At 47.0% G+C, this 70,358-nt stretch overlaps 3 protein-coding genes across 8 annotated transcripts in view; 1 reads left to right on the plus strand and 2 right to left on the minus strand.

Annotated features, from left to right (window-relative positions):
- Positions 1 to 3,828: 3,828 nt before the first annotated feature.
- PLA1A (phospholipase A1 member A) lies at positions 3,829 to 38,481 on the plus strand. Of its 5 annotated transcripts, none has more exons than XM_048818768.2 (12): positions 3,829 to 3,939; positions 8,839 to 9,011; positions 19,401 to 19,602; positions 21,781 to 21,958; positions 23,137 to 23,245; positions 24,666 to 24,767; positions 26,917 to 27,006; positions 28,851 to 29,018; positions 30,633 to 30,722; positions 33,271 to 33,379; positions 35,671 to 35,835; positions 37,988 to 38,481. In XM_048818768.2, exons 2-12 carry the CDS (start codon positions 8,918 to 8,920, stop codon positions 38,070 to 38,072), a joined length of 1,392 nt encoding a protein of 463 aa, XP_048674725.2. In that variant the 5' UTR covers positions 3,829 to 3,939; positions 8,839 to 8,917; the 3' UTR covers positions 38,073 to 38,481. The 5 variants fall into 5 exon arrangements, with proteins under 5 accessions (XP_048674725.2, XP_048674719.2, XP_048674727.2 ...); XM_048818762.2 differs by having other exon boundaries at positions 3,837 to 3,939; positions 8,819 to 9,011; XM_048818770.2 differs by lacking the exon at positions 3,829 to 3,939 and adding an exon at positions 8,054 to 8,141.
- Positions 38,482 to 41,785: 3,304 nt separating this feature from the next.
- Positions 41,786 to 58,367, minus strand: POPDC2 (popeye domain cAMP effector 2). 2 transcript variants are annotated; one of them, XM_048818780.2, is made up of 4 exons: positions 57,444 to 58,367; positions 51,522 to 51,630; positions 48,781 to 49,156; positions 41,786 to 42,170 (listed from the first exon to the last, which is right to left on the minus strand). In XM_048818780.2, exons 1-4 carry the CDS (start codon positions 57,932 to 57,934, stop codon positions 42,085 to 42,087), a joined length of 1,062 nt encoding a protein of 353 aa, XP_048674737.2. In that variant the 5' UTR covers positions 57,935 to 58,367; the 3' UTR covers positions 41,786 to 42,084. The 2 variants fall into 2 exon arrangements, with proteins under 2 accessions (XP_048674737.2, XP_048674728.2); XM_048818771.2 differs by having other exon boundaries at positions 48,643 to 49,156.
- Positions 58,368 to 63,567: 5,200 nt separating this feature from the next.
- COX17 (cytochrome c oxidase copper chaperone COX17) overlaps positions 63,568 to 70,358 on the minus strand; it is an 8,743-nt gene continuing 1,952 nt past the window's right edge. The window contains exons 3-4 of the mRNA XM_048818807.2: positions 65,106 to 65,219; positions 63,568 to 63,782 (exon numbers count right to left, since the gene is read on the minus strand). Of these exons, the coding sequence (XP_048674764.1) occupies positions 65,135 to 65,219 (85 nt within the window). The 3' untranslated portion in view covers positions 63,568 to 63,782; positions 65,106 to 65,134. The remainder of the gene's footprint in view (positions 63,783 to 65,105; positions 65,220 to 70,358) is intronic.

Genomic DNA, 70,358 nt, shown 5'->3' on the forward strand with positions numbered 1-70,358 from the left:
AACAACCCTGCACACTTGCATCACAACAACCCCCATGGTGGATTTCCCAACTCCAAATTGATTCCCAAAACATGAGTAGCAATTGGGTGTTGCAAGTTTCCACAGAGCTATCACCACTCACTTCTCCAATCAGTGCCAATCCGATGAAGTGAGCTGCAGCTCACGAAAGCTTATGGTCAAATGCATTTGTTAGTCCCTAGGGTGCCACAAGTCCTCCTAATCTTATTCTAGTGTCCCTGCACTGGAGGGCTGGGGTGAGCTGATCACACAGATCCAGGAATGTGACCTTGCACATCGGAAAGTTCTGCAATCGCTGCTCTTCATCCTAAACCTGCATTACGATGTGTTCCCACTACTCAGTGCTTGGTTCTCGGGCCCAGAACCAGCACTCCATCATCTCCAGCCGCTCTGTGAACACCACCAATGACTCAATTGTTTCTTTCTACATCCCACAGCAACCCAGGCCTTATGGAATCATCATGTTCCCCATGGCTCCTCTGGCAGCTTGGCAGATACTGCAGGATCCATGCTTGCAGTGCGCATCACAGCAGTGCAGAGCTGTGAAGGATCCATGTTTCTGTCAGACGATGGCAGACAATGAGGAGGGATATGCAGGGATTTTTGAAGAGATGCAAAACATTATGGGATGCAGATGAAATTATTGGATGGACAACACTGAATTATGGAATGTTGAAGTCATGTTACAACTCACCCCAGCGTGACTCATTTGACCCCAAGAGGCATTGCAAAACCTTGTCAAAACACCATGCACAAGATGGTTGTGAGTTGCACAGTGGGATAGCTATCCATGGCGCACTGCTTTCTGCATCAGTGCAAGTGAGGACGTGCACCACGAACACAAGGCATGTAAAGTGGACACGCAAAAGCAATTTAATTACTGCTGCAGCCAGGGGTGAAAGTAATATTAAACACTGATCGGTACAGGGGCCCAGCTCTGGGCCCCCAGAAGGGGTGGGGCCTTGGGCAGAAAGGGCAGGGCTGGGGGTCAGCCTCTCCCAGCCAACTCATCCGCATTGCCTGGCCCGCACCACCCGGGGCTCCAGCAGCGATTTAAAAGGGCCCAGGGCTCCTGATGCTGTGGTAGCAGTGGCAGCAGCCTAGGCCCTTTTAAATCTCCACAGCGCTTTAACATCGGCTGTGTTACGAGCCGGTACCGACTTCTTACCAGTACACCGTACCAGCCTACTTTCACTCTTGGCTGCAGTTATATGCCAGTGTAACTTAGATCGACAATTTTCTAGTGTAGACATGGCCTAAGACTGACAAGTATTTAGGAGACAAGGTGGGTGAGGTAATATCTTTTACTGGACCTGAGAGAGACAAACTTTTGAGCTCCACAGTGCTCTTCTTCAGGTCTGAGACACTGTACTCATTGTGTCAGTCACAGCAACAGTTAAATACAAGATCAAACAGAGAGTTTAGCATAAGTAGTAAGCACATATTCTAAGGGACCACTCAAAGAGAAGTGGCCGGTTGACCACATTGATCACAGTGGCCACATTATTGCCCCATACTCTTCTGCCACCATTCCCTAATGGGGCGTTAATGAGCCACTTCACCTTGAATGGTCCTATAGCGAAGCAAAGCCTCACTGGTGCAGCGCCTCCTGCTGATCATCTTGGGAATTAGCTCTTTTCCAGCATATGGAGCGCCCTCTGCAGGCCAGTGTCTCACCTGCCGCTGGCCCCGTGTCCCTCCCAGACTCCAGTGCCCTCTACCTCAGGGTTCTGCCCCAGCAGGACCCCCACACTCTGGGTCTCCTCTCCCAGGGGAACCCACAACCCTCTAAACCCACCTTGCCTCAGTGGCTACTGCCAGTCATCAGCTAGCTCCTGCTCACTGGGTCAGACTGCAGCCTGTAATGGCCACTCATCATTGGCAAGGGGTTAGGAACTGCTGCCTTTGCCTATTCCCAGGCTGTATCTCTGCAGCCCCAGTACCCCTGTAGGCCTTCATCAAGGCCTGCAGCCTGGGGTTTTACCAGGCTGGAGCTCCCCAGTTCCCTTGCCCTATTCCCCAGTACTGCTCCAGTTCGGGTACCTTCCTCTCAGGCAGCTAGCCCTTCTCCCTCCAGGATTGGGGAGAGACTCCTCAGGTCCTGGCTCACAGCCCTTTATAGGGCCAGCTGTCACCTGATTGGGCTGTCCACACCCGTGACCAGCTACTCACTCAGCTGCTTTCACTCCTTTTCCCAGCTGCAGCCCTCTCTAGGGCTGCTTTTAACCCCTGTTCTGCAGGAGTGGGGCCGCCCCCCCACTACAGGTCCCTTAAAATATGTGCTAACTATTTATACTAAACTATCTGTTCCATCTTGTATTTAGCTTGTGACACTGAGGGCTTGTCTCCACTTACCGGGGGATCGATGCGCGGAGTTTCTCCTGTCGACCCAGCGTGGAGTTACAACACCGCAATAAGTCAGCCTAAGCTACATTGACTCCAGCTGTGTTATTCACGTAGGTGGAGTTGCGTAACTTAAGTCGACTTAGCCCCATAGTGTAGACCTGCCCTGAGTCCATGCCTGCGCTACAGACTATGCTGCAGCTGTGCCGCCGTGAAGTCTCCTGTGTAGTCACTCTTTGCCAGCAGGAGAGAGCTCTCCTGCCGACATAATTACCACCTCCAATGAGCGGCATTAGCTATGGAGGCATGCAAGCCTCTCCTGCTGGCATAGTACTGTCCACACCAGCGCTTTTGTTGATGAAACTTATGTCGGTCAGGGGGTGCTTTTTCACACCCTGACTGACAAAAGTTGCACTGTAGACAAAGCCTTTGTATACCTTTCCCAGGCCTGAAGAAGAGCTCTGTGTAGCTCAAAGGCTTGTCTCTCTCACCCACAGTGTGCTGGGCGGTGCTCAACCCCTGGTTTGCCCCAGGCCCTGCCCCCACCCCACCCCTTTCCCCAAGGCCCCAACCTGCTCCACCTCTTCCTGCCCCCCACTTCACCCCCACCCTGACTCTTCCTGCCCTGTTCTGCCCCCTCCCCCGAATGCGCCATGCCCTCGCTTCTTCCCCCTTTCCCCTCAGAGCCTCCTGCATGCCATGAAACAGCTGATCACAGTGGGCGGGAGGCACGGGAGAGAGGGGGAAGTGCTGATTGAGGGGGCCTGCTGGCAGGCGGGAGATGCTGTAGGGAAGAGGGGTGCTGATAGGGGGGTTGCCGATGGGTGTTCAGTACCTACCTTTTTTTCCCTGTGGGAGCTCCAGCCCCGGAGCACCCAAAGAGTTGGTGCCTATGCTCTCACCAACAGAAACTGGTCCAATAAAAGATATTACTTCACCTATTTGGCCCCTCTAATATCCTGAGACCGACACGGCTACAACAATACTGCACACAAGTATTCAGGAGTGATACGTGTGTATTAGGTATATAAGTAAAGCATGGCTGTAATGCAAAGCCTACAGGAGAAGGCCTGTAAGATTTCAGCTTAGCCACACTACGCTTCAGGAGGCTTGGCATAAATGGGTGACGTAAGAATAACCCTGGGCCAGGAAAATTACAAGATTACTGTAAAGAATGTGCCAACAGTTGATGTTCTGCAAAAGTAGACCACAATGTGCCCATCTAAACCACAAGACACCTGATTGTCACATCATGGAAAGTTCTGCTCTTATCGCAGGTAGCCCCGGAAACAGGTTGAAGCAAATATTAATAAGATGCTAATGAGAATAAGGGGAAATAAGAAAACCACCTCTGACAAGCAGGGTGCCCCAGCATTTCTGGAGTGTGTAAGTATAGATAAGGAAAAGGAGAGTTGTAGAACCTTCATGCATATGCATAAGGTATTATGACTGGTCATAACAACAGGATAAAAGAGGTTCCGTGGTGCGGACAGGGTGGGAAGACGGTAGCAGGAATCACTCCTCTGTTGATGACCTCCTGCTGAGAGAGCCATCAGACTCAACTCTATCTTTGGGGATGTGAGTATGAATACTGCATTAGCTATTGCAGGGGCTTTCTTAGGTTTTATATCATTGTTTGTGACTGTAACTTTGATCATCTACTTAGTAAAACTTATAATACGACCAGATTCCTTACTTGTGACTGTGTTTGTGGTCACAGCCCTCATTCTTTGTGTGTTCCTAGAGACTCCCAATCTAAGAAAATCACTAAGAGTAACTTTCAGCATGTTGATCTTAAGACTGGAGCAACACAAGAGCTGAGCTCACTCCCTAGGGGCACTGTAGTTTAACACAGAACTATCTATTCATTTTAAACAGAGGCTACACTACCCCCCTGAGTCCTCTCTGCTTCTCTCATGTTCCCCCAGAACCTCCATTAGTGCCATAATTTCAATTCCCTTCTGCTTCCTGCTATCAACCCTTTAGCCCTAGGGATGTAGGCTGAGACTTCCAAAGAATCCTAAGAGAGTTGGATCCCTTGGGCTCCTTAGAAAGTCATTTTCTAGACAAGGGCTGTGATTTTCAAAGTGGTTTGAACGTGAAGCGCCTCTGCCAGTCAGGTCTGCCAGGGCAGGCTGGCTGAGAAGCTGCAGGAAGCAGGGAAGATGTAGCTTAAACCAGCAAATGGAGAAAATAGGCACCAGGAACCTAAAGTTGAAGTGGTACTGGGCTCCAACCAGTTTGTGTGGAAAAGCTTATGTACCTGGCACATCAAGATTTGAACCTGAATCACTTCAAACTAGAATGAGATGTAGGAGTTTAGGGTCAGATCCACAGAGGTAATCCATTGATTTCAGTGGAAGTGAGGAGCCTAAACTCCTTTGATGATCTAGGTCTTAAATACATAGTTAATTTAGCTGTGCATGCACCTTGCCCTGTCCCTCAGATGCACACAGTACAGAATTTTTAAATGCTCATAATTTGCTCAGATCAGAACCAGTCTCTTCTAGCTCCCTGATGAGCAGTTTCCATGTGAGAAAGCAGCTTTCAAATCTTAGCTGATTTCTGCAAACTACATTATTTGTTTCCCTCTCCTTACTCTGACAGCACCCCAATGTATTGACTCTGGGCACATTGCAAGGCCTATATATTTCTTCAGGACACCTGGGTTGTTTTTTTTAATAGGTGAGGAATTGACATTTTGTGCTGTTTTTGTACTCTAGTTTACAGTTACAGCTCCAGGGACACTTGGTAGCTGAAGCAAATAGACACACAGGCTTTGTAAGATTTCCAAAAAACAATCACTTTTTACTGTGGACAGCACAAGATCCAGACAAGACAATAAGACCTCTATATGCCATTTCCTGCTTCAGTTTTCAAGATGTGGGACAGCATCCTTTCAGGGTTCCAAGTCCCCTCTCCTGGAGCTCTTTCCTCTGGGCTTCCCGTCTGGAATTTGGAGTCTGCTGTCTCTCTTCGCTTCCTTTGACATGGGCTGCTCCTACATCTCCTGCCAAGAGCCTGTGCCTTCCCCACCCCCTTACTCAGCCTCTTTTTAAAAGCTAGCATTACCACCTGGTTTTTGTTTCCCTGTTTGGGGATTTTCTAGTCTCCAAACCCCTCTGCCATCAAACCACCTTGGTAGAACTTGCTCTCCCAACTCAGGCATATATCATCATTTAGCCAGAGCCCAGTCCTTATATTAACAACTTTTTTTGTTTGTTCTGTAGAGGAGTGGCAGAAGCTCCCTAAAAGGGGAGAGGCACCGATGCCCAAACTGTGGCCTCATACCCTGTGCCACATCAGCCCGAGGCCCCGCCTCTGTACTGTCCCTTTCCCTGAGGCCCTCCCCCTTGCTCATTCCTCTCTACCTCCTCTCCCCCGTCGCTCACCCTTATGGACAGTAAAAAGTGGGGGGCCGAGGCCTTGTTCTGGCACCCCTGGTTCTGTAGCTTCTTCCAGACATGGCAGGTGATGTGCATCAGGGAACTTATCAGCCCATGACAGACTCACTATATGTTGAGGCCTGGTCTACATGACAAAGTTTTGCTGGCATAGCTATGTCTGCTGCGGGAGAGGGGGGAGAAACTGACACACACCCCCTAGCTGACTTAGCTATACTTGCAAAAACCCTGGGGTAGGCACAGCTATACTGACATAAGCATGTTGACTTAGACAATGTTATTCCGGGAGGTGGAATAGCTTTGCTGTCAGAACACTTTTTATTGGCTTATGCTCCTGCATTGACATTAGGGGGCTTTGCTGACATAACTATCTTGGAAAAAGGCTCTCTAGTGTAAGCAAGCTCTTAGGAATTTGATGATACAGCAATTTCATCAAATGAACCAGAACTTGAAGCTTGTACATAGTCAAATTCCCAAAATCATCACAATGACTTAAAAGTAACCCCCAGAAACATGTCTGTAAAAAAGGAAATTGGCCCTTTAAAGTAACCTGGTAGCATGTGATGCATCAGTTCCTTACGCAGCTCTGAAAGTACGTACAATGCTGTGAAGACACATACATCTCTTCTGTGCATTTTACCTGTAGGTTTGTATTAACATAATGTTGTAATACTAATACTCAGCACTTATGATATAGCACTATATATTTTCAAAGCACTTGATAAATATTAACTAATGAATCCTGCTAAAAGGAAGGTTTAGTTATCTTAGTTTTAACTGAAAAAGGAAGAAAAAGTTCCTTGGTTTCCTTCTTGTGGTCTGTTATGTTCTATTATAAGGAATAAACACAGGGTTGCTACACCCATACAGTTGCTATGGAGACTACATTATTAATTTATGAGATCAGTTTAATAAAAGTTTAATAGTTTGGAGCATGATCCTGCAAGCTTCACTCATATCCTTACTCATCAACAGTCCCACTGAAGTCCATGGTGCTATGTGTGTAAGGCAAGCAGGAGTGGTCTCATTAAAGTAAAAACTTTGCCACTGCCATATTTTGAGAGGCAGTACGGTCTAGTGATTGAAGCGGTGGAAGGGGGCTGGGGAACAGGAAGTCCTGAAACTGAAACTGCTGAATTGGAATTCATTTGCAAATTGGATACTATTAATTTAGGCTTAAATAGAGACTGGGAGTGGCTAAGTCATTATGCAAGGTAGCCTGTTTCCTCTTGTTTTTTCCTACCCCCCCACTCCCCCCCCAGATGTTCTGGTTTAACTTGGATTTAAACTTGGAGAGTGGTCAGTTTAGATGAGCTATTACCAGCAGGAGAGTGAGTTTGTGTGTGTATGGGGGTGGGGGGGATGTGAGAAAACCTGGATCTATGCAGGAAATAGCCCGACTTGATTATGTAAAGAGTTGTCACTTTGGATGGGCTATCACCAGCAGGAGAGTGAATTTGTGTGGGGGGGTGGAGGGTGAGAAAACCTGGATTTGTGCTGGAAATGGCCCACCTGTTGATCACTTTAGATAAGCTATTACCAGCAGGACAGTGGGGTGGGAGGAGGTATTGTTTCATATTCTCTGTGTGTATATAAAGTCTGCTGCAGTTTCCACGGTATACATCTGATGAAGTGAGCTGTAGCTCACGAAAGCTCATGCTCAAATAAATTGGTTAGTCTCTAAGGTGCCACAAGTACTCCTTTTCTTTTTTCTGATTTCTAATGTGGGTTTCATAGATCATAGAGTTTAAGGACAGAAGAGACTATTAGATCGTCTTCTAGTCTCACTTCCTCTGTATCACCGTCTATCAAGTTTTACCCAGTTACCCCTGTATTGAACCCAATAATGTTTTTCCTCTAATTTGCTGTGTAACATTGTAAAGTCACTTACACCAACATTTTGGAATTTTCGGTGCCTGGCTTTAGATCAGTGGTTTTCAAACTATGGGTCGCGACCCAATACTGGGTCACGGAATGTCAGGCACTGGGTCGCGGCAGCTCTGGTCAGCACCGTCGACTGGGCTGTTAAAAGTCCCGTCGGCAGCGCTGCCCGGCTAAGGCTGGCTAATTCCTACCGGTTCTGACACTGCGCTGCACCCCAGAAGCGGCCAGCAGCAGGTTTGGCTCCTAGGTGGGGAGGCCACAGGGCTCCATGTGCTGCCCCCGCCACAAGCACAGGCTCCGCCCAGCCAATGGGAGCTGGGGGCGGGGGGCGGTACCTGCGGGCGAGAGCCATGCAGAGCCATTTGTGCACTTCTGCCTAGGAACCGGACCTGCTGCTGCTGCTTCCAGGGCGCAGCGCGGTCCGTGGTGCCAAGATAGACAGGAAGCCTGCCTCAGCACCTCTGCTGCGCCATTGACCGGGAGCCGGCTGAGGTAAGCCCGCGCCCGAATCCCCTGACCCAGCCCTGAGCCCCCTCCAAACCTGGAGCCCCTTCCTGCACCCCAAACCTCCCATCCCAAGCCCCACCCCAGACCCTGCACCCCCAGCCCAGAGCCTTGACCCCCTCCTGCACCCCAACCCCCTGCCCCACCCCTGAACCCCCCAAATCTGGAGACCCCTCCTATACCCCAAACCCTTCATCTTCAGCTCCATTGGGTCCCGGGCATCAACAATTTTCTTCAACTGGGTCACCAGAAAAAAAGTTTTAAAACCACTGCTTTAGATTATAGAATTCACTGGGCTGGCTCGGGGGCTGGGTATATGGGTTGGGCAAGCTACCAACCAATAATTGATTTTCGTCACTCTCCATAAGATGGAGATGACAATACTTCCATACCTTACCAGGGAGCTCTGAGGCTTTGATTCATTAACAGTTGAAAGGACTTTGGATGGAGGGGCTACTGAACTGTATCATTACTACACTGACAGGAACTGAGCTACAGTTAATCATGCCAGTAATTGACTTCTGAGGCTGTTTGTTTGGAGAGGGGAGTGGGTTCAATGTCCTTAATGTGAGAATCAATAATGTTCTATGCCTGTTGCTGTGACTTTGGCCAATAATCAAGCAAGGGCAGAAGTGAGGGCTCCCATGTTTTTCCAAAAAACACAGGCTGTATTAAACATTAACAGAACCAACCTGCTCAGAAGGCTCCTGTTGCAGACAGCTTGCTTTTCCCTTGCCTCTGGTGAAGGCCTTGTGGATTGCAGCATGGGAAGATTGAGCAGGAAGAAGGCTGAGGATCCCAGGAGGAAGTCTCTCTTAGTTCTTGCCGTTGTCCTGCTGCTCAGCTCAGCATGTGCAGGTAAGGAGGGCACTGGCAGAGGCTCATGCGCCAGAGGTGGTGGGCAAGGAATTGGAAGATTTGACAGATGTGGATTCTGGCAGTGAATTCAATTGATGGTCCCTATACTACACAATCCAACATGTACATCAGGTCCCTGCTAGAGCCAAGTGAGTTTTGGTAAGAAAAGTGACTGTAGAAATGGCCCTTTCTTACCCAAACATTTTGGTTCCACCACACGTGTCTGTGAGGCAGGTCCATCAACTTGGCTTTACAAAAGTTATTACAGCAACCCAATGATCAACTAAGTTTACATTGCAACATTTTTATTAGAAGTAGCTAAGTATGAGGTAGAAAGTGCCAGATGGGATGTTCAGTTTGGCAGGTTTAGTAAATTAGAAAACCGACTTCTGTCTTGAAAACGGAGCATGTCTGATCTGGAATAAGAAAGAAGATATGGGACCCTATGGTTGGTTTAAAAAAAATCACTGAAAAACTGTTCTCTTATGCTAAAATCCCATGGAACCTGCACTTCCTACATTGTAACTCCCTGCTCCTTCCCTCATTTGCTGCCAATTGGCGTTCATGGAAGGCACAGGACTGTCCTTTCTAATCAGCCTTGCTCAATCATACCATTGATCACTTGCAGTCAGAAATGCAATCCCTGGGTTCAGTTCTCCCTTCCCCATCCACACAGGCATGGGTAAGTCCCAAATAGACTTCAGTGGGAGATTCTCATATCCTGCAGTGGGAGACTTGGGCCCTCGGTCTCTTGACTCTCAGTTTCTTGCATCATTCAACAATGGTCCCTCCAGGATATTTTTTAGTGTCCTCAGTTGGGATAATGAGTGATTTGTAAGGGGATTTCTTGTTTCTGTTTTAAACATGGCTTCAAGGTTGTTTAGAGAAGGAAAGAAAGTTTAGGGTGTAGTGGCGAGAGACTGAGCATGGGGAAGAGTCAAGCTTTTCAGTGGGGTTGCTGTGATGTTCCCCTGGTGTTATCTGAACCGGTGATCCGCTAGGTCACTCCAATCCTCGACTCTGGGAGCCAGCCTTACCCTGCTCTGCTGTGAGAACCCCCACTCCCGGGCTGTACACGCACAGCCTCTAGCATGTAAGCTGCTCCCAGCTACATGAGTGAGCACTTTTGGCCAGCCGAATGTACAACCAAATGACACTAGCCAATATCTCCAGTCCTAGACCCAACCCTAGGAACCTTGTCTTGCAGTGTCCAGTTATGCCCACTGGACGCTGCAAGCTTATATGAGTTTGTCAATTTAACAAAGAAATTGATATATACCAGGCTTGTTATCTCAAGTGGAGTCTCTGACATGCTTCAAACCAAACACACTGCTTCAGGTAGAATAAACCAACAAATTTATTAACTACAAAAGATAGATTTTAAGTGATTATTGTCAAAGTCAGATTCAGGACTCACATAATTTGTCAGACCACTCTGTTTATTAGCAAAGCACCTTGCTAATGCACCCAGATGTGAGCCCCTCTCTGAGGCCCAAGATAACCTATTTATACAGCTAAGCCAAAGCCAATTTAACATAAGAGACAAAAGAAAGCAGAAACTGACAAATATACATACATATCTTATTTGCATACTAACGTTTACCAATCTCCTAGCTCAGTAGGAGCTCTAAGTTAATTAGTTTGAGGACCCATTGTCTCACACTCCTTAATGTTTCCCTTCCTGACAACTATATTTCAACAAACCCTTCAAGTAGCATTTCTTTAATGAATTATAATTTCAATATAATTCATTCTACTTTCACAATCCCTCCTTTTGGTCAAGTTACGCAATGACCAACAATTACTGGGTTCCACATATCAAGCGTTCTTTATCTCTTTGTTCATCAGTGATATTTAAAATCATCAAATTAGCACTCTGGTTTGGGGCAGCTATCTGTGTAGCATGCCTGACACAATTTTGGATACAACAGGAAAGTAACTGAAAACATACAAAAATTATTAGGATTCCAAACAGGAGAGTTAGGGCTCCCTGAAACAACCAGTTTCCTATGCCAGAGAAATTGAAAAGGTTACTTAGCCACTTCCATAAAGACCTTAGCTCTTCGTGGGGAAGATATGCGATTTGTTCTAAGTGGCTAGCACGATCTGTTACCTCATTGGTGTTGTCTGGTATATACACACAGCAGTCTTTTCCAGTGAGAGCACAAGTCCCTCCTTTTGCCACCAGCACTATGTCTAATGCCTGATGGTTTTGGAGGGCCATCTGTTGGATTGCTCCTGTTTCTTTGGATAGGGGTCTTAAACTTTCTCCAGTTTCATTTGCCATTATTTCAACTACTGCTTGTAACCTTAGGAGCCTTTTTGTATGGTGTATTACTCCCCCTAATGGTATTAAGGAACTGCCAATGGCCTCTTCCCAGGTTAAGGGGCTTATGTTATTTACGTGCCATTGGGCATCTGTTAAGTCCCTTCTTTTTCGCCTGAAATTGCGGAGATGTTCTCAAGGGAAGGCTCATGATCCCAGGTTGAGAAAAAAATTCATATCTCCATACCCGGCCCACCACTTTTTAGTTTTGTTTGAATAATCCCATACACCATTGGCCACAATATGCTGAAGGCAATGGCTTTTCCCCAGATCCAGCCCTGTCCCATTACACACCCAACACCAATGACCTTCTCCCTCCACCACACTTATCCATTTAGATGCATTTGTTCCCACCGCTTCCCAAGTGTCATTGCTGTTCCATATTTTGTTAAACGGACAAGGCCCTCCAGTGAGGTCTGGGGACTTGAGTGGGATAGCCAGGACTGGAACACCAGTTTGAGAGTGGGCTGAGATGTGGCTGCGCAGACCCAGCAATTAGAAATATTAAGGGTCTGAGCTATCCACACCTGCTGCTGGATAAAAGAATTGTCATCATGGTCTCCCCAGACCGTAAGATACCAGCAGCCGAGGAACAGGCAGAGGCGCGTGTTGGAGGCAAGGCTCTTCTGGTTCTGACAACCTCAAATGAGGGAACCGTAGTCACGGTTTTACGCCCACCAGGCAGTAGGCGCTAGGCTCGCTACTGCTTTTTTTTGTTTGTTTGTCGTCTGCTTCTGGTAACCCTTACAAGAGCGTAGATTGTAAGGTATTGCAGACTGTTCCTCTACGTCTTCTTCTGGAGTCAAAATTGACTCTGCGTTGTCCTGAGGTGATGATTGGTTCTCTGGGGATGGTGCCTTCTCACACTGTGAAGCATGTATCCACACTGCGATGCCAGATAGTTTAACAGCTGTCTGTGTAGTAAGCAGTACCTGATGAGGACCCTTCCAGCGGGGCTCCAAGGTGTGCTTTCGATGATGGCGCCGTACGTAGACCCAGTCACCTGGCTCGAGGTTGTGGAAAGCGTCAGAGGTGGGTTCCGTGGGCCAGGCGGCTCGAACCTGCGAATGGAAGTGACTTACAGCTTGCATTAGTCTCTTGCAATACTGAAGGAGCGCGCTGTGAGTCAAGTTCACGCTTGAACGGGAGTAATGGTAGTCATAGCTCGCATAGGGCATCCCATAACAATTTCAAAGGGACTTCATTTATGCCTTTGGGATGGAGTGGAACTCATGTCCATAAGGGCTAATGGTAAGGCTACTGGCCAGCTTAATCCTGTAGAGTTACAAATTTTAGCAAGCTTATTCTTAAGTACACCATTTTGTCTTTCAACTGCACCTGCACTCTGTGGGTGGTAGGGACAGTGCAACAGGTGTTTGATATGCAATAATATGGTCCAGGTGTTGAACAAGTTGTCCAGTAAAATGTGTACCCCGATCACTGGACAGAGTAGCAGGAATTCCCTTGGCAGGCATAATATGATTTAACAAACATTTGGCAACAGACAGTGAGTCAGCCTTGCGACAAGGAAGGGCTTTAATCCAACCAGAGAATAAACATACCATAACCAATATAAATTCATATTGTTGACACTTAGGCATTTGTACAAAATCAAGTTGCCAATGCAAGAACGGTGCTTGAGGCAGGCCCCGGAACCCCTGGGCCACTTTTACAGGTTTACCAATATTATGCAATCCTTAGGTTCAGTTCTGGCAAATGGTACAGGCTGCACAGTGGCAGGCTGCAAAAGAGTTAAAATGGGGGGCCCACCATCCTGTCTTAGTTACAGCAGAGACCAAAGAGAGAAAGAGACCAAAGAGAGACTTTCAACAGAGAGAAAGTGCACGGGAACCCTGGGAGAGGAGAAAGCCGAGCTATGTGACAGAAGCTTGACAGAGTTGTAGGTTAGAGCGAGAAGCTTTGTGACCCTTATTTGCTAGGGCAGTAAGGAGCACTAAAGAGTCAGTTTCAGAGGCAGACAATGAAGGGGAACAGAGGCGTAGATCATCTACATATTGGACTAGTGTGGACCTGGACAGGAAAACAAGGTCAGCAAGGTCTCGGGCTAATGCTTGGGAAAAATATGATGGGCTTTCAGTATACCCCTGGGGCAGTGTGGTCCATGTGTACTGTTGCCCCTTGTAAGAAAAGGCAAACAGGAACTGGGAGTCAGGGTGAACCTGGAGAGTAAAGAAAGCGGAGCACAAATCAACAACAGTAAAATGATTTGCATCTGGTGGGATAGAAGCCAGAGTCTTTGAGAGAGGCAAGTTTTGATTCTGTCCACATATGATTTGCCTCTTCCCACCACTGCATGAAACAATCAACCTCTCCTTTTGCCAATTTAGTTGTAGGTTGGCCGAGTTTGTCTTTTAGGACGTCTACTCGGTCTTTGTCCCAAGATCCTAACAGTGGCCACTGAATTTTGGGATTCTCCTGAGTTAGCCTTTTGCATTCCCATACACATCTTCCCCCCCTTCCCCCAAGGTCAGCCTTTTGAAGCCATCCCCCACCCATGTCATGAGGTTTTCTGTTCATTAAAACACAACAATGCTAGCAACAAGACAAACACCACAGACAAACAACATAAAACATAGATCCATGGTATTCTGAGTTATTCTTCCGCTGGCACCAGCTTGCTTGTAGAGTCTAAAAACAAAAGAAACAATTTCCACCCCCCTGGTGGGGACAGATTATTGCTTAATAATAATACCACTTTCTTTTACAAATTTCCTTGCTAATTGCAGGAAAAACAGAGCAATTGCCCCCACATTTTCCTGTTTTTGTTCTATAGGCAGGCCAGGTTTCAATGGCTTTTATCTTTTAAGGGTTATGGGGAAATTATCCCACTGTTTAGTCATTAAATCCCTGAGTTTTCCTTCTTATACAGCAGACCAAGTTTATAATGTTTTTCCTGCTGTGTTAAGCTTTAAGTTTTATTTACAGGTAATAACTGAGAAGCATCATTACCATATGACCTTAGAGGGTTTTTCCAAAAATCATACACACTATACGTTGTTACAGGGATACTTATCATTAAATTTATTAAAATTATCTTGTTATCCCATGCCTTTTATTTAGACAATTTGTTTGCTGACCAGGTATGTCCTTTATCTGCAGCTCCTTTGTGCTGCTAGTTCTTTCCTTCCTTTATCATTTAGGTCACTTGCATTTTCACAGATACTTCCTGCTTTTGGATTTAAAGCCATCAGCAGCTCAGAGACTCTATCTTAAAAGGGACACAATCAACTTTCACCAGAGTTTTGATCACTTTTAACTTCTGTTTCCAAAACACACAGCAATCTGAAAAAGAAAACCCAACCTATTGTGGCTCCCTTTGGAGCCCTAACAGCATTTTAATTAAGTAGCATGGTATGTTTGCATTTCTTTTGCCCCTTCTACAATATACCCTGCACATGTTCTGGGGCAAATGCACATTCCTTCCATAGTTTAACTTCTATAACATTATCCAGATCCATTTTTACATAAGGTGTAACTATTTCTTGTTTTGCTTACAGAGTTTTCATGTAGCTTTATCAAAGTGACAGTCTGATTAGTCAGAGCCATTTTAAGACTCAGTGTTTCTAACATTGCTTCTTTTTGTTTTGTGCACTTCACCCCTGCTGTTGCTTCAGAAGGGCACTGTCTTTTTTTAATTTTTTTTTTACTACAACTCTCATCTGCTATTTTGTTACAAAAACAAACAAAAAACAAACAAACAAAAAGAATACAGAATTTTTTTTTCTATTCTCCTATTTTGACTGCCCTGCTGCAGCCACAACTTAAAAACATTTTAAATTTTGTAAAGCATTGAGTTACCTTTTAAGGGTTAAATGCCAAATCCCAAAGCCAAACAACACTAATTACCTGTGTCTAGCAAAAAGGTCTGTCGGTTTTGCAACTTTGAATTAAAGAGTCAAATGGATTTTTAGTGGCATTATTTGAAACAAAAGCAAAACCAACTGGTCCTTAGAACTTTACATATTTACACACACAGAGACAGATACATACACTTTTTCTTTCCCTTAACATCCCTTCCACACTGCTCTGTTTTTGTTTTTTTTTTACATCTTACATTCCCTTTATACATTTGAGGCAGTTAAGTTCCAATAGAACACCCTTACATCCTTTAGTGATTTTGATTACATTACCCAATAGTCAAACAATTTTTATCAGATTCTCTCTCTGCCTGCTACCTGCAGCAGTCCCTTATAGACCATTTCTGTGGGAAAAGGGCCCATTTTCCCTCAGAATAGCTGTAAAGGCTTCTGGGGACAGAAGCGTAGTGCTGGTAGTAGTCACTCTACCTGACCCCCTTAGCCTAGACCATTTTTCCAGAAATTTACAGGAGTCCGGACTCTTCCTAAAATACATAAACTGAGCCAGCGTTCCTTTAGGGAACTGTCCCGACTTAGACGTCTGGTTACCCATACAGGAGGACTTTACACTCCAATCACACAAGAAGGAAAGTCGCATTCATCAGAGCGATGCCCGGTGCAACACACAAAAGGAGCCCACAGGCTACTGCCTCAATCGCCCTTGCTTTCACACCAAGGGTTTTACCCAAGGTGCGGTGCGGCTGCGATTGTGCAGATTTCACTCATTCAGACCGTGGGGACAGGAACCCTTTGGTCAGCCGATCCCCAGACGGAGACGGCGCCCAGACTCAAACACACCACAGGGAGGACGGATAGACACAGAGACAAGACAGTCCCCAGTCCGGACAAAACACAGAAATAATTACCTGACCAGATTCCTGTTGTCAGATCCCGGGATCCCTACCAGAACAGAGTGGGAACCAACAGGTTCAATGGCGTAGACTTCACTGTGGTCATGCACACTTCCATTCTGGTGGAGGACCGCTCGGGCCAAATGCCCAGGTGCCGGCTTGCCACGGCCGTCCTAAGAAGAGTCAGGAGTCACATGGCCCTAGTGAAGACGGTTGCCATCTCGGTGGGACCTCCAAATTGTCAAAGTCAGATTCAGGACTCACATAATTTGTCAGACCACTCTGTTTATTAGCAAAGCACCTTGCTAATGCACCCAGATGTGAGCCCCTCTCTGAGGCCCAAGATAACCTATTTATACAGCTAAGCCAAAGCCAATTTAACATAAGAGACAAAAGAAAGCAGAAACTGACAAATATACATACATATCTTATGTGCATACTAACGTTTACCAATCTCCTAGCTCAGTAGGAGCTCTAAGTTAATTAGTTTGAGGACCCATTGTCTCACACTCCTTAATGTTTCTCTTCCTGACAACTATATTTCAACAAACCCTTCAAGTAGCATTTCTTTAATGAATTATAATTTCAATATAATTCATTCTACTTTCACATTATAAGTCAAAGCACAAGTCAGATTTGGTCAAATGAAATAAAAGCAAAACACATTTTAAGCTGATCTTAACACTTTCAGTGCCCTTACAAACTTAGATGCTTCTCACCAGAGGCTGGCTGCTTGCCCTTCATCCAGGCTCTCCCCTTTGATCAGCACTTCAGTTGCTTGGGGATGGTATCTGTAGATGGAGGTGGAAGAGAGAGAGCATGGCAAACATCTCTCCCTTTTATCATGTTCTTTCTTCCCTCTTGGCTTTGAAGCGCAAGTCAGGTTAGCATTACCTCATCGTAGTCCCAAACTGACAAGGGAAGGGGGGTGACTCACTCAAGAGTCCAACAGATCCTTTGTTGCTGCCTAGGCCAGTGTCCTTTGTTCCTGTGAGGCTAGGCTGGGTTTGTCTCATACATGCCCTGATGAGGTGTGAACTGCCCCTCTGCTCCTGGAGAGTTTTGCCTGGGCTTGTTTTAAGCCATGAGGACACATTTTCAGCCTCATAACAATATACATGAAATTACAATCTATAACATTACTATAACAACAATGCTCAGTGCATCATGAGCCTTCCGAAGACACCAGATATGACAAACTTTGCACTGGATACCACACAATCATATTATAAGGTTGGACGTGGGGGTGCAGGGTGTTCCTCCAAGGTACAGAGCGTCACAGTTGCACCAAGAATGAATATGACCTACGAGGCACATTTTCAAATTGTCACCCATGTCATTCCTGCACAATATATACGTGCATGTAAAAGTGTCACTGAGCATATAAAAATATAGCATTTCTGTAGCGTTCTCCATGCAAAGATTTTAAAGCACTTTACAACTAATATTATACTTAACTTCACAATATACCTGGCAGATTGCATACTATGATGATGGACTAAACAAAACACTAAGGGCTTGCTTATGTGGGGAAATTTACCAGCCTAACTACACCAGTATAATTATACCACTCTAGTTAGACCAATATAACCGCCTGTGTTGACAGGGAGCTTATACTGCTTTCAGAATGACAAATGCAGCACACAGAATAAAAGACAACCCTTTGGGGCACTGTAGCAGATGTGCTGTCATGGAGTTGGGGGCTTGGAGCTCTGCCTTAAGGGACTGAAGAGGGACCTTACTTTGATCTCGAGTGATCCTCTCTGGCTGGTGTTCACTGTGTTGGTGATAGGATCTGGAGAGAGTCATCTCTAGATCTCCAGTGACTAAGAGAGAGTAGCCAGGTATGCTGGAGGGTGGAGGTGGAAAAACACATGCAAGAATTACACAGACCAAAGTGGACATGTGCTTCACAGAGGTATGTCAACAGTCTGAGCCTTTCTGAAGCCAGTCATTCATGATCAGAGCTTCATTGTGTCACGTGCTGCACAAACACGGAGCAAAAGACTGTCCCTGCCCCCAAAATGTCACAATCTGAATAGTTACAACTCTAGCTGATCTAGCTGCTGGGGTTTCCAAGCCTGAGAATCACTGTTACTCCCCGCAGCGTCAGCAAATGAGAGTTTTGCTGCAGCTGAGCTGTGTGTGTCAGCTCACTGCCACACCAGCTTGTCTGCCTTGCCAGCAAACTCTTCTTGCCAGTCCAAACCTTGCCTAGCAGGTAACAATCAGTGAACCCCAATTCCCAAGTTCCCCAGAGACGTGCTCAGCCCCTCACAGAACTTTATCTAGTTCACGGCTCCTTGAAAGAGAGAGTACACAGCAACTTATTAACTTAACTTGGGTTGACAAACCCTCCACTTCAACCAAAGCATGGAGATGGTTTATAGTGAAAAAAAAAAGAGGTACATTCATTAATAAAAGGGTATCAGCTTAAGTGATACCAAGTATAAGGAATAAAGCTAGAAATGGTTACAAGCAAACAAAAGTAAGAATAGGCTTCTAAGACTTCGATCTAACTTAACAAACTAGAGTCCTTTGTTCAAAGAAGTTTTTCTCACCCATCTTTCTTCCAGTCTGGCTGACCAGTTTTTTAGCCAGGACCCTTCTCATATCTCAAAGTGCTTGGTTTCTTTGACTCCGCAGGTGAAGGACAACTTAAATTAGTGGTTCTCTCCCCCTCTTGTCATAGTCCAGTAAACCTTTGAAATGTATTCTTGAAAAGGAAGCCCAGTTTCTCTTTCCTGCTGGGATGTAGATGCCAGGCTGTTTTCTCCCCCACTTGTCAGCTCTGTTTACCTTTTATGTAGATGTACCTTCATTGTCTCTGCCTGGCTGGTCAGAAAAGCAAATACACACTCTTTTATCTAGGGCAGACTGGCCTTATGTATTGCTTGCCAAGCACATTTTAAGAACATAATTCCAGCACATATTTATAACTCTCTGTATATCCTTGTGCATATACCATGCAATGTTTTTTGGGACCAGCATGTTATCGTTTGTATACGATAGATTATGACAACAGTGTGTTAGGTGCAGTGAGTAGGTCAGGCCCGATGAGTTGCTGACACACAGTAGCGAACTATCAACGGGCCTCAGTGCCACAAGAGTACTATCCTCATTTTACATGGGAAATGGAGGCACAGAAAAATTAAGTGACCTGCTGAAGATCACACTGGAAGGCTGTGGTAGAGTAGAGAACTGTATCCCACTCGCCAATGTCTCAGTGCAGTGCCCTAACTACAAGCCTATCGTCCCCCTCCCCTCCATTTGCTCTTTCCCAGTGGGCATACACAGACGAGGCATGTATGTTTTTGTTTCTTTCTCACTGCAGGGCATGAGACCTATGTCCCAGCACAGCCCTGCTCTGACTTTCAGACTGCAAGCTTCTTAGAGGGCAGGAAACTTAAAGTCCAGTTTCTTCTGTTCACCTCCTCAAACCCCAGCTGTGGGCAGCTGATATCACTTGGCAATGACATCAAGAACTCCAACTTCAATACTAGCCTGGACACCAAAATAATAATCCATGGCTTCAGGTAAGCATAAACTGAGCTGGACACTTTCAGTCCCAGTGACCTCAGAGATCTCCTTCTCTCTCCTCATGTCATACCTCAGCAATTATTATTTATTATTTGTATTACCATAGCACCTAGGAGCATTGGTCATGGACCAGAACCCCCTGGTGCTAGGCACGGCACAAACCCAGAATGAAATGATATTCCCTGCCCCAAAGAGTTTATAACCCACAATCAGGCAAGGTGCTTACATCAGAGGGGAAGATATTCCATGTCAAAAGACCTGAATTTCAAAATGTCAGTGAAAAATCTAGTCAACATTTCTAATTCTAAACCAAAGGAAAAAAGGGAGAAAATGTTAATATACTTTTTGTGACTTTTTCACCCTCATCTTGAGACAAGCTGCAGAGCTGGTCAAAATACTTCAAATTTCAACTTTTCAATTAAATGTTAAAATTTCAAATATCCACAGGTTTTAAAAAACAGGGATATCCCCCCACCCCCTCCCAAAATTAGGTCTTTCCCCCTGTTTTTTTACTAGTTTTATTCATGAAGAGTCTTTGCTTTGGAGTTTTCTCCCTCTGTCCCCCCAGCCATTCAGTGCATGGATTTCTTAACCTGCTAGGAAGCCTGCCAAACCCACCTTTCTTCTTCTCATCCTGGAGGCAGGGAGTTTGAGCTAGGGTTTTTAAAGCTGTGGCCATTTGGTGGGTTTGTTTTATTGTGGGAGCATCAGCCAGCCCATAGTTGATTTTAAATCATGTTAGTTTAATTTCCGTGAAGGGTGAGACATTATAAAATGAAATCAATAAATAAAATACACCCAGAGGTAAATACATATCATTTTATGGAAGAGGAATTGTGACACAGAAAGCTTAAAGCCCAAATTTTTCAAGGTATTTAGGCATCGCTACACTCAGCATTGTAATGCCCAATTGATTTAGGAGACTAAACCTCATTTTAAAAGGGATTTAGGGACTTGTAAGCCAAAATCCAAATACCATGGACAATTGACAGGATTTTGGCTCTTAAGTGCCTAAATCCCTTTTAAGAATGGGATTTAGGCTTCTAAATCAATTTGGCGTTCCAGCGCTAAATGCCTTTAAAAATCTGGGCCTATGTGACTTGCCCAAGGTCTCTTAGCCAGCTGGTAGCAGAGCTGAGACTAGGAGCTCCTAGTGCCTAGACCTCTATCCCATTGTTCGCTAGACTATACTCTGTCTATGGAAGGAAATTTCTTCTTGACCTCAGCTGGTGATCAGCTTAAGCACTACAGCAAGACTGATACCTCTGGCAATTTCACTCAAGCTGTTGTCACTGCAGGTGTTAGTTTTGGTCATGTAAATGTCTGATTTCTTTCTGACTCATAATGGGCAGGATGGTTATAGGTGAAAAGAGTCTGTGAACTGCAGTGATGGAAGGCTGTTTGGCGCAGTCTGATAGTAGACAAAACTTTCACCTACTGTATGGCAGTCCCAGCAGGGAGATTTTGAGATACCACCTGTAGCCGGGTAGTCACCCTGCTCCGGCCCTGAAGGGGTTAAAGCAGCCCTGGAGAGGGCTACAGCTGGGGAAAAGCTAGGCTGATTGGGGGAAGCAGCCACAGCTGGGACCACGCCCCAATCAGGGCCCAGCTGGCCCTTATAAGAGGGTTGTGGGCCAGAAGCAGAGGAGTCTCATTCTAGGCCTGGAGTGGGAAGGGCTAGTTGCCTGAGAGCAAGGTACCTGAGGTAGAGAAGGGCAAAGGGAGCTCTAACCTCATAAACACCCAGGCTGCAGGCAGAGGAGCAGCCTGGGAATAGGCAGAGGCAGCTGGTCCTACCCCCTTGCCTGTGATAAGTGGCTATTACAGACTGCAGTCTGCCTCAGTGAGTGGGAGCTAGATGATGACTGGCAGTAGCCATTGAGGCAAGGTGGGTTTAGAGGGTTGGAGGTTCCCCTGGGAGGGGGAACTCAGAGTGTGGGGGTCCTGCTGGGGCAGAACCCTGGGGTCTGGGAGGGACATGGGGCCAGCGGCAGGTGAGACACCAGCCTGCAGAGGGCGCTCTGGGCTGGAAGAGCTGATTCCCAGGATGACTAGCAGGAGGCACTGTGCCAGTGAAGCATAGCCTTGCTACACCACCCCAGAGGGGAAGTCTGCATGTGTGCTTGCCCCATTTTGGAAGGCATCTGACATATTTATTTCTGATGGCTCACCAGAGCACTTGGCACAAAGCCCTCCTGGATCAATGGACTCATTGGTGCATTATTCCGAGCTGCCAAGGTGAATGTGGTCGCAGTTGACTGGGTTTATGGAGCTACAAGAAACTACCCTGGTGCTGTGGAAAATGTCATGGAGCTGAGCATAGAGATCTCTCGTTTCATCAGCAAGATGCTGGTAGGTGGAAATGAATGTCTGGGTGGGAGGAGCATAGCCAAGGGACAGAAATGGGTGTGAATGCAAACCACCCCAGACAGTAGCTTCCACTCTGACCTTTGTTTATTCCATAATAAGCTCACTGCAGTGGCGAAACAGAATCTCCATCTTCCCAGATCCTCTTCCTCCTGAGTATCACAGCCCAGCTGTGCATTGAGCTCTCATCTGCTGCTCCAACCCATCACTCCATGGGTCTCTGTACTAAGGACTCTGCCTTTCTCCACCTCTTGCCCCCTCTCACTTACCCTATTGTATAGCATTGTGTTTCACTATATTGCATTGTACTGTACTGCATTGTCCTGCCTATATCACAGGCCCTGCACAGTATTGTATCCTCACATATTGCAGGCACTGGCCTTGATCCTCCATTGCTTTCCCCTTATGTCATTGTTTACATCTGTGAAAAGTGGGTCTCAAACACTATCAAAGGCAAGGTGGTAGGATAAACGTGGTGTGTCCTGTCCCATAATACTGTATTGCCTCAGAATGTGTTGCCCTGTATCTGTTGCATCCCATTGTATTAACTAGGGCACGTGGTATCGTATCACATCATATTGACCCTTATTCAGAAAACACCGACGTAAGTGGTTAAGTTCCATTCAAGTCAATGGAATCTAACCTATGCAACTAAAACCAATGAAACAACAAGAGAAAACAACATCAGCATGGGGTGGGGAGGTGACAAAGCTAGGAGAGAGACCTTGTCCTTCTTGTTCCTGCTGAAGGGACATCCAGGTTTTGGGGGTAGTGTCACCCAACTAGGAGGTTCTGTGGGAAGTGCTCCAGAGTGAAGATAACCCAAGGGGAGGGAACATGAGAGTATGTAGGGGGCTGGAGGAGATGAGTGATCTTGTGTCCATGATCAATGTGTCAAAAAACCAAGTAAGGACAATATCAACCACTCTTCACTTCTCTCTGGTTAACCACCTTATGCACTGAGAAAAGCAGTGCAGTGCACAGGACAGGAGGTCAGCAAACCAGGCTTTGCCACTCACTGATCTGCTGTGACTGGGTAGATCACTTTTCCCTGTGTCTCTGATTTCCTATCTGTAAAATGGGGGGTAAATAATAGTGATTTGCCTCTGAAAAGTGCTTTGAGACCCTGGGATGAAAAGTATTAACTATTATTCACTCCTCAGGTACTTGGAGTGTCAGGGACATCTGTGCACTTCATTGGAGTGAGCCTTGGAGCACATGTTGCAGGTCTGGTGGGGCAGTTCCATGGAGGCCAGCTGGGAAGGATTACAGGTATTGTAACATTGGGAGAATCCTGGACCCAATGGCCCTGAATTGTGAGGACAGAAAGAGCATGTCAAGGTTGATGGAAAGGGTTTGATAATGGTTCTTTAGCTGAGAAGTCTTGGGCTTGTGGGTACTTCTGAGCTACAGAGCAGTTCAGGAATGTGTTTGTGTGTTTTTTTGTTTTTTTTTTATTCTTGGAATAATGGCCAGCAACCCTCTGAGCACAGGATTTCACTTGCAGGACTCGCTGTTCAGACCGTGAAGAGCCTGTAACATTTTCACACACAGTCAAATAATAGAATTCACACCACTCACTGGGTGGGTGGAGACCAGTTGTCACTGCACCATCAGTTAATGATGGGGAAATCTAGACCCCATGGGAATCAAAGCATTAATGCTTGAATAGTTTTGTATGTTCAGACTAATAACAAAGGATTGTGTGTGACTGACAGCAATAGGAATGAATTATAAAGAGCTGACCCTTTCAGCTCAGAGCTTCTACCATCTTAGAGGAAAAATGTCCTGGCTGGGAAGCCTAATTGGACCTCGTACCAAGGGAACCACAAAAAAGCTTGCGTCAGATGGTCCTTGCTGGCCCCTCAGCACAAAGATCACTCCTATGTTTCCAATACAAAAGACATGCTTTCAAATGAATAGCTTTTATTTCGGATTGAGGAAGAACAACAACAAGAAGGAACAGTACAGCTCCCAGGAGAGAGCACAGTGTGTGTGACTCATTCTATAGAGCTGCCATGTTGAGCTAGCTCAGTCCCAGGGCACACTTTACACTCAGAGGTGCATTACATACAAGACAGTCCATCTAGCTACCTGCACCACAATCCTCTTCCTCTATATTTTAAAAAAATGTACATTATTATGATTAGTTTAGTCTGATGTTAGGTCTGTATGTTATGGCCCAAGGTATTTAGCAGAAGGGGAAATTGGCATTGCTCTTCCTGTTTCCTCAAGTCTTTTGAGATTCATCTTCAACAGTAACATTTTTATTTACATCTTCACCAGGCCTATAAAAGTAGCACCATTTTGCTCCCCAGTAATTACATGCTCACCAATCTCACATTCGGGACCTTCTGCCCTTTCTGACCCTTAAACTTATAACAGTTGCCAAATGTGACTTTCTTCCTTTCCCCTTTTACCTCTGCCAAGTAAATTATAGGCATCAATACCTTCTGACAATCCCCTTTTCCCCACTCATTCCTACCCTGTGATTTCACAAGTGTACAATCAATTATACCCAATTTCCTGTTCCATTTGCAGCCTGAAAATATTTGGATCAGCATCTGGGTTTCTTGGTGCTAACCTAAACTCTGCCAACCCAAGGCTGGGTCCAGAGTCAGCACTGGTTCTCCTGAGGGGAAGAGGGTGGCAGTGTGTCTGCTGTTAAGACTTTAGTTCTATCTTGGTACAGGACTGGATCCTGCGGGGCCCAAGTACACAAAAGCCAGCCGTGAGGAGCGCCTGGATCCTGGAGATGCTCTCTTTGTGGAAGCCATTCACACTGATACAGACAGTAATCTGGTTTCTATTCTTTTCAGCCTACTGCTTCTCCCCACCCTGCCATCATCATTAATGGCCAGGAACATGGTTAGTGTATAGCTGTTAGTGTGGCCCAGTGGCTAACTCCAAGGCCAGATTCACACATAGGCAAACCAGGCACCCACTTAGGGCCCACATTTTGGGGAGGGGGCAGGAGGGAGGTGTAGTTTTTTTTTAACTAATGCAAATTGATGTGCCAACTGAACTTCACTCACCTGAGTGAGTGGCATTGCAACCTGGTGCTCCAGCTTGTAGTGCCCCTCAAGTTTGGCCTGGCTGCCCCTCTGTCACTGAGCAGCGCTCCCAAGCAGCGGCAAGACGAGCAGCCAGTCCTGGCAGATCTACAGCATGGTCAGCCCAGCTGCGGTGAGTGGACTATAGCGCTCTTTTCTATTAGAAGATGGGCCCAGAAAGTATATGTTTGCCTAGGACCCAGTGTTGGGTTAATCTGGCCCTTGGTGGCTCTTCCTTCTAGGTCAGAAGATAATAGGTTCAAGTCTCACAGTAGGATGTAGTTGTGTTTTGGTTAGATTAGCTTTCCAGAAGGCTTAACTCAAATGATAGTAAAAATCTGGCCATGAGAGTTTTGTCTATACTAGAAGCCCCACCAACAATAGCACCTCTGAGAATTACATTCTGTGTCTACACTAGGGAAACTTAGTGTCAAAACTCTCAAGTACTGCTCTTCCCTTTGTGTCTCTTCATCCCCAGCATCTGAAAGCAGCAGGATCAATGAATGGGCAGCAAGTCAGGTGGAGGAACACAGAGCTTCTGGTGGGACCAGCTCAGCATACTCCTGCTTTTGCCAGGAGAAGATTGTTTGTTTCTGCAGAAACAAATAGTCCAGTTCCTTCAACATTGGACAGGGGAGAAGGTTCCCTTTCAATTTCCATGCAACCTGACAATATATTGCCATTAAAGATTCCCTGGCACCTTTTGCAAAGATTGGGGTGCAAGACCTCACCTTATGTCCTCTCTGGTCATTGCATACTGCTCCCAAAATGCCCCTGGAGATTTCAATTCAATATTCACTTCCTCTCCTAAACTGTTATGCCATGCTGATGGGCTCTGACGTTCCCAGTGACTCCTGTGAGTATGTAGGGCCTCACTGCTCCTACTTCCACTGACTTCAAGGGAGTTACTTCACATTTATTCTGCTGTAAGCAACAGCAGAATCAAACCCAGAGATAGTACAATTACTTAGTAACCTTTGTAAAGTGCTTAGAGGCCAATTTAGATGGAAGATGTTATAGAATATAATGCTTTGCACCTTTCTGTAGCACCTTCCCCCTGAAGACCACAGAGCTCTTTATAGAGATTTATTAATTAAGCTTCATAACTGCCAGGATGTAAGTCTGTATCATTTCCATTTTACAGCGGGGGGAAACTGTTGCCCAGAGACATTAAGTGATGTGTCCAAAAAATACAGAGAGCATCAGTGGCAGGGCTAGACATGGAATCTAGGCCTCCTGACTCCCGTTCCTGTGCTCTATATCACTGCCTCTCACAGATAATTATGCAGGACAAGAACATGGAAAAAGTCTTGCCCTTCATCACAGCCCATCACCTTCTCCTGCAGAGAAGTCATAATGGTGACTGATGACCTCAGTCATTTTGTGGGGAAACACCCTGTGAAGTCACAAAGCCAGGACACTTACATCACAGGGGATCAGGCAGGGTAGACCATGAGGGAGGGGGAAACAACTTCTAATTCAGTTGCAGATCTCTGCAAAGGGTAAAGGAAAAACCACAAAAAGGTGACCAGAGAATCATTTCCCAAATTAAGGTTTCTCACTTTCAGTTTCCTTTAGTGTGAAAGTCCCATTAAAACAAAGGCCCAGGTGAACACTCTGCTCCCATCCCTATGTACTGAAGCATGGAGGAATCTGTACAGTGAAAACAGTTGGCAAGACACCTAAAATTCTCCCTTAGTCTGGTGAAGAAACCACCATATTGTGTGTGGGCCTGGGGCCAGCTCGGATACTGTTAAGTACATCCTGTTCTTAGGACCTTGGAACATGGAAACTAGCAGCTTCCTCTAGAATGTTTCCCTAGAGAAGGAGGAGCAGGAATAACAGCTCAGTGGGGTGGTTTGTTTGGTTGGTTTTTTTTGCTCCTTTCAGATTTTGGTATCCGGATTCCTGTAGGCCATATTGATTATTTCATTAATGGAGGCAAAGACCAACCTGGATGCCCCCGGTTCATCTCCTCAGGTGAGAAGGATTCACGGCAAGTTGTCAAGGGACGTTCCCTTCATTCCAATCAGTCAGCCTGTAAAGCTACTGCTTGACTAACAGTTCCCACCTGAGCCAGGGCAGGGGTATGGCAGACATTACAGCAGGACAGTAGATGTGTAAAGGACAAGCCATGGCATGACGAGCCATCTTGCCCAAGCTGCCTCTCAGCATTCAGAGAAGAAGAATAACCAGATAACACTATCTATGGTTATGCAACAACATAACAGCTGAAACGCAAAGCACCCTGAGGCCAGGTTTCCACTAGAAACTTTTGCCTGTACCCAGGGCGTGATTTTTTTTTAAGTGATATTTCTATACCAGCAAAAGCCCTAGTCTAAATGCAGTTCTACCAGCAAAAAAAGTCATTTTGCCAGTGTAAGGGGGTTTATTCCTTCACCTTCTCACTTCCCTGGTCCTTCTCACATGAACAGAGAGCAACAATACCCAAAGTCCAAAGGTGAAAACAATTCAATGTTTATTGGGGTGAATTTCCAGAAAGCTTAAATCCAAGTTCCCTTTTCCTTATTTTCAAATCCCAATTTACTTCCTGTTTTCCCCTAATTTATATAGTAATATTCTCAGCTATACCTTAACCAATCATTTTACTGAAATATAACTAACCAATCCTAACATATTGAAACATGATTATTTAACCAATTATATCCCACCACCTTAATTAGTTTACACCCAGCAAAATTAATTATACAGCCGACAATCACAGAACCAGACAGAGATTATACAGACAAACAATATGGAAATGGGGACTATAGTGATAGAACAATAAAGAAATAAGGATTTCATATCCCAGCTACTGATAAGTGAGTTCCTGCCAGACAGGAAGCTATCAACCTAAATTTCCTTTTACATCTTCTAGGCACTTCCCTTTCTCTGGAGGCAATAGGCATTATCAGGACAGGAGTGTATTCCTAACAGCCCAGTAGCACCTTATTTCAATGTGACTAGTTTAGAACGTGAGGAGGTGACCGGTTGCTTCCCAGCTTATGGCTGCCTCTGCTGCTTAGCCAAAGGCTTTGGCCTAAGAACAGGGCCTCAGACTGTCACAGTGAAAAAGGCCTTATACAGTCAGACAGTGATTTTGATTCTTTTTTTTTATACCTCTATAACTAGCTAAATTATAAACATACCTAAATTCTTAAAGTATAGGCCTTTCCAGACAGGCCTGAATATCTATATCCTAACAGCCAGTATCTCTTATTTCATTTGGGGAACCAGTATAAGCTATAACAGCAAAAAACCTTTTCTTCTGGTATATGCTGCATCTAAACTGAGAGGACTTGTCAGCGCAGCTTTGCTAGCAAACCTTTTCTAATGTGGATTAGGCCTTAGAATTTACCATATATAGGGCTCTCCAGCCACAGGTCTCAGAGCATTTTATAAAGATGGATGAGTATCCGTAGCTTCATTTTCTAGATTGGGGAAACTGAGGCACAGAGGTCAAGTGAATTGCTCAGTCACACAGTGAGTTAGAGGCAGAACTCGGAGCTAACACCTATGACACCTGAATTGCAGCCTTTTACTTAGTCCACAGCTGCCCAGGAAAGGATGAGTGGAGGGGATTTTGGATAAAATTTTCAAAGTCACCTAAGTGACTTGACTTTCAGTGGGACTTGGATGCCTAAATTGCTTAGGCACTTTTGAAAATTGTACCTGATGTGTCCTTCGCAGACAGAATAAAGTTTCTTAACTTGCACCCTAGCTATTACTGTGCTGGGCTCCTTAGAAATGCATAGAGTCCATATTGGATCAAGAGGTCAGTCCCTTCATGGTCCCCTTACCTGTAGTCTTGCTTTATCTTGCAGGGTATAACTATCTGATCTGTGATCATATGAGGGCAGTACATCTCTATATTAGTGCCCTGGAGAATTCCTGTCCTATGATGGCATTTCCATGCTCAAGTCATGAAAATTTCCTTGCTGGCCACTGCCTGGAATGTTTCAATCCTTTCCTGCTCTCCTGTCCCAGAATAGGTATGATACCAGCCTGGGAACTCCACTGCCCAAAGGGAGAGGAGAGTAGAAACCTGAAGGTCTTTGATGCAGGGTGAGGCATTTAGATTGGATTTTTTTGAGCTGGGAATGGTCAGGAACTACTGGATTTCAGCTGTGAGGTGAGATGTAAAACTAAGGTTGTGAACACCTACGGCCATTGAACACCCTATGGTACATTCCATAAGGGCAGGAAATGAATCTGAACAAATACCCCAGATCTAGCCCCCTGCCAAAGTCTGCAAAAGGTCAGATTTGCAGCTGGCCCCTCCCTCTGAATGGGCTGAATCCGAATTCTTCTGAACTTGGGGCAGGTTAGAAACCAGAGTTCAGATCTGGAATCAAATTCTGTGGTTTGGGACCAACTCTAGTCTCCTGGCCAAATTCCAATGTGAGTCATTGAATTCCTGCTCAGGGCTTGTCTACACTAACACTTAGTTCACAGCAAGCTGGGGTGTAAATCTACCCTGCACTAGCCTGCTGCGCACTAAGTGTCTGTGTGGACCCTGCTGATACGCACTAACGGTTCATTTGTGCACTTTGATTTACTCCCATTTCATCAAAGCGCAGTAAGGAGCTGTTGTGGACCCTGCTGATGTGCATTAACAGCTCCTTACTGCGCTTTGATGAAATGGGAGTAAATCAAAGTGCACAAATGAACCGTTAGTGCGTATCAGCAGGGTCCACACGGACACTTAGTGCGCAGCAGGCTAGTGCAGGGTAGATTTACACCCCAGCTTGCCACATAATGTTTGTGGATAAGCCCTTACATTTCCCCCTGCAGTTTCAATAGGAGACGTTGTTCACTTACCTGTCTAACCAATGTGCACTGAAGTCAAAAAGTTTCTCTAGTTCAGAGAAGCAGTCAGTGTTTACCCTAAACTGAGCTGAACCTAAACTTCAACCCGTTTGATATTCACCCATTGCTCCAACATCAGTATGCTGGTCAGCAGTATCTCTGTTCACCCCAGAGGTGGCTGCATTCCAGCACTGGGAAAACTCTCTTCCTCTCCCCTGAGGCTGAGCTGTGCTGGGGGGTGCAAGGAGGTGCGTCACTGGAAAGCCACTGACTGGAAGCATTTTGCCCCTGAAAGGCATGGCACATTCTGTTGTGCATTCCCCCAGCACCAGAGGAGTCACTACCCCTCCCCCCAGCACAGCCAGCCTGGTTTCCCTAGGTACACACTGCACAAAGTGAGGGTGAAACTGTACCACCCTGACTGGGAAGCCTTTTGACACTCATTTGGGACAGGTGCAAAGGATGGCACAGACTGCAGGGCAGTGGGGAATCAGGCCCAGAGGCTACAATGGTGTCATCATGGAGCATGCCTGGATGCCCTGGTGACTCTCCTTACTGCTGGCTGTCCTAGTGGTCACAGTGGTGTGACACTGGGTGTGCTGGTGGAACCCTGCAATGGAGAGTAGCTGGGATGCAGACACTGAGCCTGTTCCTGATCTCACTGACGCAGGGGGTTAGTAAACACTGTTTTGATCCACATCAAAATAGTGGGATAGGTGAGAAGTGAATCAGGTGTTCCTGCCAACCATTCCCTCAGGGCCTTTCCCCTTCCACCTTGGTTTCATTTCTTCCCCTAGGGCTGTTGGAGCGCGGTGGAGTCAGCGTGGCAAAGCTCCCTGAGGAGGTGAAGGTTTACTTGGTGACCGCCTCCTCAGCCCCATACTGCAGTAAGTAGCAAAGAGAAGGAAGCCAGGCTGGTAGCATGAATGAACTGTGGAGACTTTCCATTTATGCCAGTGCTCCTGAAGAGAGTCACTGTGGTTGCCTGGAATGTGTCAGTCCTTCCCCTGCTCCCCATAGAAACTGCAGGGGGCTCTGAGAAATGGATTAAGGGGGTATCTGGCTTCATGGTAGCTTCTGTAAATCCCTCAATCCCTCAGCAAGTCTCCCTATCCGTAGGCCTCCTTCAGCAGCTGTACATTGGCAGGGGGCATTGCTTTCACCAGCTGCAGAACATCACTGTTACAAATGCTGGGCTAACCCAAGCCACTGTCCTATTCTGAGTTATGGGCCAGCTTCTCCATCCAGTTCAATACCCAATGGCTCCTGGTGAGATACTCCATTTTCCATAGGTGTACCTGAGAGTAGAAATTGGTCCTAGAAGGCATTTGAGATATGGCCCTTAGCCTCATTTCATGCCACACTCCTGGAGACTATTGAGGATAATAGGCCTGATTCTTCTCGCATTTCCACCAGTGTTACACCACTGGTCTCGGTGGAGTTACCCCTGATTTACACCAATATGAGAGCAGACGTGGGCCCAATGGCTCCCACCGACACCTTCATTTTCTCTCTGCCACCCTTCCCCCTCTCTGGCTCTGTCTTTGTCTGTCTGACTCTCACTCTCAGAACAGAACGGTGAGGAATGGAGTTTTGTCAGTAAACAAATATATGTCCAATCGACCAGGCAGCCTGTTCCCTTTTTATGTCAAAGCTCTGCTTAATCTTCTCCATACGGTGCTGGAGAGGTCATAGCAGGCAGGGGGTGAGGACAGACAGCCCTCCCATTGCTACAAGGCGAGGGTTAATGCTGAAGGCATGGTCATAGAATATCAGGGTTGGAAGGGACCTCAGGAGGTCATCTAGTCCAACCCCCTGCTCAAAGCAGGACCAATCCCCAATTAAATCATCCCAGCCAGGACTTTGTCAAGCCTGACCTTAAAAACTTCTAAGGAAGGAGATTCTACCACCTCCCTAGGTAATGCATTCCATTGTTTCACCACCCTCCTAGTGAAAATTTTTTTCCTAATATCCAACTTAAACCTCCCCCACTGCAACTTGAGACCATTACTCCTTGTCCTGTCCTCTTCTACCACTGAGAATAGTCTAGAACCATCCTCTCTGGAACCACCTCTCAGGTAGTTGAAAGCAGCTATCAAATCCCCCCTCATTCTTCTCTTCTGCAGACTAAATAATCCCAGTTCCCTCAGCCTCTCCTCATAAGTCATCATTTTTGTTGCCCTTCGCTGGACTCTCTCCAATTTATCCACATCCTTCTTGTAATGTGGGGCCCAAAACTGGACACAGTATCCAGATGAGGCTTCACCAATGTCGAATAGAGGGGGACGATCACATCCCTCGATCTGCTCGCTATGCCCCTACTTATACATCCCAAAATGCCATTGGCCTTCTTGGCAACAAGGGCACACTGCTGACTCATATCCAGCCTGTAGTTCCCAGGATCCTCCTCCTTCCCTTTTTTAAAGATTGGCACTACATTAGCCTTTTTCCAGTCATCAGGGACTTCCCCCATTCGCCACGAGTTTTCAAAGATAATGGCCAATGGCTCTGCAATCACAGCCGCCAATTCCTTTAGCACTCTTGGATGCAACGAGTCCAGCCCCATGGACTTGTGCACGTCCAGCTTTTCTAAATAGTCCCTAACCACCTCTTTCTCCACAGAGGGCTGGCCATCTACTCCCCATGCTGTGATGCCCAGTGCAGCAGTCTGGGAGCTGACCTTGTTTCTGAAGACAGAGGCAAAAGAAGCATTGAGTACATTAGCTTTTTCCACATCCTCTGTCGCTAGATTGCCTCCCTCATTCAGTAAGGGGCCCACGCTTTCCTTGACTTTCTTCTTGTTGCCAACATACCTGAAGAAACCCTTCTTGTTACTCTTAACATCTCTTGCTAGCTGCAGCTCCAGGTGCAATTTGGCCCTCCTGATTTCATTCCTACATGCCCGAGCAATATTTTTATACTCTTCCCTGGTCATATGTCCAACCTTCCACTTCTTGTAAGCTTTTTTATGTTTAAGATCCGCTAGGATTTCACGGTTAAGCCAAGCTGGTCGCCTGCCATATTTACTATTCTTTCGACACGTTGGGATGGTTTGTCCCTGTAACCTCAATAGGGATTCCTTGAAATACAGCCAGCTCTCCTGGACTCCTTTCCCCTTCATGTTAGTCCCCCAGGGCATCCTACCCATCCCCGTTCTCTGAGGGAGTCGAAATCTGCTTTCCTGAAGTCCAGAGTCCGTATCCTGCTGCTCTCCTTTCTTCCCTGTGTCAGGATCCTGAACTCAACCAACTCATGGTCACTGCCTCCCAGATTCCCATCCACTTTTGCTTCCCGCACTAATTCTTCCCGGTTTGTGAGCAGCAGGTCAAGAAAAGCTCCCCCCCTAGTTGGCTCCTCTAGCACTTGCACCAGGAAATTGTCCCCTACAGCCAGGGACTTGTGCCCTCACTCTGTCGTGTGCTGTCTGTTGCCCAGTGTACCACAGCCTGGTGGAGTTTCACTTGCAGCAGACGAGAAGCTTGGTCACCAACCTTGAGATCACCTTCCGCAGCAGCAACTCTACAGCCAGCGTGAAGATCACCATGTGAGTGACAATGTGTACCTCTGACCTGTCTTTACTCCCTCGTCTTCCTTGTTGCAGGCGCAAGGATGTCTTTCTAAGCCATGTATGTGCATAGCAGTAGCACAAATGACCACATGCAATCACCACCAGGTGTCCTGGTAATGTAACTGAGTAGTTGATAACCAAACTGCTGGCAAAGAGACGGACATCTAGCAAATACCAACCAGGCTCTGGCCATACATACCTGACTCATTAGGCAGCTGTCCTGATGACCCTGAGATGTGAGCTGAAAATGACTGTAGGGACAGAAGCATTTGTGTGCAGCAGGACAGAGGTTAACTAATCCGTTGTAACTGCAGTTACTCAGCAATGAACCTGGGAGAGGAGAATCCACTGAGGCTGGAGACAGAGGCAGGTTCAGGACAGTAAGATCCATCTGGAACGTGCCATCTTCCCCCAAATTGTATCTTGAATTAAAGGGCCGGATTCTTTGACCTCTCCCTGCCCTGTGTGCTAACTCCTCTGGGATTTCCCCAGTAAAGAAGAGTGCCCAGCAGGCACAGAGCCAGTCTTGCTGGTTCCTACAGCTTTGTCCCTCCCCTTGACCCCCAGCACAATAGGCAAGGTGGGGCAGGGAGGAAGAGAGCAGAGCATGATGCAGGATGTGTGCAAGGGGCCCAGGCCAGAGCAGCACCAGAGCTAGCTCCCAGATGGCCCCTTTCTGTTGAGCTGAGCAGAAACTCCGCTCAGCACAAAGTCTGGTCCAGACCTTTGAAGTATGCTGCCTCTATGCCTGGGACCAAGAGCAGCAGGTCTGACATACTCAGGGAGGGGCTGTTTCTAGGGGATTTCCAGCCTGGCCAGTAACAAGAAGCATTTAAATCTCCACTGATTTCCAGCCTAATGTTGCAGACCAAAGAAGTTTAGATGAATTCAGATAAGCAGCCAACCTTCTGGAGCTTCAACAGATGCAAATCAAACCTCTGAGTTACAGGCAAGTTCAGCCCAGGAAAGTTTAAAGCCAGGTCTACATTTCCCAACAACGTGTGTGTGGGTGCTTGGATCTGGGCCCCGCTCTACTCTAAACCTTGGTGGCTCAGTTATGACTATTTGAGACCAACAGCCATTCGGGTCATTTAAGTATGTCCACCAGGTGGTGTGTGAGCTCAAGAAGGACAGGACACGTGGGAATTGGTTGGGTTACAGATAGAGCTGTCTGAGAATACAAAATTTGTATCTGTATCCAATCGGCACTTAAATAGGTGACCAGACTTGCAAGCATGCTAAACGCTCAGCAGCTCCCAGGGACTTCAGTAGGATTTGTGGGTGCTCAGCACTGCTGAAAACATGTTGGGGGTTTTTTCATGCCTAAATATGGAGTTAGGACCCTAACTGTAGACACCCAGCTTTGAAATGTTTGGCTATCATGCGCTCAGGCCCGCAGAGCCTCCGCCCACAGCACTCCCATTAAAGTCAAACAGAGTTCCCCGCACACAGGATTACTGGTGATACAATTAACCAACCCTCTTTGAAACCCAGTGACTCTCTTCCTGTTTGTGGGGGTGCATCCCACATGTTGAATACATGCTGCAGAAAGAAGGATTTCCCTTGGTTTGTTTTACATTTTCTTGACATGCATTTCTCTTATTTTATTTTCTGAGAACTGCAAACCAGACACAGTGAGCCAAATTCCTTCTCATGTAACTCCACTAAAATCAATGCTATTACGGTAGGGATTAATAGGCCTCATTGTTCTTTATAAAACAGGCTTTGTCTTGGTGGATCTGATCAATAGTCCTTACAGTCCATTACCCTCTTGCTGGCAGTGGCCAGCACCTGATGCTTCGAAGAAGGCAACATCCCCCACCCCATGCTTTGCCCACTTCATAATGCTCCTGGCCATCTGTGCAATGTTTAGTGCTGTATTTGATGGAGTGTCAGGATAGGATTACAAGACAGAGGAGTGAACATTTGCTGATCTGGGGGAGCTGCTTTAATCATGTGGTATAAGAAGAAAGATACACATCCATACCCACACATTCTCCAGCCTTTGAAGAGGAAGGGCATATAACAGAGATCCCCCTGGAGTAGGAGAGGGGTCTATTGGGGCAGAGCCTCCCACCTCTCATGAAGTGTAAGATTGCCATAGAAGGATCCTTAGATCTCACCAAGTGCTATGAGGGTTCCTGTTAACAACCCCACCATCTCCAATGTTTCAGTAGACACCTGTGACTCCATCCTCCCTTGCATACTCACACGCTACTGTGGTTTGGCCCCTTGTTCTCATTCACATCCCTCCCTCTGCCTTGCAGACCTAAGCAGCAGCAGCTGGGCAAAGGGGTGCTAGCTCATCCAGTCCCACTGTGCCAGATAGAGGTGGTGATGCTGAAGTATCTCCCCAAGTTGCAGATCTGGAAGAAGGACAAGGCCGTCATCGTTGGCAAATTCTGTACAACCGCACTGCCTGTCGGTAATCGGTAAGCAGGAGACATCCCTTTATCTCACTCCAGCCAGAGAGCCTTATTGGCCTGCTCAATGCTTCGGCTTCTCACCCTGTGTGAGAGCCTAGCTTCTCTTGGAGTCACACAGAAGCTAAGCATGTTAGTTAGAGCTTTTCCCCTTTGTCTTCTCTGGCTGTTGCTGGGTACCACATACAGCAGAAATGAAGGAAATATTGGGGAAGGGCTGAAGTGCCACAAAGGCCCCCAACCCTTCCTTTGCATGCACACACATAGAGACAATTCAGGAAATGAATTACATGGGAGACACCCCCTGATTTTAACGGACGAGCCCCACTGCTTCTTGGAGAGGAAAAGGCCCCTGGAAAATTGTCCTATATACCCTATGGGTGTGAGAGAGAACCACCTGAGCTATGGTCCCTATCTCCATCTATCCCCTGTGATCTAGCTGAGCTAGACCCTGCTGCTGTGAGGGAAAAGGCTGCTGCTCCAATCGGAGCCCCACCAGGGGGCTTAGAGCAACAGTGAAGAGCTGCCAAAGGAAATCTGCACTGGTCATTTCCATTAGGGCTCATTCTTTTTGTCCTCATCTGCCCTCTCCACCCTATCCCACTCACTTTGGGTCTCATCTGGAGAAGAAGCGAGCACCTACTGAGCACCTGTCAGCATAGGGCCTTGATTGTTCTGAAATCAGGGGGAGCTTCTGATGTCTGGGCCCAGGGCAGCCATTTTGCTGCCAGGTGGCATTGTCTGTGCGGCTGTGCCAGAGACTGTGAACCAGTAACCATTAGAGCGGGACAAATGTTTGGGGGTTTTCTTTTTTTTACAAATTATTTTGTCACCAAACAATGCATTTCGACAGGTTTTTTTTTTTTTTGGCAAAAAAAAATTGAAAAACTTGGTTTCATTTCAAGAAGACTAGATTATTTTCCCTGGATTTTAAATTTTTAAATTCAGCCTCTGAACCAAAAAATCCATTATTTGCAGAACTGTAGTTACCATCCAGCCCTAGTTAGTATCTTGAAAGCAGGAGTAACCAAAAGCAAACCCATCTAAGGTGGATGAGGTTCTCACCCTAATGCAACATTCCTGACAACCAGTGTTGTGTTCCCAGCATCCACACAGAGAAGTTAGATATAAACGTAAATACTCTCAATGGAAGGTTGCAACGTAACACTACTTTATTGTTTAGAATTCAGAACAATAACACACATGATCCCAAAAACAGAGTGAGACAAAGCAGGCTGCTCCCTAAGGCAGAGAGGCACACTTCACCCCACCTTTCTTTAAGCTGGCTCTTTCCAGTCTGACTGATCGCATGCTTTGCTACAGAGCCCACTAGCCTACATGCAGGACCAGGAACCCCCCTTCCCCCCCACACACACTTAAAGTGATAGCTTGCAATTCCAACACAGTCCTTGATATACCCTAAGCAGCCCCTTTGACTGCACCCCATAGTCATTAGGAGACATGCTCCTCATTTTATGCCTAGAGAGCCCACGCACCTGAAAGCTAAACGGAGCTGGGCCTTTGTACAGGTGCATAAGAAGGAGAGGACACAAGAAGCCGCCCCACTCTCAGACCCCCACATGGAGAGAAGGTACTATTGTTCCTCCAGAGTTCTTTTGAGGACTGTTCCTTTCCAGCGCCCCCTGGAGAGCAAAAGACCCACAAAGGTGCTAGGGGAGTGGAAGAGTCATGACCTTATGTCCTCCACACCAGCTTGCAAGGACCAGCTGGACACACAGGGGAGCACATGCTGCACCTTCTTAAAGGCTGGCGCAGCAGCTGTGATCCCTTGCATGCTGGAGTTCTGGGAAGCATTGGGCTTCCCCTTCCACAGCACCCCCCAGTCAGGACTGTGCCTAGATGGTACAATCTGGCCCATCACCTCTGAATGTTTGGGTACAATGTCAAAGCCAAATTTGAGGCTTCAGCGTGTGATGCCAATTCCATGTGTATTGACCTGGCACCCTGTGGAAGCCCATATTCCTCAACACACTGTCCTCGCAGAGAAACACAAAATCTGAGACTCCCCTAACTAATGCAGCAGAGACCGCAAAAGGTGGAGATCAGAGAGAGCCCCTCTGGGGCTAGTCCTTTGACACCAGCAGGTTCTCGCCCTTGGTTGTTTTAAGATTTGCCTAACTCCTGTGTGCTTCTCTCACAGTGAGAAGATATTTTGCCTGTCTCAGCATCTGTCCCTGACAGCAAGCAGGTCCCTTGAACATGACCTGGTGGTGCCCTGTGCATAGGAAAGTCCCCTGGAGCGTGCATCATGCACAGGCACAATAATGGGCTCCAACATTTACTTCCTCCCTCTGGACGATACTTCCTCCAAATAGGACAGAACCAGTTGGATTTTTCATCAACCCACCTTGGGGACAGAATGAATAACAGCTCTGGGAAGAGAAATGCTCTGCTGAAAGGAAAGACTATGGTCAAATAGAGCAGCTGATTGGCAGTTAGGACTTGTGGCCTCTATTCCCAGCTCTACAAATGCGCCATTGTGAGACCTTGGACAAATCACTTAATCTTGGTTTCCCCCTCTGTCAAAAGGGGCTGATAATGCTCATCTCTCAGGAGGATTGTGACAGTTGGTTAATTCCTTAATGTTTCTAAAGTGCTTTGAGATCTTCCCATTAAACGCCGCAGACATGCGAAGTATTATTGTTATTAGAGAACGTGCAGCGGTGTGGCTCCGGTTTTTTATGGGAAGGAGTCATTCCCCTAGCAACACACACATAGATGTGAAAATAACTAGTCCAGGCCATGGATGCCTACAGAGTCTGAGGCCCTCTTGATTTCATGAGTGGTCCTGCAGTGTAATCAGCATCGATCTGTTTTCTCTTATCATGACAAGACTCCAGCTGCTATTCTGGCTATCTGATTGTAATTTTGTGATATGTCTCTTTGGCAAAGTTGATGTGTCCTGTTCCTGGATACTCAGATTTATCAGCGCCAGGAGTTTTCATATATTAAAACAGACCATTTATTAGTAAGAAAAAAACACACCAAAAACACTCTGAAAAGTAAGGAACAGCCCTGATTCAGGAACCCATCTACATTTAGATGCCCAATAGCCCTGGCAGCTGGAGATCAAGAGATACATTCAGAGGAGTCAGTGAGAGAGCTCTGCTCCGAGGGCTGGACAGTCCTTCCATAACTTCTTCTGCAAGAGCTTTGCATCTAGCCTTGGACACACAGGCCTTTCCTGGCAGTAGACTCTCAGTCTCTTTTAGGGCCATGCCCTTTTCACAGGGTTTTCCTAAACAAACATATTTTAATAAATACCTCAGAACATCAGGGTTCTAACCCCTGAATTGGCCACCCCACCAGACAGACAGACTGGGGGTGGAGAAGCCCCTTCCTGGCATGAAAGAAACAGAACACAGAGGTCAAGAGGACAGCTGGCCAGCAGAAGCAAGTCAGGACAAAAGCAAAGGAGAGGCCTTCATCTGGAGCCAGGAGGCTTCCCCACCTTGACAAGATTCAGAACCCTACAGATGGGTAATTGTGCTGGGGAGGGAAGGGAGTGAAGAAAGAACCTTACAAGACTGGGGTTCTGCGCTCATCCCTTGGGACAGCACTTGCCCATCCAGTTTATAGGAGTCTATCACTATCAGGCATGTTTTCTAATCCTTTAATCATTCATAGAATCATAGAATCATAGAATATCAGGGTTAGAAGGGACCATGTGGCTCTTCCCTGAACCCCCTCCAGCTTGTCAACATCTTCTTGAACTGTGGACACCAGAACAGGACACAGTATTCCAGCAACAGTCGCACCAGTGCCAAATACAGAGGTATAATAACCTCTCTACTCCTACTCAAGATTCCCCTGTTTATGCCTCCCAGGATTGCAGTAGCTCCTTTGGCCACAGTGTTGCACTGGGAACGCATGTTCAGCAGATTATCCACCACAACCCCTGAATCTTTTTCAGAGTCCCTGCTTCCCAGTATAGAGACCCCCTTTCTGTAAGTATGGCTACATTCTTTCCTCTTAGATGGCAACATTTGCATTTAGCCGTATTCAAATGCATATTGTTGGCTTGCACCCAGTTTACCATGCAGTCTGGATCACTCTGTCTCAGTGACCTGTCCTCTTCACTATTTACCACCCCCCCAATTTTTGAGTCACCTGCAAACTTTATAAGTGATGATTTTATGTAAGAATCATATGCGGAGGGGCACACCCTGGAGGGAAGTTCACAAGGGAGAGTGCACCCAGCCCTCTGATGGCTTCTGTGGGACTCAGCAGAGCCTTTGAGGGTTTGATTTTTTTCCTAGCTGGGTGTGGTGGCGGGGGCACAGGGGGCAGCTCACCTCCTGCCACGCATGCGCTCGGGCTTCATGTATCAGTTCTTGTGACAGCAGTCATAGGCGCCAACCTCAGGTGTGCTCAGGGGCTCGAGCACCCACAGAAAAAAAAAAGAGGGTGCTCAGCACACACTAGCCACAGTTGTTCGGCAGGACCACCAATCAGCTGCTGGCTGCTGGCAGGAGGCACTTGGGAAAGGTGGAGAGCAGTGAGCGGCGGGCGGGCGGGCAGGCTGGGAGCCTCGGGATAGGGGACGGAAGGGAGGCGGGAAGAGGCATAGCGAGGGCAGGGCCTCAGGGGAAGGGGCGGGGCCTCAGGGCAGAGTGCAGGGTGGAGCACCCACCAGGAAAAATAAAAGTCAGCACCTGTGACAGCAGTTGTCTTTTGCGTGGATACCTCAGGGTAGCAATATGTATTAACAGCTACCCCAGGGAGTAGTGGCTACCTTGCTGTGTAGTTTAATGGCACTGAACAGAAACCTCTACTCCTTTGCTAAGGGGAAGCCAACAGCTCTCCACTGAAGGAGCTTCCTAGCCTGACTGGGTCAGAAAGAAGCAGACGCAGTGAATAGCTAGAGAGACGTCTGTCTGGGGCAACAACACAGAAGAGTTGTGAGAGGATGCTGGAATCGGATTCTCCTGTGGCAGAGTAACAAAGAGGAGGCAGTTTGTGCTGCAGGGGCTGGCAGAGACCCAGCACTGGCTACTTGCGTCCGTGCTTCAGTGGCCCTTATAGAGCTTTGCAGGAGCAAGCCCTATCCATGCCCCTGGCCCACATCAGAATGCCTCCTGCACTTGGGGTCCCTGTGGGAACAGCATGGAGCTGGTGGAGCTGCCTCTGTACCTGGCATAGGGGGCCCTTGGCACCAGACTAAAGGGGGGATAAAGGGGCCCCTGGTGACTATTATCACACCATACGAGCCCCCACTGATGGGTGAGCTTGCAGTAGAAATATTATTACTGCTGTATTTGTAAGTTGCCTACTATCTCTCCATATTGTTTTTAACTAAAATATTGCATCTTCCTTGCTTCCTTATCCCGATCTCCCAGATCCTTTTGTGAGGGCTCAGACCTGACTGTTCCTTCACTCCATCTCCACCTCAGTGGAGACACCCAGAGTCTACAAAAATCCAGTTCAACTTCTTCTCCTTCCAAAGAGATGTACCCATATTCCCTTCCAGAGGGACACAGAAATTCAGGTTAAGTCCTTCCCCTTTCCCAGGGCTAGACCCAGAATCCATCACAAGAGGGCACAGAAATTCAGTCCTGGTTCTTCTCATCCTCCTTATTCCAAGTGGATTGATCAAAAGACCTAGGGAATCTTTTCCCAACATCAGAAACTGGTATGTACTTCGTTACGTAACTGTGGTTATCATAAATGAAAAGCGTTAAACCCTGGACATGGCATTTTAAGCCTGATAGGAATGGATGCCATGTACATCACTAGCATAACCATACCTCCCCACCCCACTCCCAATACACACAAATACTAAAACTCTTAGGCTTGCTATAGTCCCATTTTCCTACTTCTAGAGCTCATGTGAAATCCTCTGAACATCAGCTTCTCCCCTCCAAGTCACTGAACCCTAGTGAATCAACACTCTCTTTAACTGGTGCCCTCAAATCAAAAGACTCCATGGACAGGCTAATACTGCTGTGTTTCCAACACGTTTAATGGAGCTGATAACAGAGCTGTTAACAGATCATGGGGGTGAAAGACTAGAATACAAAAAGGAACACCCAGCCATCCCTTGTGCCACTGTAGGTGAACAGAATGTGGTGTGGAAAGCGTCCAGCCATCACACTTCAGTCTCAGGCGTATACTTCATGTGTTTGCAGGGGTGTTGTGTGGACACGTAGGTGCATGTTAATGAGCGTCTTTCTGGTTAGAGGTGTGGGAGCATACACTCATGCGTGGGGCTTCCTGATTAAAACCGACTGTTGCACCCTAGAGTTCTGGGGTCTGGGTGGGAGCCAGAGGGGCTCGTCCTTTGAAGAGGGCACAGGGGTAACTCCGGATAAGGCTTCCAGAAGCTGTGGGAGGAAAGGGAGAAAAAAAGAGGCTATTATTACAGCCACAGCTCTTATCCATTTGCCAAACTCACCCAGGAGATAGTGGGGCCTGGTGGGGCCTACAGGGCACCCTACTGGTTTCCCTCTAACATCAGTTTGTAAAATCTTTGTCATTTATAGTCAAATCAGCGTGCATAGCCCCAGATTTCATGAGCAACCCAACACTAACAAAACCCCAGCTATCATGAGCAACTTTATGCTAACACAACAGTGGGCCTGCTTCTCCATTGCTTTGGCCCTTTGTGTCAAAGTGGATGTAAAATGCTTCCTGGTCATTTAGAGGCCCACTTGACCCAAGTGGACATGATTACATAAGCTGCAAGGTGGAGAAGAATTGGGCCCAATGCATACAGCACAAGCCCACTGAAGAAACCCTACAATAACCTCACAAGCCATCTTACAATAACAAATCAGGGCAGCTGCCAAATGGAAAGGAGAAAACCACTTTTTAAAGAAAGCAGAGTTCAATTTCCCAGGGATTAGTCTAAACAAAAGTACATCTTTAAAATTATTTTAAAAATTATGCAGAATCTTTTGGTGGTATCTCTTTCAAACGTCCACCCTGAATATCAACAGAACCTCACAGCCTATGTCATATGAATAATCAGAGAAAGGCTATTTTCACCATCAGGTCATCATCGGGTTTATTTTCTCATGTGTCACAGGGTGGATTATAAACTCTTTCAGGAGACAAGTGCAGAGCCAGCTAATACTGTAAGAGAATAACTTACCTTTCAACAGCACTTTCTATCCCAAAGGATCTCAAAGCGTTTTGCAAACTCTGTGCACAAAAATCATTTCATACACCACAGAACATCAGTGCCGTTGTAATAGTGCACAGCGATACCACATCACAGTTTAGGAACAGAAAATGAAAAAAAACATGGTATGTGAATGAAACTGCAGGGGGAATTTAGGGAGATAGAATGCAATTACCTAGGTTGGAATTTGGCCAGGAAAATGAGGTTAGCCCTGTGGATGGGAAAATACCAGGAAATCTTTACTTCCTACACCTGGTCAGGACCTAGTTTTGATGTTATTTATGAACGATGACACCTCGGAAGCACAGCAATCCCTGTATATGGAAGCGGTCCCTGTTTCTCTGTTTTCAATGTATTATACTGCTTCTAAAGCAGAGGCTCCCAAAATGTGATCCCTGGTCCATTGGTGGTGTGCCGAGCATTTGCAGGTGCTCTATGAAGAGCTGGCTGGCCAGAGAATGCTGCTGTTCCTCCTCCTTGTTTCCAGCTAAACTGCATTAATAGAAGCTAAATACATCTTAAATACTTCCTAATGTGACTTTTCCATGGGGTGGGGGGTGATTGCTGTAGTAGCCTCAAGGATGTTATGTGAATGAGAGGGGGCATGCCCCATGCATTCACGAATGGAAGGGGAGGTGATCTGTGCAGTGGTGAATGGGAGGGGAGGTGGTTCCCAGTGATGGCACATGGGAGAGCAGGTGTCCATGAAACAATCTCTATATTAAGATGTGGTCCACATTATGAAAATATTTGAGATGCTCTGTCCTCCAGCAATGGATAGGCACTTAAAAAAAATAGATAGATACCATAGTGGGCCATTGTCACAATACAGATTGAGAGGGGAAAGCACCCCCTAATCAGTCATCAGCACCACTTCCCACAGCATCTTGACTTTCCTTGGAGGTTTCCCATCCAAGTACCAACACCACCTGATGCTGCTTTGCTTGCAAGATCAAAGCCTGAGATAGTTTAGCTTCAGGCAAGTTTTAAAGGACATCTTGAAGTGGCGGGAAATAGGTTAGCGTCCTCCCATCACACCCCACTTATCCCCTCCTCCCCCCTTTTTAAATTCTTTTTGATGTACGAAAAGGGCCTTACATTTTCAATCAAAGTCAGGTGTTTTGTTTTGTTTTTTCCTGCTTGCTTTTTACGGTCTTGTTAAACCTGATTATCCTAGAATAGTCCATGGATGACTGGAGAACTGATTGCGTTCTGCCATGAGGGTAACAGACATGTGAAGCCTGAATGAAAGATGAAGTGCTTGTCATTTAGACTGTTCAAAACTTTGATTTTCATTTATTTCAGTTTACACCTATTTAATTCAAATGCCTGACAGTTAAAAGAAAAGCTCTTTTGTGAAAAATTCAGCAATCCAGCATTAAGGACGGAGAAAGCTTCAAATCCACTTCTCCACATGCTTTAAAGTGTCCTTCAACAAAAACAGGGACTACCAGACTTGCCATTTCTGAAATTTCCCAGCTAAAAAACAAGCAAAGGGAATAAACTTGGTTTGGGTTTTGGGCTTGTTGTTGGCTTGTTGGTTGGTGGCTTTTGACAAAATCTTTGCAGGTCATCTTTATCCCACATAAAGAAGCAAAAAGGGGCACCCACAAAGCCCCTTTTCAGCACTGGAGATATAGGGGTATTGTGTGGAAGGCGAAGGATGGGCATTTGGCTCATAAATTCAAGGTAAGGTTGGAAAACAGGAAGATTTCAGTCCTGCAGATAAAGTCTTTGTTGTTCTCATATGGGTTTTGAAAATGAGTAAGGAAATTAGGCCAGAATAGCCTCCGCACTCCAACACACACATCTTCTGTAAATAAAAGGAGCCATCTGGTCTCTGAGGCTCATTTCATTTTCATGCTTCAGCTAAGACACTGTACCATCACTATTTGAGCCGAGTGGCTTGCACTGGAGTGCAGCGAGTAGCACTATGCATCCGATGAAGTGAGCTGTAGCTCACGAAAGCTTATGCTCAAATAAATTGGTTAGTCTCTAAGGTGCCACAAGTACTCCTTTTCTTCTTACTACAATCATAGAATCATAGAACTGGAAGGGACCTCGAGAGGTCATCTAGTCCAGTACCCTGCACTCAAGGCAGGACTAAGTATTATCATTCTAGACCATCCCTGACAGGTGTTTGTCCAACATGCTCTTAAAAATCCCCAATGATGGAGATTCCACAACCTCCCTGGGCAATTTATTCCAGTGCTTAACCACTCTGACAGTTAGGAAGTTTTTCCTAATGTCCAAACGAAACTGCCCTTGCTTCTTGTCCTATCCTCAGAGGTTAAGGAGAACAATTTTTCTCCCCACTCCTTGTAACAACCTTTTATGTACTTGAAAACTGTTATCAGTGGCCTTCGGAGCACAGAGACTGAGTGCTGGAAGGCAGCATCTGGCCCTTGGAGTGAAGTTATTGCTACCAGAGCACAGTTGCCAGACACTAGAGTGCAGTGATCAGCATGCTGGCGATATGGCTACACTGCAGCTGGAGGAGTAATTTCCAGTTTGACCAGACATATACAAGCTGGCTTCAATCGAGCTAGTGTGCTAAAAATAGCATAGCTGTGGCAGTGGGGGCTGCAGCATGGGGTTAGCCTCCTCCTCCCCCCAAGGGGAGCCTGCCCCCCTGGCCCCCTCCTGCGCCCCAATCCCCTGCCCCAGCCCTAATCCCCCTCTCTCCGAACCCCTCGGTCCCAGTCCAGAGCACCCTTCTGCACCCCAAAACCCTCATCCCCAGTTCCACACCAGAGCCTTCACCCCCAGCCAGAGCCCTCACACCCCCTGTGCCTCAACCCCCTGCCCCAGCCCAGAGCCCCCTCCTGCACCGTGAACCCCTCATTTCTGGACCCACCCTGGAGCCCACACCCCGTCCCACACCCCAACCCCTTGAGCCAGCCTGGTGAAAATGAGTGAGTGAGTGAGGGTGGGGAGAGCGAGTGACAGAGGGAGGGGGGGAATGGAGTGATTGGGGGCAGGGCCTCAGCTAATGGGAAGGGGTTCGGAGGGGGGACAGGGGGCAGGGCAAGGGTGTTCAGTTTTGTGCGGGTAGGAATTTGGCAACCCTATCCTATCGCTGCCTCTGTGCAGTGCAGCAGCAGCCTGAAAGAGCCTGGGTGGGGAGGCAGCAGCAGCAGGCCGACCCCCCGTCCCGGCCCAGCTGTCAGGGACAGGGACTGAACAGGCTGGGGGGCAGGTGCAGCGGGAGAAGGACAGAGCCCCTCACCCTGCCCCCCGGCAGGCCAAGCAGAAACCTGGGGCGGGAGGACTTGACCCCTGCATCCCGCCCACGCGTGGCCTAGGGTTGTAGGTGTACCCTTAGTTACTGGCCATGGGAAACCAAAGGATACCTATCGCAGTGCAGTGACTGGAATCAACATTCAGTGACAGGTATCAGAGTGGTAGCCATGTTAGTCTGTTAGTCTGTAAAGGCGTCCTTGCGGCCCTTTAGAGACATGTATTTGTGCCACAAGGACGCCTCATTGTTTTTACATTCAGCGAGTGGCTACATGTACCTCAGCCTGGAATTTAACCCTTGACCCTTTGGCTCAGAAGTTCCAGCACAAATTATTCCAGCATCTCTTTCTGTTCACAAATCTCTCCCAGCCCCCATTAGCCTCCACAGACCCCAGAAATTCTTCTTTTGCAGAGCGAGGAATGGGTGTGGGGAAGGATCTTAGGGAGACAGCATGTTATTCCCATGCACCAGCAGTGGTAGTGAGGCAGGGAAGCCCAGTGTATTCCTGTAATGAGACTCATGCAGGGAGGAATCCATGACATGCGGCCACCACACTCATCTCCTGTCAGCCAACCCAGGAATGTTTTAAGATAACGGCTATTGGAACATGGGAGCCTTGGCCAAACCCTTTCAATCTGGCTGAGTTGAGTCCAGGTAGAAACAAGGGGGCAGCTTCTGTACTGTGGGGCAGCACAGGGAGAGCAGGCACAAAGGTGGCTTTGCGCCACCTTTGTGCCCCTCAAATCCTGTGCCAGCTGGGGCATGGTGCAGCCACCAGTCTAAATTAGAGCAGCCCTCGGGCTGCTCCAATTTATAGCAGACTTACCCAGATTGCCTGTGGCCTGTTCTACAGCCTGAAGCAGCCCAGAGTTTCCACAGCGCACAGTGCTATAGATCCCACTGCTCCCTGCCCACAGCACACCCCTGTGGCTGAGGCTGCAAGAGGGACAGCAGGGGCTGACCTTACGCTGTTCATGCATAGGGAGATTCTCCCTTCCACTGGCTGTGGTACCTTTACAGCACCTATATGTCACTAGGGTGACAATTCAGGGAACAGGCAGAACGAACCCCAAGAGTTTCTTGTAAGCTGTCAGTCTCTCTGTTCCAAAGCCTGAGCTGATGTTTCTTTTATTCACCTTGGTGCCCAGCCCTACCCTATAGATAGAAATGTTTCAGTTCTCCACCTGCCATGAATTTGTCTGGAGCCCTGGTGTCTGGCCTTAGCCTGCCCTCATTGACATCTGTGTAAGTCAGGAATAACCCCACTGAAGTCAACCGAGTCACACAAGGATAAGGCAGTGTGAGGACAGAATCAGGCACGCTGGGCCACAGCTTGCCAGTGGTGACACCCATGCAAACCCACCGAAGTCCTGAATCTTACTGAATTCACTGGCGTTGATCTCTTGTGACTGAGGGCAGAATTTGGCCTTGTGTGCTTTCTGGAAGCCACAGAGAATTCAAGGAGTACCACGGAGAAAGCCAGTGTTTGCATTCCCTGAAATTTCCCAAGCTCCCTTTAATTCAAAAGCATCCATACCTCACTCTCCTGCACTCTCCTCTGTATTCTTTATGGCCCTGACAGAGTCAGAAAATCTGTTTATTTTCTGCCCTATTGTTTTGTTCCAGGCCACCTAGGAAAATGACTTGACACCCTACAAATCCCTCTCCTTGTTGTGTCTCCATTCTGCCTCAGCTTTACACCATTATTCAGTGTCATGCACCCTCCTCCCAAGACACGCTACTTGTTCTAAGATTTCTTCAGATCTAGGGATACTGTAGCCTGGCTGTATAATGTTATGGTTAACTGAGGCTACCAGAGCCTGAAGTCAGGCCTTTAAACCAGGTTCTTCAGAAAGATTCTGTTATGAACCTCCTCAGGGTAAATACATCCGACTCAGCACATCTCATGAGATTCTAATGAGGAAGTGTCCTGAGAATGCTGTAGTGTGGAAATTTCACAACAGTCTTTGCAGCCTTTACTGGCAGCATTACCTCAGCTGATTTATTTTGGGTAAGTTAAAAGATCATTGGGTGATTTCCCTGAAACTGGGATTCCCCTCACACCCCAAAGCCCAGCTCTACATGGACCAATGTCTTGTGCTGATGAAGTTAACTTTGATAGGAAGCTACCCAGTGGGCGTTAATGACACAGGCAGGTCACCTTTCATTATTCCTACCTAGCAATTGGGTTCCTGTTTACACGGTGCCCAGTCCCTAAAGACTGAGTGGAGGCTGCCAGGATTCATGCCATTTACCAAGTTTGCAAGGAATCAAAGCATAAGCAAACTGGCCAAGGATTGGGACACTTTAGTCCTCCCCTCCCCTAGGCAGAGTTAGTGCTAAGCTTTGCACAGCCAGTCCCATTAGCCATCGCCTCCAAGGCCCAGGCAGAGATGGAAGTGTTTCCTTCCGCGGGCAAGCGAGTACTTACATGGGGATCCCACACAGGGTGACGTGTGCCCACGTTAGAAGTGCCCTCACTTCATATACTCCCCTTCGCTTACATAGTCCATAAAAGACCCTGACAACTCAGCAAAATCTTCCAACACAAGACTGGTAGAGTCCTCACCCAGCAGGGCACTGTCAGGCCGGGTCACCTTGGGGTGGGCAGGAGGAGGAGGAGGGGCTGAGGCAGCTGTCTGGACAAAGGTGGGCATCAGACGATGGGGCACGGCCCGCTCCTCCCACTCTTCCAGCTCCTTCTCTCCCTCAGCATCTGAGGAGGCGGGTCCCAGGACGTGGTACAGGCTGGGTAAGCGGATGTCAAAGCGCAGGCCGAACTTAGTGAAGACCTTATCGTTGAGGGCGTACAGCTTCTCCGAGATGTCGTAGCCGAGGAAGGCCGAGAAGAGGCGGGCGATGTAGCGATCTTTTGCCAACAGGAGGTAGAGCTTCCTTCTTGGCCAGGTGATATAATTGCAGTCCGTCTCTGCTGTCAACGTGACCTACAGAGGAAGGAGCGGGGAAGTGAGCACAATAAGCCACACTGAGCAGACTTTGGTTCCGTCACTTTAAAGTATGGTTCTGCTCTGAAAAGGAACCGGGGTTTCTTTTCCACCACAGAGCTGCTCTCTGTGTGTAGGAGAGTCGGCGCTGCTGAGTTTATAGACTAAATAGGGCTTTTATTGCTTTCCGGTCCTGTTTTCTCCATGCAGAGCCAGTACGGCTCAGAGAGAGGGAGCTGCAGTCTGCTCCTTCCTGTGCATCATTAACACAAATGTTCAGTGAATTCCACATGCAGAGCCAACCCTGCCACCCTCTCATCTTCAAATTATGCCCCCATTTGTACCCATGCAATGCCACTGAAAAGACTAGAGTAGCACAAGTGGCATTGTGAGCCTTCCTTTTCTGCAGAACTGTTACCATTGGGGAGAATAATTGATTTCAGGGGGGAGAGCTACATATAAAAACCGGTGGCTCTGTATTCCCCTCACTTGTTAGCTGGATGGAAGGTGTGCATGGTTTCAGAATGGCTGGGAAATGGAAAATTAAACAAAGCTTTCTTTTGGAGGGCGGCACCACTTGTCACCAGCTCGAGGGAAGGCAGGTGCTGCAGGCTGCATTCAAGTTTCCTAGATTGTTTTAGACAGTGGGGTCTCTCAACTCATTCCGTTGGATACCCCCCAGGCTACCACCTCTGGGGTACAACACAAGAGCTGTTTAACAGTGCACTGCAACACACGCCAGTTCAGGACAGCGAGGGAGGAAGGCTAGCGTATGCATTTGATACTGAGGGGGGTATTGCAGGAAGCAGAGCAAAATTATCTGAGTTGGAAGTTGGCCAGAACATTAGGGGTTTAACAGAAAGTTTGGGTTTTTTTAAAATCTTGCCCAGGGGAAAACAGGCTCTTTTTCGTGCTGTGGTATGGGGAAACATGTCAAAGGACCAAGCCTTCTTAGGCTGGAGCAAAGTGTGGCACGTCAAAGTGTAACTGAGACACAGCTATGTGAACAAGTGTTACAGCTGGGCCAAAATATCCTGGGGCCTCCCTGTGCGCTGCATACACAGGTGTCTCAATGGCCAAAAACCATGGCAGGGGCTGCTGGGAAGCCAAACAAGGCTGAGCTGCAGTGTGCGTCCTTGGGTTTGATATTTAATGCCACTGCCATGCAAGCAGCTGCCTTATGAAATACAGGAGGTAGAATATGAGAACTTCCCTGAGATGGGCTGTGAGTGAGTCAGGGTCATGCTGAAACTTAAAGTATCAGAGCCTCATTTTCCTAACAGTCAATTGAATCGCACCTGAAACAGCCCTCTTTCTCTCACAATGCATAAAGTGAAATAGAGTAATAACCCTCCCCCACCCCGAGGTCCTTACAGGGCAGCCAGACAGACTCACTCACACTCTCTCTCTCTCTCTCTCGCTGCACCATCAGGCCTCATAGTTCAATGTTCTGGGGAAATACTGTAACTATGAAACCTGATCCAGTTCAGACTGCAAGCCAGCTGCTCTCTGAGTAGAAGACAAATCCAGGTCAGAATCCAGGCGGCAACCAGATCCTGTCACAGCTAATTAATCTTCTGCCATTCTCCATTCTGCACCAAAGTGAAACAATTGAGCCCAACAGTGGAGGAGGAACTTAGACAAGGAAATTCTCCCCCACCCCCAAGGAAGGCCCCGAATAGAAATGTCCGCTTTTATCCAAAATGTTTTTAGAGCAATGAATTAGATCTGTTGTTTGCGTTTGAAGGTACAGTAACTAGATTTGAATATAAAATATCCCCTTTTTCTCTCCCCACTTCCCCTCCCTGAGCTTCCCTGCCTGAGAATCATCATCATCATCATCAAAAACTCAGATTTTTGAAAAATCAGCTATTTAAATCTTTACTGTCACTGTCACCCTTTCCCACAGCAGCAGCACACAATTCTGCAATTCTTGTGAGGTTTCCCCTCTCATTGTGCAACACATTAATGCTGGTATTAAAAATCGCCATAATGGAAGCAGACCAGTGATCTATCTAGTCAAACATGCTGTCTCCCTGCCAATCAGATCCAGATCAATGATGCTGCTACTCTGGAATCCTAGGGTCAACCACAGCCAATTCTGGGTGTTTCAGAGGAAGGCAGAAATATGATAATGCATCTGATCATGCAATGCTGTACTATATCATGGTGGGGGTGGGGGAGGAATGTCTTCCAGACCTAGCTGTGTGACCTGCTGAGAGCTCAAAGCCTGAGAATTAACAACGCTTCTCTGGCCCTCTCCACTATCTTCCATCTTCCCCCTCTCCACTCTCTCCTGCACATGTACAAAGCAGTAAAGCCCAAGTCTGAGCAGTAGAGCTGCCAGGTGGTTGCGCTGAGTTACCTGGAATGTTCCCTCCTCAGAAGGTCGCAGTGACTCCCACTCTGGGGAGTCCAGGAACTGGTAGGGGAAGACATAGTGCAGGAACTGTCCATCCTGGCTCACTCTGATCCTAGACAGAGAACAGGAGAATGATGGGCTTAGGCCAGAAAAGGGCTGGTAGGTGAACCAGTGTAACCTGTACAGAATCTTCTCAAAGAAGCTACATATACTCCATCCCTGTGTCAGTGCAGGATTGTTCCCTAGTGTATATTTGTCTGGTGTCTTCTCCAGTCTAGTTACAAAAGTCCCAGTTAATGAAGTTAATATCCCTTCTCTTGGGAAATTGTTAATAGGCTAACATGTCTTTCCTGATACTCAGCCCTCTCTTTTCCCATTTTCCCTCTCTTATTGTCATCACATTACTCCTTTGGCTCATTCTAAACCATTCCTCCTATCCTGGGGGTTTCTCCTCTTCAGCTACTTGGAGATGGTTAGTATGACTGCTCCTCAGCCGTCATCAGGACAAACTCTTCGTACCAATTTCTTTTCACCTCTCCTTCCAGTCCACTGACCATTTTTGTTGCCCTTTCCTCAACTCCTTTCAACTTATCCACATCTTTCCTACAACAATACCCAAAACTAAACCCCAGTGTAGTTGCATCAGGGCCGTATAGGAAGGATCTATGCCCCCATGCTCCATGGTGTGATGCCTCTATTTATAAAGCCCAAAATCAAATTGGCTGTTGCTGCAGCCATATCACACAGCAAATCCAGACTTTGCTGTCCACTATCATTCAGTTTCTTTAGGTCTCACTGCCTTCCATGTATCCCTCTCCCTTATTGCCACCGCAGCTGACCAACAAAGTTAAGGTCAAACTTGTGACCAGCACTGGTTCAAGCCTACAAGAGGTAGAAAGCCAGGTATTGCAGTTCAGGCACAGGATTTGGAGTCTGGAGACCTGGGTTTTGTTCCTGGCTCTGCCATTTAGTTGTGTGTGCTGGGGCAAGTCTCTTCCCATCTCTGTGCCTCAATTTTCCCATCTGAACAATGGCCATAGTGATTCTTCTGTCTCCCAGGGTAGCTGGGAGGTTCAATTCGTTCATGTTTGTAAAGTAGTTGGAGCTCTTGAGATTGAATGAACCAGAGAAGGGCAAACTATTGTTATCTGAGCTTCCTAATCTGAACTCAGTACTTCTGAGGTTCATAGATCATAGAATCATAGAATACCAGGGTTGGAAGGGACCTCAGGAGGTCATCTAGTCCAACCCCCTGCTCAAAGCAGGACCAATCACCAATTTTTGCCCCAGATCTCTAAATGGCCCCCTCAAGGATTGAACTCACAACCCTGAGTTTACCAGGCCAATGCTCAAACCACTGAGGTATCCCTCCCCTCTTGCTCCTTTTAGACTACTGCTAGTGTGGAACCCTGAAATAGCCTGCACAATAATGAAATAGTCAAGGCCCCTGCACTCCCTTTCTGTACAACAGCATGCAGAGTGGAGCACAGTAGTGCTCCACTGCAGCCTTTCCCCCATTCTCCTACCCATCACCACAGCCTGCAGGGATAGCAAGGTCTGGCATGGAGAGGCCAGAAGAGGGAACTGGGGGTCTAGCGCCAGACCTGTGGAGCACATGACTCAGACTCACCCTCCATGCTACCCCCACATCCGTGGCAGTATGGCAGGACCAATAGCTTTGATGTAATTAGCTAACTTCCTTCAGCAGCACTCTGACCCCATGAAGGGGAGTCACAGAGCCCTCAGTGAGAAGTAAGACAGTATTAACTCTCCACTGACTTTACCAGTAGGTTAGCTACAGTTTTGAAGCAGGCTGCTGGATGCAGACCGTTGGCAGGGGGACAGATATTTGGCAGTACCCCCACTTAGCCACTTTCTCCCACTGCATTTTCTCTGTGGATTTGCTCCCCTTCACATTGCGCAGCAAGGGGCTGCAATCAGGGTGGGGAAGGGAGCATATGGGCCTTAGTCACTGACTTTTTCCTTATTCAAAGAGAGCAGATTATCTGCCACACCCCAACCCCCCCTTAGCGTAACCTTAAACCAGAACTCTTCCGCAGTTAAAATGGGAGACATGGTCTGAGCAAAGCCCTGGGAATTAGGATTTCTAGCTTCTAGTCACAGTTCAGCCACCACAGACCTCCTAAATGAACTAGGGCTTCGCCACTCTGCGCCTCAGTTTCCTGTGTAAAATGGTGGGGGTCGGGGGGGAGTCACGGTGGGAGAGGGTTGTAAAGATTGTTTACAAAGCAAGTAAACATCTAAAGAGCTGTACAAGTGCTAGCATTTTGATACACAGCTCAGACTATGAACAACAAGCTCCATAGCATAAGGCACCCTCTGAGCCCACAGTGATTAGGTTAGGTCTGTTCGATGAGCCAAGCAACTTATGGAAGCTTTAACAATCACTGTTTGTGTCATAAAAATAAAGGGAAGGGTAACCACCTTTCTGCATACAGTGCTATAAAATCCCTCCTGGCCAGAGGCAAAACCCTTTCACCTGTAAAGGGTTAAGAAGCTAAGATAACCTTGCTGACACCAGACCCAAATGACCAATGAGGAGATAAGATACTTTCAAAGCGGGGGGGGAAACAAAGGGTCTGTCTGTGTGATGCTTTTGCCGGGAACAGATCAGGAATGCAGTCTCAGAACTTCTGTTAGTTGGTAAGTAATCTAGCTAGAAATGCGTTAGATTTCCTTTTGATTAATGGCTGGTAAAATAAGCTGTGCTGGAGGGAATGTCTATTCCTGTTTTTGTGTCTTTTTGTAACTTAAGGTTTTGCCTAGAGGGATTCTTTATGTTTTGAATCTGATTACCCTGTAAGGTATTTACCATCCTGATTTTACAGAGGTGATTCTTTTACCTTTTCTTTAATTAAAATTCTTCTTTTAAAAACCTGATTGATTTTTCATTGTTTTTAAGATCCAAGGGTTTGGGTCTGCATTCACCTGTACAAATTGGTGAGGATTTTTATCAAGCCTTCCCCAGGAAAGGGAGTGTAGGGTTTGGGGGGATATTATGGGGGAAGACGTCTCCAAGTGGGCTCTTTCCCTGTTCTTTGTTTAACACGCTTGGTGGTGCCAGCATACGGTTCAAGGACAAGGCAAAGTTTCTACCTTGGGGAAGTTTTTAACCTAAGCGGATAAGAATAAGCTTAGGGAGTCTTTCATGCAGGTCCCCACATCTGTACCCTAGAGTTCAGGGTGGGGAAGGAACCCTGACAGTTTGTGATGTGCTTTGAGATCCCCAAATGAAAGGTCTTAGCTAAGTGCAGAGTACTAAATATTATCTTTGTTGTCTGATGAGCCTGCTATGCTCTGAAATTCCACCCAAGATGATGGAGGAAGGTGACAAACAGGAGGAGAAGGAAGAACAGCCCTTCCCCCACACACCTACCTGTCCAGTAGGAAGAAATCATGGAAAGATCTGTGAATGGTTTCATTGTACGTGGGCCTAGTGTAGTCAACAAATATAGAAAGAATTTGGTCCTGAACCCTTTGGAAGTCCTGAAATCCTCATCAGAGCAGCAGGACAGGAGTTGGGTCTGCAGTACCAGAGAAATGATCTGGTGAGTTACAGACAGCTGGAATGCCAAGCAACGTTCTCAGCCTACCCCAGCCAAGCTCACTACCTCATGCATGGGATTCTGGCAGGCCATTCTTGGAGCTAAACATGGCTCCCATTGATTCTTTCCTTTCTCTTGATCTGTTTCATTTTGTGTTGCTGCAGAGTGGCTGGCACTGGGAGGTAACATAGGCTATATCTACACAGCAATGTAAGCCTAGTGTTAGGGATCCCTGGGCTTGAGCGTCTACATTGTATTTTAACCCTAAGTTGTGAATTTTCTGACCCATGCTCCAACTTAGGGCTCTGGCATCCACACTGCAGTGCACAGACCCAAATCAAAGTACACATATCCCAAAGTGCCTAGCGCCTCCCACATGTCGACACTCTAGCCCTAGGAATGTGGCTCACTGTGGGAAAACTCTACTGTTCACCCTGTTTCCTAGCTGTGTCGGTGCTATTGATGCCAATAAGGAACACACAAGTACACAAACTGCATGATCAGCTCCCTTGGTGGCTGTCTCAGTAGAATGACGGCAGTTTGAGAAGGCTTTATACTGAACTACCATCTAACCTGAGAATTGGGCTCCCCACATCTAGGCTGAGTCCCATGACAAGACAATGCCCATGTGCACCTGCTCTGAGGATAATTAGCCCATCAGTCTCCAGGGCTGCCAAACAGTTACAATGAAACTTTGCAATTCATAATTTTTAAAATGGGCTGTTCAATGAAGGTGTTTTTGTTTGGTTGGTTTTTTATTTATCTTTGTCTGTTTGTTTTTAAGTTTGACATAAAATGAAGGTATCGCAGAAAACACACCCACCCAGCCTGGCTGGTGCTGGCTGCAGAGGGTGAAATGCATCACCCAGGGCTTGGGGTGTAGTGTGCTCCAGCACCCCTGGGATCTCTTATTCCTGCCCCTGCCACACTGTGGGAGGCAGAAAGAAGGGATCCTCAGGAGGCTGTGGGGAAGTTTTGGCGCTGGCTCCCTGTCACCACCCTGCAGTACACACTGCGAAATGCCCCTGCACACACATAGCCCCGCGGAGGCCCAGAAGCAAGGGCCAGAGAACAGAGCAGGACCAAGCATCACCCTGCAGGGAGGGGAAGCAACAGAGCTCCCGGCTCAGCATGGCTGGAGGAGGGATGATTCCCAACATCCTGGTGAGCAGCAGCCTCCTCCTGCCTGTCAGCTTTGCTCCCTGCTCCAGGCAAGCTCCACCGGAGCGGGAAGTGGGAATGTGCTCAGCCAGGCAGTAATGACCCTTCTGACCACTGTGCTGGCTGCCTGCAGCACTGCTCCTCTGCTGCCAGGAACTCTGGGATAAATCCGGAGGACTTCCAGGACCCAAGTCAAGCTGGGGCCACATGCACACAGGAAAGCAATAGGGCTCGGACCCTAGGTCCCAGCTTATCACGGGCTCAGACTCTCCTGCCCTGGCTCTGAGTTCTTGGTTACCACATTTGCAGTGTGGACACAAAGTGTGTAGGGGGGAGGTCTGGTCTGAGCCCATGCTCAGACCCTGGCTTAAATTACTGTGTAGACAGATCCATAGTGCTACTTTTGCTTTTCTATATTTTGATATTTTGAATTGAAAATTAGGCATGCTGCTAAAACTACTTCTTTGCCCAAGGCAAGTAAACATCACAAAGTCCTTCCTCATTAATACAGTTACTGCACTACACTATCTAATCAGAGACTCAGGCAGATGGAGGAATACACAGTGATGTGCAGTGGTTCTCAAACTAAAGTCTGCGGATGTCCAGTGGTCCATGGAACCCTTCCTGGTGGCCCACAGAATGAAGCAGCATTGATGGATCAGGGTAGGAGGGCTGCCAGATGAGGTGGGATACATCAAATGGTTTTTTTCTTACCAAACGGCCCAGTTGTGAACCACTGGCTTTGGGCATGGGGAGTGAGAGATGGAACCATTCCCTTCTAAGCTTTTGGCTGAGATAAACTGGTGAATTGCAGAGCAGTTCCTAGAAGACAGGCATCCATGTCACAAAAACTACCATTGTAAGTGGTACCCAAGAGACCACAGGATCAAGGAGGCCTCTCTGCCTTGCTCCACCAAGCTGGTAAGAGAGAAGCTTCACTACTGCTGCCAGGGTTGTACCTGTTCTATCGATAGAGGCCTTCAGACTCCAGCGCTGTAAATCATCACCTCCCACCACCACTAAGATTGCTTTAAAAATGGCAAAGAAAGAGATGAAAATCCTCCCCACATATCCCCAGCAAGGCCGACCAGGCAGATTCATTGTTGCTAGCTCAATTCTACAAAGCTATCCCTAAATATTAAGATGGATCAACATTTGAGGGCTGGGAAACGTCTTGTCAGGACAGGGAACACCCTACCTGCCAGAGAGCAGCAGAGACAGGCGGTTGATGGGTGTCTTGCCCTCCACAGCATAGTTCTGGTCTCTCGCCAGTGACAGGACCTGTTCTTCGCAGCATTTCACGATCTCTTTGTAGACCTCAAAGGGCACCTGCAAGGGCTGGCAGAGGGTCTTGTAGAGGAGGTCAAACTCTTCCAAGAAGGTGTCCTTGCGGAGCCGGTAAATCAGGTGAGCCAGCTGAAGCAAGCAGGCCATGACCAGCAGCATGTTCCACATGAAGATGTCTAGTCCACATGCATCCAGCCAGCCCCACAGAGTATAGCAGATGTAGCCAGTGGTCAGAAGGCTGAAGATATAGATGGAGCCAAAGATCCCACTTCCCCCCATGTAGCCTAGGAGGAGGATGCAATTGCCCAGGTGATAGGCTGCTCCCTCTGCATTCTGCTTCCAGCCCTCACATAAAGGGGGCTGGAAAAGTATCTGGTCCCAAGGGGTGCTGTTTCCACTCATCCTTCCCCTTTCCCCCACCCTCCCCGCCGTCCTGCTTTACAAATGTATTGTCATACAAAAATTACACAGACAGCTGTAATCGGAGCCGCCTGTCAGCTCCTCTCCCTGGAGCTCACTGGTCCCACTGGAATGCCCTTCAGAGCAACATTTTAAAAATAACTTTAAACTTGTTCGTACCAAAAAAAACCCCAAGCCGGAGAATCCAAATGGCTTATTTTTCTCTTTGTTGTTGGTGAGGTGCACAGTCCTGCCAGATGGCTTCCCCCACCAACTGCATTCAGAAGACGGAGCAGGGAAAGAGGTCCAAAGAGTTCAGTCACAGAGTAAGGAGAGGGCTTCAGCTAGAGAACTCATCAGAGAATGGGACTGGAAAGAGCTCCTGTTGCTTTCACTCTCCCCAGCCTTCCAGGAGTGAAAATAGAGACTGAGAGAGAGCAGCAGCGAGACAGAGAGGGAGGGGGGAAGCAACAGGCACTTGTGTTGAATTTGGAATGTATATCACTTGGCAACGGAATGAAGAGAGACCCCAAATGGATAACCATGTTTGGAATTGAAATCCAAAGAGCGAAGCCAGTGAGGGGAACAGAGAACAGACAGGCACTGGCCACTTAACATAACTCAAAGAACTAGATAAGCCCAACATGGAGATCAGAAAGGAGAAAAGTAGCTAGTTTATTATCGTGTGTGTGTGGGGGGGGCGCTTACACTCTATTCCTCGCTATTGTTTTGGAGCAAAGGAATGTCCATCATATTACAAAACCAGAAAGTCTACCTCCCTGCTGGGTGATAACTAATAGCAATGGGAGGAAGCTAGCAAAGGAAAACATAGTCGGGATATCAGGAAATGCTTTCTAGGGAGGAGACCTGTCAGACTGTGGCATAGCCTCCTAGGGGACATGGTGGCAACTCCATCATGTGGGACATTTAAACTTAGACTGGAGCGTATAGTGTGGGCAATGATCCTGCTCTGAACACAGTGCAAACATGAATGTGTGAGGGGTAAATTTCAGTGGAGGAGCCAATAGGATTTTCACACCTTTAACATTACAATGCTACAGGGCACAGGGGGATGGGGAACGTTTAGGGGACTGCTTGGAAATGTGCAATGAACAAATTCTACCCTACCATAGAATCGTCCCTCCTATCTCTAACAGGCTCTGGGGAAGCTGTATTTCTATTCAGAAATAGGAGGAAGGCACTGTGCAATTAGGGTACACTTGTCTACTCTGTGAGCAGCTCTTCTGTTTGGATCTATGTGATGGTGTATACAAACCCCACATTGGAGAGCATGGAGTTAAGGAGCAGCTTTGGGCCCAGGCCACCCCGCCCAGACACACTTGCAAAACCTGCACAAGCTGGAGGCAGGGTTTTTAAAAGGAGAGCAAAGCAGCTCGGGGGGGGGGGGCAGTGGAAGGGAGCAGACAGCTACTGTAAGGGGAAAGTACTGCCTAGGAGCTCATTGCCTGGGACCTGAAAACATAGACTTGTGCAAACCCATAAAAGAGAAGCATGGGACAGAGCACGCTGGTCAGAGTGACTTACTCTGTGGAGCTAGAGGAGGCTGGGGTAGGAAGTAGTCTGGGGGGCAGTGGCTTTAGCTCCAAGGTGCTGACTGGAGCTGCCCACCATTTAGGCCCTGGACTGTAGCCTGGTGAGCAGGGAGGGCCTGGAATCCCCTACCCACTCTGAAAGCTTTTGACACGGTCTTCCACAGTATTCTTGTCAGCAAGTTAAGGAAGTATGGGCTGGAAGAGTGCACTATAAGGTGGGTAGAAAGCTGGCTAGATTGTCGGGCTCAACGGGTAGTTATCAATGGTTCCATGTCTAGTTGGCAGCCGGTGTCAAGTGGAGTGCCCCAAGGGTCGGTCCTGGGGCCGGTTTTGTTCAATATCTTCATAAATGATCTGGAGGATGGTGTGGATTGCACTCTCAGCAAATTTGCGGATGATACTAAACTGGGAGGAGTGGTAGATACGCTGGAGGGGAGGGATAGGATACAGAAGGACCTAGACAAATTGGAGGATTGGGCCAAAAGAAATCTGATGAGGTTCAATAAGGATAAGTGCAGGGTCCTGCACTTAGGACGGAAGAACCCAATGCACAGCTACAGACTAGGGACCGAATGGCTAGGCAGCAGTTCTGCGGAAAAGGACCTAGGGGTGACAGTGGACGAGAAGCTGGATATGAGTCAGCAGTGTGCCCTTGTTGCCAAGAAGGCCAATGGCATTTTGGGATGTATAAGTAAGGGCATAGCGAGCAGATCGAGGGACGTGATCGTTCCCCTCTATTCGACATTGGTGAGGCCTCATCTGGAGTACTGTGTCCAGTTTTGGGCCCCACACTTCAAGAAGGATGTCGATAAATTGGAGAGAGTCCAGCGAAGGGCAACAAAAATGATTAGGGGTCTGGAACACATGACTTATGAGGAGAGGCTGAGGGAGCTGGGATTGTTTAGCCTGCAGAAGAGAAGAATGAGGGGGGATTTGATAGCTGCTTTCAACTACCTGAAAGGGGGTTCCAAAGAGGATGGCTCTAGACTGTTCTCAATGGTAGCAGATGACAGAACGAGGAGTAATGGTCTCAAGTTGCAGTGGGGGAGGTTTAGATTGGATATTAGGAAAAACTTTTTCTCGAAGGGGGTGGTGAAACACTGGAATGCGTTACCTAGGGAGGTGGTAGAATCTCCTTCCTTAGAGGTTGTTAAGGTCAGGCTTGACAAAGCCCTGGCTGGGATGATTTAACTGGGATTTGGTCCTGCTTCGAGCAGGGGGTTGGACTAGATGACCTTCTGGGGTCCCTTCCAACCCTTATATTCTATGAAAGGACAATACTACAAGAGCCTTCACCTACTGAGATGCCAGCTGGAAAAGACAGTAACTGTTCAAGGGCCCAGCCCGCAAAGCTCCTGTGCAAAAGGGAAGGACTGGAAACAACTGGGTGTGAGCGCTCCAAGACAGGCATGCGCTTCAGCAGGGAGATGTCCCGCCAACCACTGCCTGACCACTAGGCAGCACTGGCGGTGGTTGTGCACCTTCTACAATCCATGTTACAGCAGCAGCAATGCTAGTGTCAGCAAAGTTAGCTGGCAGCTACACAGCAGGCACAGCAATGGAAGGAATGCCCACCCCACAGGAAACATAACACCATGTTAAACTTTTAGAGTTTGCTGCAAACACACAGGGGCTTCATCCAGTACAGAAAGAAAAACATACCCCCTTGTTCATGTATTTGAAGTGCACGGACAGTAGTAGAGTGGCTGCTAAAAAGTTACTCAATGAGAGCAGTTACCCTTCCCCCATGATTCCAGAGCCAATATGCTGCAAAAAGATGTTTTCTCTAGTGATCACTACTGCAAATTGCACTCAGGCTTTGAGGATCCAGCTAGGCTCTTCCTGTCCCTTACAACAACAGTAATAGTCAGGGTTTTAACATCTTCCGTCATCCTATAGTGTCAACAGAGCTCTAGGAGAGCAAACTGGATCCTGTTCTATCCTCTGCATCAGTAACACAATCATCAGCTGTGCTCCGGTGGGAGAATTCTCACGGTTGTCAGGAAGCAGTCACTTTTCACGGCCAGATGCATCCTTTGAGGTCAGAATATGGACGCAAAGGACGACAGCATGAAGTCAGCCTGCATATGCCAATGGAATAGGCCTTTGCATAAGATAGGATTACAAGGGTGGTTGTGTTTCAGGACAAACTTACAGCAGTCATGCCTATCATACCATTCCCATTGGCACTAGTCACTTAAAGAGACATGAGCAGCTCCTCTACTAATACTGTATTCTGGATTAACACATTTTGTACTAGAAAGGGCTAGCGTGAGACTTGAAGACACCTTTAAAAAAGGAGATGGAATGAGTCAATCAGTCACCATCCCTGGCTGATTTTATCCCTGGGAAGACTGGCTCCATGTGGAACACTTATTAGTACCAAAGTAAGCAATACCAGAGCCTGGGTCACCTTTGGCAACTTACTATAGGGTGAAGAAACAGTGTAAGTGAAGGCTGCCACATATATCAGGAGAGAGCAATTTGAAAAAACACTTTCATCACAGTCTGTTTGGGGATGAAACAGGACAACAGAAAGTTAGACACACTTAGAATTAGGTGCCTAGCAAACACAGAGCTGTTCTTCCCCCGCCCCACCCCCACCTCCACCCAACCCAAGCAACTCCTACTGTATTGATGGGGAGTTAGTCGTAGTCTGCAGTGGTTAGGGAGAACTGGAACCTAAGAAATATAAATGGAGGATACTCATCTTCCTTTTTCACTATTTCTTGGCATTCACTAATGAGGAAAGGATGATCTTGTGGCCAAAGGGCAGGAATATGCACCAGAAGATTCAAGTTCTATTGCGGGTTTGCCACTACCTGTGACCCTGAGCAAGCAATTGCCCTTTTGGGTCTCCGTTTGCCCCTCAATACAATGAGGATATTATTTACCTTCCTGACAGAGCAGGTTAAGGTTTAATTAACATATGTGAAGCACTTACAGATCCTTTGGTAGAGGTGGCTGCAGATACAAAACATAAAAACTTACTGTATGCTTTCTACTAGAAAACAAAACCTACAAAACACAGGCTAACACAAGAGACGAACCACCACTAGAGACAGAAGTTTCTGGGAAGTGAGAGTGCATTGGGGTTACTTCCAGTGTGTTGTTTCTGATGACTGCAAGGAGGCTCAGTCTTTTGCATCAGCTTCTGGATAGGTTACGGACAAATGTGAAGGGCCCAGTCGAGAGCCGCTGTAAAGGAGAATGAGTTCTCACCCAACCCATAGCTGTTAGCGAAGGGAGGTCTGCTTCTCTTCCCACCCTTCCCCAGCTTCCATTTTTAAGGTCTCTTACTTGTAAATAGACTCAACTCACAGCTTTCAAACACACCACTCAAAATTAAATGTGTCAGTATTTGTGCCACCCAAAGTGTTTTGAATAACACCAGAGAAACTGACAAATGTCTTGTTAATTTCACCTTGCAGCAGGCTTAGAAAAGCCCTGAGCCAGTAGATATAGTGAAACATGGGTGAAGACTCAGGAGGACAAAGGTAGCACTGTTATCAGTTAACTGTGAGTATATCTGAGCATCCATGAGGGCTAGAAACTTATTTTTAAAAAGGTGTTAACTTAAGCCTCCCCAACTTCACATGGAAAGTTCCTAACTTTCCATGAGCTAGTGAATTTTTCAAGCAACGGTACAGAAGTGCCAATGATTATTAAATTTCTGTCTTGGAGATGTGGACAGCACAACATTAGGAGCAGCAGAACCTGTTTCAACCCTAGGGGAAGTTCCGTGCAAAGAGCAGCAGGCTTACAGGAGCAGATGCCCTGACTTATCTGCAATACTGGTTATCCCTGCACAACAGGCAACAGCTACAAGCTTCAGCATATCTTTGCTTTTGTCCACAACAGGATCACTTATCGCTAGCATGATTTCCCCATCCTTAGTAGTAGAGGGAAAAATCTCGCTAGAAACTAGCATATTTTAATATGATTGCAGCTATCGCGGTTCTTATTCCAATGTGGATAGGGAAAGGAAAGGAGAGTCATTAACCAATTGCTGCCCAACATACTACAGAAAATGGTTTGGATTAGAAGGTGGGGGTAACCTTTGCTTTAAAAATGAAAGGGGAATGAGCATTTTTAAATCCTTTATTAAGAGGAAAATATATCTCTATCAGCCAGTCAAGATCAGATAATGGAGGTACCACAGAGGCAATATACATATGGTTTTTATTAGAAATTCTTTATAAATAGATTTCTCATAAGTTTGTTCTTTGAAGTAGCTTGCAGAAATAACTTAATATTGTTCAGCCACCCGAGAAACCAGTCACCCAACAGCAAATCACCTAGGAGAAGAAAAAGAATACCTCAAATAAGAGACAAGACTTCTACTGGACATGATCAGTAACAGTTCAACAGCCTCCTGTCATAAAGGTCACTATATGCAGCAATTTGACCACTACACTCGTGACAGTCACTTCCAGAGTTTCCCTGTTGTAGGTACTCTAGGAATACAATATGGTGTCTTTGTAATGATGGTGAGACAATAAAAGATGAAAGAAGGAAAGCTGAACTCCATATTTAAAGAAGGCACTGTCATTTTTAATCATTTCATACCCTCTCAAACTCCCTGTTTATAACCCTCTCCAAATCCAAATCTATTACAGGACAGCTGTTAGTAAGAGTTGGATTGTGCTTTGTGATTGTAGAATTACTTAACATGGATGCAGACTCCCAGCAGTCCTTTCAACACTGCAAACCCTCTAATACAGCATCTTTTCAAACTGCAGGTCACGACCCAGTACTGGGTCGTGGAATGTAAGACACTGAGCCGCAGTGGCTCTGGTCAACACCGCTGACCAGGCCATTAAAAGTCTTGTCAGCGACGCTGCCCGATTAAGGCAGGCTAGTCCCTACCTGTGCCCGGACAATGGGAGCTGGGGGGAGCGGTGCCTGTGGGCACGAGCTGCACAGAGTCACTTGCATGCCTCCACCTAGGAGCTGGACCTGCGGCTGGCTGTTTCCGGGGCTCAGCACAGTCTGCGGTGCCAGGAGAGGCAAGAAGCCTGCTGTAGCACCCCTACTGTGCCGCAGACCGGGAGCTGTCCGAGGTAAGCCCGTGCCCCAATCCCCTGCTCCAGCCCTGAGCCCCCTCCTGCACCCCAAACCTCTCATCCCTGGCCCCACCCCAGAGCCTGCACCCTGAGCCCAGAGCCCTGACCCCCTCCTTTACCTCAACCCCCTGCCCCAGCCCTGAGCCCCCAACCCAACCCAGAGCCCCCTCCTGCACCCCAAACCCCTCATCCCTGGCCCCACCCCACAGTCCTCACCCCAACCCTCCGCCCCAGCCCTCAACCCCTCCCACACCTCAACCAAGCCCCTCATCCCCAGCTCCGCTGGGTTACAAGCATCAATAATTTTCTTCAACTGAGTCACCAGAAGAAAAGTTTGAAAACCACTACTCTAGGAGGCCAGCAGCAGTTACTCTTGAGCCAGTGAGGCCAGCAGCAGATGCCTGCCTGCTCTTCTTCATCCTAAGGCACCACCTTTCACATATAAGGAGGTGCTGTGCTGGTAGTCCAGACCTACTAGTGACACCTACTGTGTTCTCAGGGCCACTGCAGAGGCAGAGACCAAGTGATGAACGTGGTCCCACAGTCTATACTCACCATGCATACAGCCCCGCTGCTCATCTCGTTCATACTTTAAACCCCAAGGCTCTCATGCACTCCTTGTGAGCCTCAATAAGAGGCCCGCAGTGCTCCTCCCCTTTCTCAATGATGCTGCAAGGCAAAGAGATTTCCCTGGTTAGCTAGCAAAACGGACACCATGTAATCCTCAGATTTGCAGGACTGATGGCTCTTGCAGGTGAAGGGTTCATGAAGGGAAGAAATTGTATAACAGATTTCATAGTAAGCAGGCCATAAAATCAATTACACAAATAAAAATTTGAAACAATCTGATTTAATATAAGGCTGCCCTTAAACTCATCTGATTTGTTTGACTTTCCCTGCTTGTTTTTAAATATTTAAAATAAAAATAAATTGAAAAGGCAGTAGTTTCAAATTAATTTAATCTGCAGTTTACCTCAAGGAGAATTAACTGGTTTACTTCAGAGAGACTATCCTCATCTAGTTATTGCATGTGGAAAGAGAGGATACCTAGTAAAGATATTGACTGTCTCCCGTCCTTCCCCATAGGAATGAAGCCACAGGCTTCTCTCAGATAAGATGGCTGTCATTTCCCTACAGCCTTTTCAAGCGGAAGGGAGGCTACTCTTAGTAAAGAAGGCCATTGTCTGTCACAGTTTGCAATGGAAGCCAAGCTGACTTTGAGGAAGACAGCTGCCAGCTGGGCTCTATGCTCAGAGAACCTGGACAATACAAGGAGACGACGAGGGAAAGTTAACATTACAGGCATACTCATTAAGCTTTTCATCTTTGCTGCACAGCTGCAAACTCACTTGACACCAATGAATTAAACTGAGTCAGTTAATACTTTTGCCTGTGTTATACCCAAGGCAGTATTCTTTTTCTTCCAGGAGTCTATGTGCCATCTTTTTTTTTTAAAATGAAAAGAGGTTCTGAAGAAAAGATGAAACCTCAAATCGGGTGGGGGGTGGTGGTGGTGAAGATCTTTGAAAACTTGAGCTTAACAATGAGGGGGACACATGCACTGCACCCATCAGGGGCTCCTTGCATCCCCCCACAACCTCCCTGTATGCCATCCTCTCATGCCCCTCTATTCCAGGGACTTTTTGCAACTCTCCCACAGCTCCACCACATGCCAGGGTGTCATTCTCTAGGTCCCTGCATCCCTCATCAACACTCCCCATATGTCCATTCCCTTGCAGGTTCCTAGTTCACTCCCTTGCCCCCACAATCACAAAGTAGATTCTCCCTGTCCCCACTCTCCTCTGGGTCCTGGCTTCCCTGCCACCACAGTCCTCTGTGGGTCCCTGCTTCCTCACAGCTCCACCTCTACTTTTCTCTCCCTCTCTGGGTTGCTGTTTCCCACACCCCCATTGCTCCGCTCCCCCCATGCCCTCACTACCACTGGTCCCCATTCACCACACACACTTTAAACCCTCCCTGTAAGGCTCTTATTTTTGTAGGGTCCAGGCTACAGACAACTCTCTGTACAGATAGTTAAGCTGCAGCATCTGACAAGTGTAGGCAGCAGCAAGGGGTGGCAGAAAGATCCTTTTGCCTACAGTACTAGGCAGTCTGTGGCGCCCTGATTTTCCTGGGAGTAAGGCTTTTCCAGTGTCTGAGTTGCATCAAAATCCATTGGGCTTATGCTCATGGATACCTAGAACATCCCTGAAATTTTGGAATTGATCAAACACAGCATTCCAAAGTTATCACATTACAGACAAACAGAAATGCCACTGAGTTGATTTGAGTGTTAAACCTTGAGTCACTTGGCCAACTATAGAACTTCAGAACACAAGACTACTTTAGAAAATTAAAACATGTTCAGATTTATACCTTTACTTTCCTCCAAAAGTATTCAAGTTTGTCACCTTCCAGGTCTGTGCAAAGTTCCCATTAAAAGGAAAATTCTGGAAGAATTTTGAACAATGGAGCTACTTTTGGCATCTCTCTATTAGGGTAGAGCATTTGTAGCTGTAAGGGGTGGTACCAGCAGCTACAAGGTCATAAATATGATTAAGAATAGTTATCAAGTTGAAACCTAAAGAGACTTCAAGTAATACATTGTATTATTTGGGAAAAATATGCATGGGTTAATGATTCCAGTGATGTGGAACAAGCACACCTCATGTTCATGTTTGCACCAAAGTACTTTACGCACACAAAAAACAGTTCTCTTTTGCAAGCCACCAAGTTCTAGTGGCTTGAGCAGGGGACCAGCAGTCAAGAGAACTGTGTTCTATTCCTGGTTCTGTCATTAACTCACAGCATGATGTTTGGTAAGTCATTTAGGCCATAATTTTTAGTTACTACACACCTGTGCCTCAGTTTCCCCTCTAAAATACAGGTCTGATATTGACACACCTCAGGGGAGGACTATGAGTAAGAATATGATTACAGAGATCACAGATTCCGTGACTTCATCGGACCTCAGTGATTTCTTTGGCTTCAGCCCTGCTGCAGTGGCCAGAGCTGCCACCCCATCCTGCAGCAGTGGCCAGAGCGGTCAACAGCCAGGGCCAGAGCTGTCCACCCACCACCCCTCTCCAATGGCTAGGGTGGGAGCTGTCTCCTCCTCCCTCCCTCCCACGTGGCCGGGGATGGAGTTGGAGCTGTCCCCCTCCCCCTGCAGTGGTGGGGGCTGTGAGTCGCGTCTCCCACAGTTCCCTGGGCAGTCACACACATTTTATCATCACAGAAATGGAAGACTCCTATTAAGTCTGAGATCCTCTCTCCTCCATCCTTGTCCAGGGCAGAATTATGCCATACAGTGCAGTGCTTTGTCTAGAGAGGACCCCAAGCCAAAAAACTATGGAGAAGTTCAGAAATTAACTCCACATATCCCTTCTCTACTTTGGCCAAGCATAACGTGGAACTTGCCATACTGCTTCACTCAATCCACGATTCTGTCTCTGTCTGTAGCCAGTATCAAATAATTCAGGGGAAGGAGAAAGATACTCCATAGGGAACAGTTATGGAATAACTCAACCATAGTGAAAGTTTAAATTCCTTCAGTTAGTGATTGGGTTATGTTCTGAAGCAACAGGTTTTATATTCATTCTACAAAACAAACTTTTTATGCTGTCTAATTTAACAGTGGATGTTCTGATTATCTACATAGAAGTGCCTAATCTTTATTCATATCCTAAGAACTTATCCTCAAAGATGTCTAGTGGCAGTTAGTGCTACTGGATAGTTATCTGTTGTGTAAAATACCCTAGTTTTAAAATGTCCAGTGGAAGGGAGTACCTGCCCTTTCCCTTAAGGAAGTATTCCATGGCCTACCATGCCCCACAATCAGGAAGTTATCTTGATGTTTAGCTTATATTGTCCCTATTTTAATTTTTAACTACCCAAGACAGAAAACCAAGTAACATATACTATTTTGTATCACCCTAAATAATTCCTATTTCCAACTGTGGGGTTTATACTTTGCAGTCATAGATGGTTATTATTCATTTAACAGCCACTGATTTACTGACTTGCAAACCGACAGAGTCCCAGCCCCAAAGGAGGACCAGCAAGCTCTCCATGGACCATTAGAGACCTACTTAACTACAGCATTTTCACGGTCAACTCAAAAATGTTAAAATGATTAAACGATGAAAAGTAAATTGGTTTCTGAAATTCTACTGCAATAATCTAAGGTGCTATTAGTAACAATTAAAGACATTAAAAATTGTGTACACCTCTACCCAGATATAACGCAGTCTTCGGGAGCCAAAAAAATCTTACCACGTTACAGGTGAAACCGTGTTATACTGAACTTGCTTTGGCCTTGAGCACTTCTGTTATTAATAGTCACTTCCTGCCCCCTGACTGACCCCTCAGAACCCCCGACCCATCCAACCCCCCCCCGCTCCTTGTCCCCAGACTACCACCTCCAGAAACCCCCCCCGGTCCCTAATCACCCCTCCCAGGACCGCACCCCCTACCCAACCCCCCTGCTCCCTGTCCTGACTGCCCCGACTCTTACCCACACCCCTGCCCCCAACAGGCCCCCCAAGACTCCCACACCCTATCCAACACCCCCATTCCCCGTCCCCTGACCGCACTGCCCCCAGAACCTCCGAACCATCCAACCCCCCCCACCCGCTCCCTGTCCCCTGACAACCCTCCAAGACCCTCTGCCCCAGCCCGGCACCCTTAACACGCCGCTCAGAGCAGCGTGTCAGAGCCAGACACGCTGATCCGCCAGAGCGCACAGCTCCACCCCCCAGAGCGCTGCGTTATATCCGAATTCGTGTTATATCGGGTAGTGCTACATCAGGGTAGAGGTGCATATATTATTTTTAACCCAGGTATCAAATTATTGTTGCTATTCTCTCACCTCTAAAGGGTAGAATACCACTTAGTGAGATAACTTCCTCAGTGAGGCCAAGGTTCATTATGAAATGCTAAACATAATTCTACTCTACAAGTTTGCAGACAAATTGTAGTAAAAACTTCAGAAATTAGGATTTAACTTGTATTAAAAGTCTTTAAAGTCTGAAGCAACAAGAGTCTGCTGCATGGGTCATAAGAATGTGTAGAGAGCTAGTTAGGTTTTTTTTAAAAAGTTAATAGTTTCTGATACTATGTGTGTCCTGAAACCACTTACCAATTTTGGTGTTTTAAAAGAAGTAAATTAAGTGTTTCTCTGACTCGCTGCCGTGTGCAAATCCCAAAAGCAACAAGAGAAACTGATGATACAGAAAGTGTAGTGAAATATACACTATAGAAGACAACTATAGGGAACTGACTATACAGGAAGGGCTGTCATATACATAAATAAAACATAACACTGAGAAGCGTTCCTCTCTGTTACTTGTAATGACAGCAGACAAACAATTTTCAGGCAGAAGTGAGATTTTTACTTTGGTACATCCATTTAATATCCCCACCCAAACTCCCACTTCCTTGTCTTGAATACTTGCAGTGTCACAAGACTCTTGAGTGTATTATTTCTCAGGAGGGAGTGCTATGAGGCTGGTAGCTGGATACACAGAAAAGAGAAACTTGTAGATGACTTGCACTAACTGACAGGTGAAAACACTGGGGAAAAAAAAGGAAATGTGTAGGGAGGTCCAAAGCAATAAATAACGGGATAAAACTTAGTTAAGAAAAATTAGGATGCATATCAGGAAGAGTCCTTTAGTAGTGCAAGCTATTAAGGCTTGTCTACGTTTACCGGAGGATTGACACTGTGGAAATCGATGCATCAGCGGTCAATTTAGCGGGTTCTGCTAAATCAACCTCCAATCGCTCTCCCGGGTTCTGCTAAATCAA

Source organism: Caretta caretta, chromosome 1 (assembly GCF_965140235.1).
Source record: "Caretta caretta isolate rCarCar2 chromosome 1, rCarCar1.hap1, whole genome shotgun sequence".
NCBI lineage: Eukaryota > Metazoa > Chordata > Testudines > Cheloniidae > Caretta > Caretta caretta.

What these genes read in the sequence shown, in the direction of transcription:
- PLA1A (XM_048818751.2), top strand. Translation starts at nt 8,741, where the DNA reads ATGCCTGTTGCTGTGACTTTGGCCAATAATCAAGCAAGGGCAGAAGTG. An exon ending in CATTCACACTGATACAGACA is followed by an intron (nt 24,768 to 26,916) that starts GTAATCTGGTTT and finishes TGCTCCTTTCAG; the next exon opens with ATTTTGGTATCCGGATTCCT. An exon ending in GCACTGCCTGTCGGTAATCG is followed by an intron (nt 35,836 to 37,987) that starts GTAAGCAGGAGA and finishes CTTCTCTCACAG; the next exon opens with TGAGAAGATATTTTGCCTGT.
- POPDC2 (XM_048818771.2), bottom strand. Translation starts at nt 57,934, where the DNA reads ATGAGTGGAAACAGCACCCCTTGGGACCAGATACTTTTCCAGCCCCCT. An exon ending in TCTCTGCTGCTCTCTGGCAG is followed by an intron (nt 51,631 to 57,443) that starts GTAGGGTGTTCC and finishes TTCTCTGTCTAG; the next exon opens with GATCAGAGTGAGCCAGGATG. An exon ending in CTGAGGAGGGAACATTCCAG is followed by an intron (nt 49,157 to 51,521) that starts GTAACTCAGCGC and finishes CTTCCTCTGTAG; the next exon opens with GTCACGTTGACAGCAGAGAC.